The sequence below is a fragment of the Malania oleifera genome, chromosome 3 (genome assembly GCF_029873635.1).
Source record: "Malania oleifera isolate guangnan ecotype guangnan chromosome 3, ASM2987363v1, whole genome shotgun sequence".
In the NCBI taxonomy this organism is placed as follows: Eukaryota; Viridiplantae; Streptophyta; class Magnoliopsida; order Santalales; family Ximeniaceae; genus Malania; species Malania oleifera.
The window spans coordinates 120,530,661-120,592,269 of NC_080419.1; the positions used below are offsets into that span (position 1 = coordinate 120,530,661).

A 61,609-nucleotide genomic window follows, 5' to 3' on the forward strand; every position below is an offset into this window, starting at 1 on the left:
CCGTAAACTGGTGGGTATGCTTCAGATCTGTGAGTTCTCAGTATTGATCAATAAGGCCACAGTGATTGAGATTGGTATTCGAGAGGATCAAGAATCGAGGAAAAGGACAGTACCTTCTGGTTCTCAGTTGGATCTCGTTTGGGATTGTGGAAGAAGAGGAGCAAGGGCTCGAGTTGTCGTCAGAATACCAAGCCCCAGGACTCTCAGGGGAGCCAAACTGGTGGTCATTGTACCAGATGTCACAGGTGGCACGAGGGTGAGCGCCAGTCATTTGGGGGTAGTTGCTACAACTGTGGTTAGCCATGCCACATGTCGCGTGATTGTCGAGCACCGAGGCGAGACGTGCCTGCAGTTAGTGGGGACCAAGGGAGCAATCAAATACCTCGGGGAACCATTTAGATAAACACAGCTTCGGCCAGAGTATACTCTCTTACTCCAGCGGACGCTAAGCATGCAGGTAACATGGTGAGAGGTATCTTATTATTGCTTTCGAATAAAGCTTCTATTTTGTTTGATTCGGGTGCAACCCATTCTTTTGTATCTATGGATTTTGTGGGACCGAGTGTTGTTGAGACCCAAGACATGAATGAGGTGTTGTATGTTACTACGTCATCTGGGAGTGTATCTTTTCGTAGGAAGATGTTGGTAGACTGCCCAGTGGAAATTCAGAAAAAGCTGCTACCGGTGAATCTTATGGTATACGACATGTTGGGGTTCGACGTCATTCTGGGGATGGATTGGTTATTCTCTAGTTATGCTGTGATCGACTATCGTAGGAAGGTGGTAGTTTTTAGACCTCCTAGCTTGTATAAAGGAACATCCGCGGGATAAGTTGAGACTCGAGGACATTTGGGTAGTCAGCTAATTCCTGGATGTGTTTCTAGAGGATTTACCCGGTTTACCTCCGGATCGTGAGGTGGAGTTTGCGATAGAGTTGCTGCCCGGTAAGGCACCGATCTCTAAAGCTCTGTACCGAATGGCTCCAGTAAAACTTCGGGAGTTGAAGGAACAATTACAAGAATTACTGGACAGGGGTTTCATCCGACCTAGTGTTTCGCCCTGGACAGCTCTAGTATTGTTTGTAAAGAAGAAGGATTGGTCGATGCGGATGTGCATTGATTACCGTGAGATTAACATGGTAACTGTAAAGAATCGCTATCCTTTACCTCATATAGATGATCTTTTTGACCAGTTGCATGGGACACAGGTTTTTTCGAAGATTGACTTGCGGTCAGGATATCATCAAGTGAGGGTTAGAGTGGAGGATGTAGCGAAGACGGCTTTCCGAACCAGATATGGCCACTATGAGTTTTTAGTCATGCTGTTTGGGTTGACAAATGCTCTGGCGGTGTTCATGGATCTAATGAACAGAGTTTTCCATGAATACCTGGATTGGTTCGTGGTGGTGTTCATTGATGACATTCTGGTATACTCGAGGAGTACGGAAGAGCACGTGAAACATTTGAGGTTAGTGTTACAAGTTCTGCGGGAGAAGAAGCTGTATGCTAAGCTAAAAAAATGTGAATTCTGGTTGAGTCAAATTGCATTCTTAGGCTATGTGGTTACTGGGGATGATATATTAGTTAATCCTAGCAAGATTGAAGCTGTGGTTGACTGGGTAAGGCCAAAGAATGTGTAGGAGGTTTGGAGTTTTCTAGGACTGGCGGGTTACTATCGTCGGTTCGTAGAAAATTTCTTTAAACCGTCTGGACCTTTGACTCGATTGACCAGGAAGGGAGTCCAGCTTGAGTGGACCAGTGATTGCGAGCAGTGTTTTTAGGAGTTGAAGCACTAGCTGGTTACTGCTCCAGTGTTGACCATTCCTTCGGGGAATGGTAGGTTTATGATTTATAGTGACGCGTCTCTAAAAGGCCTAGGATGTGTGCTTATGCAGCAGGATCAGGTAGTGGCGTATGCCTCTCGGCAATTGAAAGAGTATGAGAAGAATTACCCTACGCATGATCTGGAATTGGCTGTTGTGGTATATGCACTAAAGATCTGGTGACACTAGCTGTACGGGGTGCAATGTGAGATCTTCATTGACCATAAGAGCCTCAAGTATTTCTTCATGTAGAAGGAGTTGAATATGAGACAGAGGTGGTGGCTTGAATTGATTAAATACTTACGATTGCACGATCAGTTATCACTTGGGGAAGGCTAATGTGGTAGCTGATGCATTGAGTCGGAAGTTAGGGCCTACGGCTGTATCTGCAGTTGTAACTCAGTGTCACATCAGACAAGATTTGGAAAGCTCGGGTATAGAGTTTGTGGTGGGTGATCATCAGGCTTACCTTACTGGTTTGGTGGTCCAACCGACCCTATTTGAGCGTATAAAAGCCGCGCAGGCTAGTGATGCAGAGTTAGCAGAGGTTATGGAAAAGGTTCAGCAGGGACTGGCCATGGAATTTAACATCTCTGAGGGAGGTGTACTGAAGTTTGGGACCAGACTGTGTGTTCCGAATGATGATAAGATCAAAAGGACGATTCTAAAAGAGGCGCATCGTTCTTTGTATACGGTACATCCTGGTAGTACAAAGATGTATCGGGACTTGCGCGAGACCTTCTGGTGGTCTGGTATGAAGAGGAAGATTGCTTAGTTCGTGGAGCAGTGTCTGATATGTCAGCAGGTGAAAGCTGAACATCAGAGTCCGGCAAGGCCGTTGCAGCCTTTACCTATTTCGGTGTGGAAATGGGAGCATATTTCCATGGATTTTGTAACCGGATTGCCGCCAACGCTTCACGGGTAGAATGTTATTTGGGTGATTGTGGATAGATTGACGAAATATGCTCATTTCATACCGATGAAGGTTGGCTATCCTTTGAGTTGGCTAGCAGATTTGTATATGCATAAGATTGTGAGAATGCGCGGGGTACCGGTGTCCATTGTGTCAGATCAAGATCTGAGGTTTACTTCTTGATTTTGGATGAGCTTACAGGAGGCATTGGGGTCGAAGCTTACTTTCAGTACAACGTTCCACCCCCAGACTGATGGATAGTCGGAGAGGACGATACAGATATTGGAAGACATGTTGCGAGCTTGTGTGTTAGACTTCGGTGGTAGTTGGATACAGTTTATGCCACTTGCAGAGTTCGCTTATAACAACAGCTTCCAGTCTAGTATCAGGATGGCACCGTTCGAGGCTTTGTATGGTTGGAGGTGTCGATCTTCTTTGTGTTGGGATGAGGTTGGTGAACGTCAGGTGTTAGGACCTGAACTTGTGCAGCAGGCGTCTGAAAAGGTGGGTTTAATCTGGGAGAGGATTAGATCAGCTTAGAGTTGACAGAAGAGTTACGCAAATGTTCGCCGCCGTGAGTTAGAGTTCGAGGTGGGCGATAAGGTATTTCTGCGTATTGCTCTGATGAAAAGGGTGATGAGATTTGGGAGGAAGGGCAAGTTGAGGCCAAGGTATATCGAACCATTCAAGGTACTTGAGTGAGTGGGTCCGGTAGCCTATAGAGTTGCATTACCTCCAACACTTTCGAGGGTCCATGATGTGTTTCACGTCTCCATGTTAAGGAGGTACGTGTTGGATCCTTCATATGTTATTAGTTATGATAAGTTGGAAATTGGGGATACTTTAGCGTATGAGGAGATACCTGTTCATGTTCTGGACCGTAAAGTTCAGAAGCTTCGTACTAGAGAAATACCGTTAGTGAAAATATTGTGGCGAAACCACGATGTTGAGGAAGCTTCTTGGGAACTAGAAATGGAAATATGCCGAAAGTATCCACAGTTGTTTTGAGCACTTGTACATGATCCTATTGTGGGTTGGGATAGGTGCTTAGTCGTCAGGAGTGTGTATGTATTGTGAACTCCTGAGACTGTTGTATATGTAACCACGGTATTCCTCCGCCATAAGTGAGGGTATGTATGTGTATGTGTATGATGGGACTGCACTGTGGTGATCGCCAGTTCGCTCTTGAGTTGTGTTTATGTGTTTGATTGTACGTATGAATCTGGGAATGAGAGATGGCAAATTTCGAGGACGAAATTTTTGTAAGGAGGGGAAATTGTAAGAACTTGGACTGTGATAAATAGATTTAAATTCTAAAGAGAGGGAAATTTTGGTAAAAGAGCAAGATTCATCGACGAAGCCAAATTTCGTCGACGAAGCCTGTGTTCTTCTCGTCGATGAAATTCAGACACTCGTCGTCGAGGAGAAGCCGAGGAGTCTCGGAAAAATCGGTGATCTCATATTCGTCGACGAGGCCACCGATTCGTCAACGAAGTTAATGAAAGATTCATAGACGAAGGTACCATTTCGTCAAAAAAATTGCCCTGATCAAAGGGCTATAAAAGGAAATTCTCATTTCTTCCAAGCTAAGCAAACTTAAATTTTATCTCTCTCTCTCTAAACCTCTCCCTACTCCTTCTCTCTATAATTCTTCGCCGATTGTTGACGGAATCGGAAAACAGAAGTTACCACGAGGATCGTGGAAGGATTCTCTACAACTTCTACGGATCGGAATCTCAATTCAGAGATTTTTGGGTTTCAGCGTAAAATTGAGGTAAGGCTCGGTTTTCAATTCTTATCCCGTAGTTTTGTAGGTAACTGTCTTGTGAGCATATTCTATACTGTGACTTGTAGGTTTTGGAACTCGGTTCGCTGTTTAGGGACCTTGGAGTTCAGGATTTGTTATACGAGGTTAAGGTAAGGGGAACTATGTTTATATTTGTTATTTTTGAAATTGGACTCGGTGGAACTGTGGTCCACGGTCCTGTGTGTGTTTTGGCTACTCATTTAAGGGAATCTAACGAGGAAAACTATAGGTTTTTCATTATTACAATTTTGGAAAAAAATGGGTGATTGGCTGAATCCCGGGTTTTGTTGAAAACCAAGTATGTGTGTGATTTATACTGTGATATTGGGATGGTCGTACCTTGACTTGTTTAAATTGTATTTGTTTGGAAAACCATGATTTAGATTACCAAATGAGTGTGGTTTGTTTGGTTATATGAGCATGCATGTGTGTGTGATATGCGAAATTGCTGATAGGAACGCGGTTCCAAAATGATTCCAAGTACTGAGAGTGTCCGACTTTATATCTGAGGGCGTGTGTTTATTGCCTACCACGTACGCAAGAGTGTCCAGCTCTATATCCGAGGGCGTGAGCCTATTCCGGCAGACCAGGCCGAAGGGTGTGGTTCCACCAGTTAGCACCGGTATCATTCCATAGGAGTCTGGGACTAGCCATGTGCCGGTGGTGCTGTGCTTCGCGGGTTGGCTACAGGGCCAACGCAGGATTGTCGCGGACCGGTTACGGGCCGAAGAGTGTGACGACACTGTGGATTACTGATCATGTGTGTGTATTGTGACGGGGCTGCGTATAAATGGCCGTCGTATATGTGCGTGAACGCACTGTGTGAATTAGTACTGGATTGCATTCAATTGCGTGTATGTTGTGTCATGATAACACTCAAATGCCACACACCGATATAACCTGTGTTCTTCCTTACTGAGAGGTGTCTCACCCCTGCTGTACATACATTTTTACAGGTCCTTCGAGTAAACGAAACTAGCGTCCTGGTGTAGGGAGCGTAGTGGTCGGTGTACTGCGTTAGCGCTTGGGTAAGTGCTAGGACTGTAGTTTTGTTGGGTTGCCATTTTGAGTTGTATTTGGGCACCCAGTTTGTATGTTTGGATAGAGCTGTGTTTGGCTAGTGTATAGACTCTGGTATGGTACTGCATATGTTGACATAGAGTGACTTTTTCCGCTGCATATATGATTGTGTTTGGATTTATTTAGGGTGCGTGGGAACCTCACGAGGTCGTACCCTCATTCATTGTATTGTATCTGTGATGATTTGTTTGATACAGGGACAGGATAGGTTGCATTTTCACCTCTAGGTCCCATTTCGGGGTTCGGGGCGTGACAGTTATTGGAAATAGGTGATATTCAGATCTCTTGGAAAACAAGAGTTTAGATTTATGGGGTCGCTCGTGCATTCCTTACCATAGTTAGTGTCAGCCCTTCAGGTGAGGAGGTTACTTCTAGATGGATGTCAGGGTTATATAGCCTGCTTAAGGGAAGTGATAGAGAAAGAATTGAAGACTACTGATATTCCAGTGGTGAAGGAATTTTTATAAGTTTTTCTAGAGGAACTACCTGGATTGCCTCCCGACCATGAGATTGACTTTGCTATTGATTTACTTCCCGGGACGGCACCGATTTCTAAAGCTCCTTACATAATGGTTCCAGTAAAGTTGAGAGAGTTAAAAGATCAGTTGTAGGAATTGTTAGATAAAGGTTTTATCAGACCTAGTGTATCTCCCTAGGGAACGTCAATTTTGTTTGTAAAGAAGAAAGATGGGACTATGAAGATGTGTATAGACTACAGAGAAATAAATAAAGTAACACTTAAGAATAAGTATCCTCTTCCTTGCATAGATGACTTGTTCGATCAACTCCAGTGTACACAGGTTTATTCTAAGATTGATCTACAATCTGGGTACCATCAAGTAAAGGTCAAAGTAGAGCATATCTCTAAGACAGCGTTCTGAACCCAATATGGCCACTATGAGTTTTTGGTCAAACCATTCGGACTGACAAATGCTCCTACTGTGTTTATGGATCTGATGAACAAAGCCTTCCATCAGTACTTGGACCAGTTCGTAGTGGTTTTCATAGATGATATACTGGTCTATTTGAGGAATTTTGAGGAGCATGAGAAGCACTTAACGCTGGTACTTCATGTAACGACCCGAAGAATAATAGTATTTAAATAATAACGAGGGAGAGAAATGGAAATAGTAATAGAAGGAGGCAGCCGACTTCATTGACGACATTGCATTTTGGAGGAAAGAATTCCAAGAAAAATTCCCAAGCCTCGTCGACGAACACAGGGGCTTCGTCGACGAGGGTACAGCAGGACCTCGTCGATGAAGGCGAGCTTCATCGACGAGAAAATACCAAGAGGTGTTTATGGGACAGTCTGAAATTCATCAACGAAGGAGTAAGTTTGTCGATGAAATTATTGAAGGACTCGTGGACGAGGTGACGTGGCTCATCGACGAATCCCGCAGTATAAATAGTGCTTAAACCCATTTTTCACATAATTTTTGCGCCGCTCTTCATTCTCTCTCTCTCTCCTACGGCCTCTCCCTCTTCTCTCTTTCTATTTCGGCCCCGTTAGTCACCGGGTCGACGATCTGAAGCCACCACAACGTTCCTACCGGAGTTCTCTTCGAGTCTGCCAGAGCGGATCGTTGGTGAAATAAAGTTGGAATTCATCCTAAATTCAGGGTAAGGCCTTTTAGTCAATTTTTTGCCTTCTAAAAGTTATAGGAAATGATGTAGACAAAGAAATATTGATATTCTGTTCTGGCAAATGTTATTTTCAGGATGTTGTGTAGGAAGCCCTGCGGGTGTTAGGCTAGTATATCATAGGGGCTTTTCAGTAATCAGGTAAAGGAAATATGTTATGCTAAGTAGTTCAAAAATGATTTCCAATATGAAATATATATTTTTACCAGGTTATTTTCACAGCAGGACTTTATACAGTTTATTAATTATGAATATTATGTATAAAATTACTGTGTGGCTTGAGAATATAAATATAGTACATAAATATGTTTTACAGTATTTTCAAGCTATGTTTTACAGAATATACAGCCAGTGGATATGTTTTATAGTAATTATAGAATACCATGATTATACGAATTTCAGTACCATGATTATACGATTTTCAGTACTATGATTATACAGTTCTCAGTATCATGACGTACGAATTACAGTTCGGTTCAGAAATATAATTGATACAGTTACAGTTTATTTAGTGTCATGGTTTATACAGTTATTTCAGAATCATGGTAAATCAGATAGTTGTATATAGAAATATAGTATATAGTATCATACCCTGTTGGACCATACAGTTACAGAGCACGGTACCGTAGCTACATACAGTTTATAGAGTGCAACTACCTATTCAGATAATACGTGGTAGTAGGTCGATCATATAGTGCCCTAGACGTGGACAGACTCCCCATCAGATATGGGTTGAGGAGGGCAGATCAGACCGAGGGAGTATAGTGGTTTACCTTGGTCGGCCAGCTAGGGTAGATCCCACCTACGAGCCGCACAACCCTGTCATGAGGGGTTAAATCATGACACATAGTTTTCCACAGGGAAGAATTCATTTATTACTATGTATATACATATTTCCAGAGACAGAGAATATACTTATGTACATTAGAAGTATTTTAAATAGTAAACTAAAATACTTATATGTTAAGCAACATGGGAATAGTGGTGGTTTCTATTACTTGTATTGTATTTACAGATCCAGTTATACATAATTTTATAGAAACAGATTTTCATAGTATTATAACTAATTTGCCACACACTAGTAATAGCATATTTTGCCTTACTGAGCGTTGGCTCATCCCAATTATTTTAACGTTTTTTAGGTGATCTAGGTAGGTGAGCAGATCAGGCTCGCAAATAGAGGGGCCTTAGTACTGCCCTATCAGTTGAGAGTGAGTATATTTTGGGAGTATTTTTGTATAGCCCTCACCAGTGAGGATGTTTGGGGAACAGTCATATATGTATATTTTGGGAAACATGTTAGCACTCTGGTATTGTATATATATTTACATATGGCTATGTTTATGTGATTTCTCCTTCTCGCTGCTTAAGTTAATGGTATGGTATGGTATCAGAGCATATTAAATGTTACAGTAAAAAAAAAACATGAAAATTAAGCAGGTTGTTACACTTCAGATGCTCAGAGAAAGGAGATTGTATGCCAAATTCAAGAAATGTGAATTCTGATTAGAAAAAGTTGCATTTATTGGGCATGTAGTATCCGGGTATGGAATCTCAGTAGATCCCAGTAAGATAGAGGTGATGGTGAGTTGGGTAAGACTAAGAAATGTTCAAGAGATTAGAAGCTTCTTGGGATTGGTGGGATATTATCGCCGGTTCGTAGAGGGATTCTCTAGGCTATCGAGGCTTTTGACACGACTAACCAGGAAGAATGCTAGGTTTGAATGAAATGATGAATGTGAGCAAAGTTTCTAGGAATTGAATCAATGGCTCTTCACTACACCAGTATTGACTATTCCATCAAGAGATAGTGAATATGTAATTTACAGTGATGCGTCTCTCAAGCGACTCAGATGTGTTCTGATGCAGTAGGGGAGATTTGTAACATATGCCTCCCGACAGTTAAAAGAATATGAGAAAAATCATCCTACGCATAATTTAGAGTTGGCTAAAGTAGTGTACGCATTGAAGATCTGGAGGCATTATTTGTATGGTGGGAGGTGCGAAATATTTTTAGATCATAAAAGTTTAAAGTACTTCTTCACACAGAAAGAATTGAATATGAGATAGAGAATGTGACTCGAGCTAATTAAATACTATGATTGCACCATCAGTTATCATCTAGGAAATGCTAATGTGGTAGCTGATGCATTGAGTCGTAAATCAGGGAGCGCATCTATATCAGCGATAGTAATTGCACATCAGATCAAAATGGATTTGGAAAGACTTGGGGTGGAGCTTTTAGAGGGTAATCATCAGGCATTTATCATTAATCTAATGGTACAGTCCACATTGCTGGAAAGGATTAAAGCTACTCAAGTGAAAGATGTGGGGTTAATGAAGATTATGGATAAGGTGTAGAGCGGTTAGGAAGCAGAATTCAGTATTTCAAATGACAGAACTTTGAGGTTCCATACTAGACTTTGTGTGCCTATAGATGCTGAGATTAAACGAACCATTCTAGAAGAGGCGCATCGTTTCCTATATATAGTACATCTTGGGAGTACTAAAATGTATAGGAATTTAAGATTATCCTTTTGGTGGAGCAATATAAAAAGATAAATTATTGAATATGTAGAGTAGTATTTGACATGCCAGCAAGTGAAAGCTAAGCATCAAAGACCGACAGAGCCATTGCAACCACTTCACATTCCCGAATGGAAGTGGGAGCATATAGCTATGGATTTCGTATCGGGGTTGTCGTTGGCACAGCATGGACAAGACGCCCTTTGGGTGGTTGTTGGTAGCCTGACGAAAACCGCCTATTTTCTCCCATCAGAGTTAACTACTCCATGGGTATATTGGCAGAGCTGTAGGTACAGGAAATAGTCATACTACATGGAGTGCCTGTGTCCATCGTTTCTAACCGGGATCCACGTTTCACGTCACAATTCTGGAAAAGTTTACAAAGAGCTTTGGGGTCCCAGTTGGCTTTTAGCATAGCCTTTCATCCTTAGACCGATGGACAGACAAAGAGGAAAATTCAAATATTAAAGGATATGCTACGTGCCTATGTGCTACATTTTGGAGGCAGTTGGATTCAATACCTACCATTAGTGGAGTTCGCTTACAAAAACAGCTACCACACCAGTATTAGGATGGCTCCATACGAAGCATTGTATGAACGGAGGTGTCAATCTCCGTTATATTGAGATGAAATTGGGGAAAATCGGATATTGGGGCCAGAGATGGTACAGTGGGCTTCTGAGAAAATCAAGCTTATCTAAGAGAGATTAACACAGTTCAAAGCTGACAGAAAAGCTATGCAGATATCCATCGATGCACGTTGGAATTTGAAGTAGGTGATAATGTGCTCTTAAAGATTACGCCTATGAAAGGAGTAATGAGATTTGTGAAGAAGGGTAAACTGAGCCCTAGGTTTATTGGGCCGTTTGAGATATTGCAAAGAGTTGGCCCAGTAGCCTACAAGTTAGCATTACCCCCAGCACTATTCAGAATCCACGATGTATTTCATGTGTCCATATTAAAGAAATACATCTCAGATCCATCTCACATAATATTGGTGAGACCTTATCTTATAAAGAAATATCAATTCTGGTTGTATATCATAAAGAGTAGGAATTACACACCAAGAAAATTTCCCTAGTGAAAGTACTCTAGAGGAACCACACAGTGGAGGAAGCCTTATGGGAATTGGAGGAGGAGATGCGTCAGAGGTACCCACACCTATTCAGTGGGGTTCAGTAGTAGTCAAAGAGGAAAGGTAATGGTTTAGATAAGGAATCATGTAAGTAAATAGATTTTGTTTTGTGCAAGTTAATTAGTTGTATGTAATAGTTTTTTATTTTTGGTTGGTTTTGGGAGAATTTTGTTTGGTTATTATAATCTCCAAGAACCATAAATGTAACCACGGTATTCCTCCGCCATAAATGATGGTAATTAATAAAATTTCAATATTTTCTTTAAGGATCAGTGGAAGAGATGAATGGCAAATTTTGAGGATGAAATTTTTTATAAAGAGGGGAGGATGTTGAGACCTAGAAAAATAATAAATTAAAATGATAAAGAAAAGAAGGGGAAAGAAATTTGAAGGGGGCATCAGCAGGGGTTTGTCGACGAACTCATAGTTTTCGTCAATGAACGTCCTTGGTATTGTCAACGAGTGCACGTGTCTCGTCAACAAGAAGATACTAAGAGCATAAAATTTAGGCCACTGAGGGTTCGTTGACGAACTCATTATCTTCGTCTATGAACACCCTTATGCGGTTCATCGACGAGTACACGTGTCTCGTTGACGAAGCCACGTGGACAGCTACCTATATATGGTCAAGAAATAGATTTTTGGCAAGAAATTCATTCTCTCTATCATTTTCTCTCTCTACCTCTGGCTCTCCCTCCTTCTCTCTTCAGATCCGGCTCCGTTTTACCCCGTTTCGACAATCAAAAGCTACCACGATGATCCTGAGGTGATTCTTTGCAAGATAACTAGAGCAGATTATTAATTTGGGATTCTTGGGCATCGTCCCAAAATCAAGGTAAGTAAGTTATTTTAGGGTCTATGTGGTTATTTGGGATATGTGAACCCAGGAAATGTGTTTTATGGTAATAAACTGGGGTTTGAGTTGATTGAACTAGGGTAAATGCAATTTTAGGGTTTGGAGTTTTGGATGTTGTAAACGTGATTTAGGGATTTTCAATAGGCTTCTCAAGAAACAGGTAAAGGGATAGATTAAGTCAGGTATTTTCAAAAATTTAATCGTTTATTATACAGTATTTGATTCAAAAATTTATTTATGAATTAATGTAGTTTTGGGAATACTAGTGTTTGATCTGATAAAACCCTAGAAACAGGTTAAATACTATTTTTCAGTAGAAATACACTTTTCCTGACAGATAGTATAATATAGTAGTACTCACTTATATGGCATGAGTATAGATAATTATACTGCAAACTTTTAGCACGTCAGAATATGTTGTGATTTCACAAAATAAGCATGATTTGATAACAATTTTAGAAAGATAATAAACAGAACAGAAATTATGATATTTTAGGTATATTATGAGAATACAGTCAGCACAGATGTCATGATAATACAATCAATGTAGATGTCGTGATTAGTTTTAATATGACAATTTTTCAGAAATTATGAAATGACAAGTTTTTATACAAAAATATTATGTGAAATGTATTGTATAGTAACAGAACCTGGATGGATTTTGTATGTTATGAGCATGGTACCATAGCTAGCTAGTCAGAGCCCTGTTTGCCGACCCTAGAAGTGTTACGGAGAGTAGGATGGGTGGACCAGGTAGCCATATCAGACAAAATAACCCCTGTGTACCGACCTGATAAGTATAGCGGAGAGTAGGACGGGCGAACCAGGTTGGTGTATAGCCGACAATGCAACCACACTATTCAAGAAGTGTGGGTTGGACGCTGATGAGCCTGAAGTATAGTGCAGAGTAGGATACCCACTGTGCACCGACCCGAGAAGTGTTGCGGAGAGTAGGATGGGTGGATCAGGTTAGGCGGGCAATCATGCGTTGTTTTGTTATGTTATGTTTGACTTAGCCTGCTTGGTCAGCCATGGATAAGTGCAGCCTTCGGGGCACACAACCCGATCATGCAGGGTTAATTCATGACTCAATTTTCCATCCAAGGTATAAATTCAGTAATATACGAATATAGCATATGAATTATATGTTATGCTAAAATATAATTTATTCAGATTTATATAGAACAGTTTCATCAGATACAGTCTATCATGTACAATAAATGTTTATATCACACTAATACTCATGTTGCCCGCATTGATTTTAATCTGTTTCTCTTACTGAGAGGTGTCTCACCCCAGCAATACAAACATTTTAGGAAACCCCAACAGAGGAGTGGAGTGAGCTCCGAGATAGAGGAGTTCGTTGGTACTACTCCAGTTGCAAGGTAAGTAGTTGGGTCGAGATCAAGATGGATTTTTAGGTATAACTCTAGGATTTATGGTCTTTTGGGATGTATATGTGTATATATAGAAACAGCAAAACTCTAGTATTGTGTATAAGTTTAAGTATTTTATGGTTTCCATTGCTTAGTTGGCATGTATATATAAACAGGCGAATCCTCGATACCTATGGTCCTGGTTGACTTTGACTACGTTTTATGGTATCAGAGTATTATTAATATAATATTATAAAAATAAATAAAATAATATATAGCAGAAATTTGGGGTCGTTACACTATCTCTATGACATATGGCACTACAGTTGACTTGTCCTTGTACATAACTTGTTTATTAAATATCACATTTCTATTTCTGATGATTTTTCTGTTTTGTTCATCCCAAAACTGATAGCCAAATTTCTCATCACCATAGTCAATGAAAAAAACATATTTTAGACTTTACATCAAGTTTACTACAAGTATCAGAATTAATATGTACATAAGAAATACAACCAAAAACTTTTAAATGGGAAAACTTAACCTCTTTATTGCTCCAAACCTCTTGAGGAAGTCTGAACTTCATGCGAACTGAAGGTCCTCGGTTTATCAAGTAAGCTGCAGTACTAATAGCATCAGCCCAGAATGTTTTTGGTAGTCCAGCATGCAACCTCATACTCCTAGAACGATCATTGAGAGTTATGTTCACGCGCTCAGTCACACCATTTTGCTATGGTGTCCCATGAATGGTCTTCTCTATTCTGATTCCATGTGCAACACAACACTCACTGATCCCTCTATCTATATACTCACCTCCATTGTCTGGCCTCAAACATTTTACTTTCAAACATATTTATGTCTTAACCATAGCCTTCCACTTCTTAAAAGTCTCAAATACATTAGATTCATTTTTTCAGAAATAAACTCATACCTTTCTACTCGAGTCATCAATGAAAGTGATGTAATACCTTGAACCTCCAAAGGATGCAACTAGAGAAGACCCCTACAAATCAGTGTATACTAACTCCAATTTTTTAGCCTTTGGTGTCTTGCCAGTTTCCCAAAAACTCACCTTTTTCTACTTTCCTAAGATGCAACTTTCACACATGTCAAAATCAACGGACTTCAATTTTGGCAGTTTCCCTTTTGACAGTAGCATTTTCATCCCTTTCTCACTCATGTGACCAAGTTTGCGGTGCCATAAGCTTATATCAGTTTTGCTTCAGCAACTACAATTGTGTCTCTTGGACTTGAGGTCATATATAGAGTACCAGTCTTCTTTCCACGAGCCAATACTTTGGCTCCCTTTGTAACCTTCCAAGTACCACCAACAAACAACATTGCATGCCTTTAATCATCAAGTTCTCCAACAGAAATCAAATCCCTCCTCAGGTAAGGAATATGTCGAACCTTCTCCAGTAACCAAACAAACCCATTGGGCAACAACATCTGAAAGTTTCCCATACCCACTACATCCAAGGTTGTACCATTAGCCAAATACACCTTACCAAAATCACCTGAAACATAGTTATGTATAATTTCTTGGTGTGAAGTGGTATGAAACGAAGCTCTTGAGTCCAAAACCCAATAATCAAGTGGACTATCTACTGTAAGAAGTAATGCATCATGTACCTCTTATAAGAACCCGAACCGGGATATGGGGAATTAATTAATTAAGAGAGAGGTAAATTAGTAATTGAGCAAGTTTCGTCGACGAAGCCAGATTTTGTCGATGAAGGATTTATAATTCTCAGTGACGAAGCGCAGAGTCTCGTCGACGAGAAGAAGCCGAGAGGTGTCAGGAATCCGAAAATCTCAGGCTCATAGACAAAATCACTGTCTCGTCGACAAAGTGTCTTCATTGCCTCGTCGATGAAGATGCCATCTCGTCGACGAGGGACGGCTGAGTCAAGGGCTATAAATATCCATTTTTCATTACTTCTCAGCTAAGAAATCTCAAATTTTTTCTTTATCTCTCTAGGAACTCGAAATACTCTCTATCTCTCTAGATTTCTTCGTTATACGTTGTGGGAATCGTCAATCCGATGTTACCATGAGGATCAGGGAAGGATTCTCTACATGTTTTATGGATCAGATCTTCATTTTAGGCGTTTTTGGGTTTCGTCTAAAAATTGAGGTAAGGCTCGGTTTTCGTTATGTTCCGGTAGTTGTGTAGAGAATAGAATTGTAAGCATGTTTTGTACTATGGTTTGTAGGTTTTGGAACTCGGTTCGCTGTTTAGAGGCCTTGGAATTCGAGATTTTTCATTTAGGAAAAGGTAAAGGGATTCAGTTTATTTCAGTTATTTTCGAAATCGGATCTAGTAGAACTATTGTTTACGGTTCTGCGTGCGTTTTGGTTACTTATTTGGGGAAATCTAACGAGTAAAATTATGAGTTTTTCATGTTATAGTTTTTGGAAAAAAAAGGGGCGATGGGCTACATCCCTGGTTTGTTGGAAAGTCGTAAATATATTGTGATATATATTGTGTTATAGGGATGGTCGTGCTTTGACTTTTGTTAACTGTATATGTTGGAAAATCATGATTTTTAGATTACCAAATGGGTGTGGTGTGTTTGGTTATATGAGCATGTATGGTTTTGTTTTGATGAAATGTAATAGGAACTGAGTTCTGAATTTTTCCAGTTACTGAAAGAGTGTCCAACTCTATATCCGAGGGCGTGTGTTTATCACCTGCCATGTTTGACAGGAGTGTCCAGCTCTATATCCAAGGGCGTGAGCCTTACCGACTGATCACCGAAGGGTGTGGATCCACCAGTTTCTACCAGTACAATGCCATGGGAACCTGGGGTTCGCCATGTGCTGGGGAGGCCATGTAATGTAAGCTACCTTCGGGCCAAAGGGTGTGACGACATCGGGTTACTTGATCATGTGTGTGTGCGTGTATGCACTGTACTGGAACTGTTTTGTGAAAATACTGGAATTGCATTTAACTGTGTATGTTTTGCTGTCATGATAACACTCAGATGCCACACACCGACGTAACTTGTATCTACCTTATTAAGAGGTGTCTCACCCTTGTTGTACGTACATATTTTTTAGGTCCTTCGAGTAATCAGAACTAGTGTTTCTTGTGTAGGGAGCGTAGTGGTCGGTGTACTGCGGTTAGCGCTTTGGTAAGTGTTAGGACTTTTGCTCACGGGTTGTCATTTTTTTTGGGATATGGTTGGCACTCAGGTTGTACTTTGTATTATGGATCCTAGACTTCTGTTGTATAGACTCTGGTATGGTACTATATATGTATAGAGAGAATGTTTTCCGCTGCCTATTTATTGTGTTTATATGAATGTGTATAGGGTGTCTGGGAACCCCACGGGGTCAGACCCTCATTTGTTGTGCTCTAGCTTGATTGTGTATGATATAGGGACAGGTTAGGTTACTTATTCACCCCTAGGTCCCACTATCGAGTTCGGGGCATGACAGCTTGGTATTAGAGCTAACAAAGTTGTTAGGTCTTGTAGACTTGGTTAGGCATAGTTGTGTGTACATACTATAATATAGAATGTTGGAATTGGGTAGAGTGGGTCGAGGATTGTTTTGTTGCTAGATTGGGGCTCGTCTGCGGTGTTTGGTGTTTTTCCTGGAATGACAATTTTAGTAAAATCATAGCAAACCATTGATGATTTTCGTGTCGGTGTGATAGGACAGACTTGGACCTGTCAGGTGGTAGTTAACATGATTAGTCATAGATAATCATGTAAACTATACGAGTTGTAGGAGTATTGATTAATTCTTGTTGTGTTTTCAGAATGGAGCCCAAGGATAACAACTTGGAGAGTGGCTCTGAGGAGATTGCGAGTGATGAATCTTCTTCTGTGCCTCAAGGATTGACGAGACAGGTCCTACAGGAGATCGGGGGGAGTGTCAGGAAACACGAATGCTCTCCTACTTCTGTAGGGTGCACCATTGAGAGGTTCACACGCATGCATCCTCCAACGTTCTCAGGATGACATGATCCGATGATAGCAGAGGACTAGGTTGAGAAGACTGAGAGAATTCTGGAGGTCCTACACTGCACTGATAGGCAGAGAGTTCTCTATGCTACCTTCCAATTGTCTGGGGAGGTAGGGCGTTTGTGGACTGCAGTGAGTCTATTGGAGAAGCAGAGGACTGGTTCTTCGGAGATGACTTAGAGCCATTTCAAGGAGGTATTCTTTGATAGATACTTCCTAGCTTCCATACATGACACTAAGGCGGATGAGTTCTCTGCTCTAACTCAGGGAAGTATGACGGTGTCGGGGTATGCTGCTCGATATATAGAGCTACCCCGTTTCGTTCCATGCTTGATCTCAAGCGAGTACGAGAAGACTCGGAGATTCGAGAAGAGTTTGAGGAAAGATATTCGCAGGCTAGTGGGTATGCTTCAGATCCGTGAATTATCGGTTTTGGTGGATAAGACCACAGTGATCGAGAATGGCATCCGAGAGGATGAAGTAGATTAGGAATCAAGAAAGAGGCTAGTACCTTCTGGGTCTCAATCGGGGGATGGAAGAAGAAGAGCATGGGCTTGAGTTACAGTCAGAATATCGAGCGCCAGAGTTCTCAAGTGAGCCAATATGGTGATCGTTATACCAAGTGAAACAGATGGCATAGTTGTGTGTGCCAATAGTTTGGGGGTTACTGCTAATTGTGGACAGTCAGGTCACATGGTGCAGGATTGTCATGCACCAAAGAGAAGTATGCCCGCTTCGAGTCAGAATCGGGGAGTAATCAGTTGTGTTGGGGAAATTATTAGGCAAACACAGCTCCGGCAAGAGTGTACTCGCTTACTCCAGTGGATGCTGAGCATGCGGGGAATGTGGTGATAGATACTATGATGTTACTTTTAAATAGAGTTGTGGTTTTATTTGATTTGGGTGCGACTCACTCCTTTATATCTACTAATTTTGTAAAATTGTGTGGGGTTGAGACCCGAGTCATGGATGAATAATTATCTGTAGTTACACCATCTAGAAGTATGTCATTCTATAGGAGGATGTTAGAGGACTGCCCAGTGGAAATTCAGGGAAGGCTACTACTGGCGAATCTTGTGGTATACGATATGTCGGGGTTTGATGTTATACTGGGGATGGACTGGTTGTTCTCCAGTTATGCTATGATCAACTATCGTGGAAAGGTGATAGTTTTCAAACCTCCTAAGAGGCAGGAGTACGAGTTTGTGGGATCGTGTGTACGTTCGACGCCATATATCCTATCGGTACTGCAGGTGAGGAGATTACTCTTGGACAAATGTTAGGGGCACCTAGCTTTTGTAAAGGAACCACCGTGGGATGGGTTGGGGCTCGAGGATATTCGAGTGGTTAACGAGTTCCTAGACGTGTTTTCAGAAGATTTACAGGGTTTACCTCCTGATTGTGAGGTAGAGTTTGCGATAGAGTTGCTACCTGGCAAGGCATCGATCTCTAAAGCTCTGTACTAGATGGCTCCAACGGAACTTCAGGAATTGAAGGAGCGGTTGCAGGAATTACTGGATAAGGGCTTTATCCGACCGAGTGTTTCGCCTAAGGAGCTCCAGTATTGTTTATAAAGAAGAAGGATGGGTCGATGCGTATGTGCATTGATTTCCGTGAGATCAACAAGGTGACTATGAAGAATCGCTACTCGTTGTCTCATATTGATGATCTCTTCGACCAGCTATAGGGGATTCAGGTCTTTTTGAAAATTGACCTACGGTCAAGGTATCATCAGGTGAGGGTTTGATCTAAAGATTTAGCGAAGACTGCTTTCCGAACCAAATATGGCCATTACGATTTCTTAGTCATGCCACTTGTCTTGACGAATGCTACGGCAGTGTTCATGGATCTTATGAACAGGGTTTTCCTTGAGTATCTGAACCGGTTCGTTGTGGTGTTCATTGACTGTCTTTGGGTGTATTCGAAGAGTTCGAAGGAGCATGAGAACCATCTGAGGTTAGTATTACAGATTCCGCAAGAGAAGAAGTTGTATGCTAAGCTAAAAAAGTGTAAATTCTAGTTGAATCAGGTTGCATTCTTAGGCCATGTGGTGTCCAAGGACGGTATCTCAGTGGATCCTAACAAGATCGAAGCTATGGTCATTTAGGTGAGGTCGAATAATGTGTAGGAGGTTCAGAGTTTTCTAGAACTAGTGGGTTATTATCGTCGGTTCATTGAGGGGTTCTCTAAGTTGTCTGGGCCTCTAACTCGATTGACTAGGAAAGGGGTGAAGTTCAAGTGGACTAGTGATTGCGAGCAGTGCTTTCAGGAGTTGAAGCGCCAACTAGTTATTGCTCCGGTTTTGACCATTCCATCTGGGGATGGCAGTTTTGTGATTTATAGCGACGCATCTCTAAAGGGCTTGGGATGTGTGCTTATGCAGCAGGGTAAAGTAGCAGTATATGCGTCTCGACAACTGAAAGAATACGAGACTAATTACCCTACGCATGATATGGAGTTAGCTGTTGTTATATATACACTAAAGATCTGGCGACACTACCTATATGGTGTGCAATGCGAGATTTTCACTGATTACAAGAGCCTCAGGTATTTTTTCACTCATAAGAAGCTGAACATGAGGCAGAGACGGTGGCTTGAGTTGATCAAGGACTATGATTGCATCATCAGTTATCATCTTGGAAAAGCTAATGTGGTAGCTGATGCATTAAGTCGAAAGTCAGAGTATGTGGCAATATCTACACTTGTCGCTCAGCATCACATCAGACGGGATCTAGAAATCCTCGGTATTGAGTTGATGGTCGGGGATCATCAGGTTTTCATTGCTAGTTTGGTGGTCCAGCCTACTTTACTTGAGCGTATTAAAGTTGCGTAGGCTAGTGATGTAAAGTTGGTGGAGGTTGTGGAAACGGTACAGCAGGGGTTGGCTGAAGAATTTAACATCTCTTAGGGAGGTGTATTAAGGTTTGGGACCAAACTATGTGTTCCAAACGATGATGTGTAACGACCTGCTTAATAAACTGACTTTTATATATATATACAATAACATTCTACATGCTTTGATACCATACTGGGGAAAACCCAAACATAAACCTAAGCAGCAAGAAGTAGAACTGAATAAACATATCCATATGTAAATATATACAATACCATATCATAAAATACCAAAGTGCTACATGTTTCCCAAAATATATACATATCACGGTTTCCCAAAATACCCTCAACGATGCTGGGATATACAAAAGCACTCCCAAAATATACTCACTCTCTGACAAGGCACCACTGAAGCCCCTCTATCTGCGAGCCTGATCTGCTCGCCTACTTAGATCACTTGAAAAATGTTTCAACACTGGGATGAGCCAACGCTCAGTTAGACAAAATATGCTATAACTAGTGTGTGACAAATGAGCTACTATATATATATATATATATATATATATATATATATATATATATATATATCATGAAATATGTTTTCATATAAACATGTATAACTGAATATGTAAGTACGGTATAAGTAATAAAATTAACCCCCCTTTCCATGTTGCTTAACATTACGGTATCATAGTCTACTATTCAAAATACTTCTATAATACATAGGTGTATTCCCTATTTCTATAAATATGTACATACGTAGTAGTAACTGAAAATGCTCCCTATGGATATTTTTGTGTCATGACTTACCCGCTCATGAAAGGGTTGTACGGCCCGTAGGCGGGATTTACCCTAGCTAGCCAACCAGGAATAAATCACTATAGTCCATCGGTCGATCTGCCCACCTCAACCCATATCTGGATAGGGAGCCAAACCTCTTCAAGGGCCTAGGTGATCGACCTTACCACGTATTATCTAAATAGGTGGTTGCACTCATAAAGTAACATAATATCTGTAGCAACGGTACCGTGCACTGTAACTGCATAGTCCAACAAGGTCTGATATCATATAATACATTTCTATGTATATATCTGTCTAATTTACCATGATGCTGAATAATCGAAATAACCATGATGCTGCATAAACTGTACTTTAATTCATACGTCGTAATACTGAGAACTGTATAGCCATAACACTAAAACTGCATAATCATAATACTGATATTCATATAATCATGGTATTGAGATTCATAAAATCATGGTACTGCAATATCGTAAAATCAGAATACTGAAATATCGTAAAACATAACTCGTACTATATTCATATTCACAAGCCATACGATACTTTAATGCATAATTTTCATAATTAAATAAACTATATAATATTTCAAAAGTTCCTAGCATAGCATATTTTCCTTACCTGACTACTGGAAAACCCCTATGGAATACTAGCCTAACACCAGCAAGGCCTCCTACAAAACACCCTGAAAATAATATTTGCTAGAACATAATATTAGTATTGTCACGCCTCGAACCCGAAAATGGGACCCGAGGGTGAATTTAAGTAATCTAACCTATCTCTATATCAATTAAAACATACATGATACAATACCAAAGAGAGTCCAACCCCGTGGGGTAAACAGACGCCCACATACATACATACAAACATCCATACTCATCCAATATACGCAACGGAAAAACGGTCTTTTATACATAAACTGTACTATACCAGAGTCTATACTATACAAGTTAGGATATGCATTCCCATATTTACAACACATACCCCAGGTATCCACAAAACCATCTCAACAACCTGGATACCAAAACTCGTACCTAAAAGGTACTAGCAGTAGCTACGACACCCCTTGTTTCCGAATGCTAGGATGCTACTTACCGCTACCTGAAGGCCTTGAAAATATTGTACGTACATTCGGGGTGAGATACCTCTCAGTAAGGAAGAAAATAGTTATCAGTGTGTGGCATACCAGTGTCATTTTACATACTTCATAACACTATACATATGATACAGTTTGAAATAATTCGTACAAATTCATACATATACATACAGTTCCAGTATTTTCACAAAACATTCTAGTTCATACGATACCCAACATACATACATACATACATACGGTCAGTGTCGTCACACTAGTTTGCAACTACACCAGGTCACCTCATCTCACATCGATTACATTGCTACATACGCAACTACGCTGCAACGATCAAGGCCTAATGGTGAATCCATTATCTCATACGCAACTACACAAAGGTCACCTAGTCTCACAGCGATTACATTACTACACATGCAACTACGAAAATCTATGACTCAGGCCCAATAGTGAATCCATTGCTACATATGCAACTACACAAGGTCACCTAGTCTCACCACGATTACATTGCCATATGCACAACTACGCTGCGACGACCTAGGCCCAATAGTGAATCCATTGCTTCATACGATGTAGCATATAGCTCACACCACTTCGGTGACCAACTGGAATTAGACTAGTGATATTTCACACCCTCGGATATAGAGCCGGTCACTCTCGACGTACTGTAATTAGCTGCCCCTAGCCGATTTCACAAAACTTGGAATCATTTTGGAACTCACGTTCCTATACATTTTAGCGTACGGTAATTAGCCGCCACATAAATGTTTTACAAATACCTGGAACAAATACATACATCCATACATACCACACTTATTTGGTTTACGAAAAATCATATCAATTACAATTTCAAGTATACAGTTTATGCAAATATGGATTATGGTCACCTCAATAATACAGTTTTAACGCAACCAACAGTTTTCTAAACAAAATAAAGATGATACCCGAAATCCCCAATTTTCCTGAAAAACTGTAACCCAAAAATTCCGTAGTTTTACTCGATAGATTTCCCCAAATAAGTATTCAAAACATACATATGATCGTAGCCTACAAGCTTACCGATCCTGATTTCAAAAATGGACTGATATAAACAGAATCCCCTTACCTTAACCCGAATTCCAACCACGAACTCTATGATCCTCAAAAGTACGAACCAAGACTCCAAAACCTACAAATCATAGTACAAAACATGCTTACAATCCGTACTACTACACATATACTGAATCAGAAACGAAAATTGAGCCTTACCTCGATTTTAACCTGAAACCCGAAAATCTCTAAAACGAGATTCCGATCCACTAGAAACGTAGAAAATCCTTCACTGATCCTCACAGTAATGTTGGATTTGTGATTCAGGCAATAAACGGTGAAGAAATCGAGGAGAGAGAAAGAGAGAGAGAGAGAGAGAGAGAGAGAGAGAGAGAGAGCTTCAAATCCTAGAGAGAGAGAGAGAGAGAGAGGAAAACCAAAACTTAGCAATGAAGCAACCACAAATATCCTTTATAAAGACCTTTGAACCGGAGGATTTCGTCGACGAATTGGTGTCCTCGTCGACAAGGTTTTCAGGGATTTCGTCGACGAGACAGCGATTTCATCGACGAACCCTGATATTTAAATTTTCCTGAACCCCTCGGCTTTTTCTCATCGACAAACCTCTGAATTTCGTTGACAAAAAGCCTTCTACCTTCGTCGACGAATTATGGCCTCGTCGACGAAGTCTGCAGAATTCCATTTTTCCCCTCTTTTACACAAATAACCCATATATCAGGGTTCGGGTTCTTACAAGTATTTCATCACCTACATCATTTATTATAACTACCACAAGGCCAAAAATGGGCTAGAAGACCTTACCCTGAATTTGGGATGAATTTCAACTCGATCCTACTGACGATCCGCTCCGGTAGACTTGTAGAGAACTACACCGGGAGCGTCGTGGTAGCCTTAAATCTTTGATCCGGTGACTGGAGGGGCCAAAATCGAAGAGAGAAGGGAGAAAGTGATGTAGAGAGAGAGAGGAGTGCGGAGAGTGAATAAAAATTTGATTTTTAGCTATTTATAGGGCTAGATTTGTCGATGAGTCCTTCATGAAATTCGTCGATGAGGCCCTGTATTCGTCGATGAAATTCAGAGTGGCTAAAAACCACGCTCGGTATTTTCTCATTGACAAAACCCTGTATTCGTCGACGAAATCCCTTATGTACTCGTCGACGAAACCCTGTATTCGTCGACGAGTCTAGGCAATTCCTTAATACTATTATCATTCCCAATCTGTTTCTGTTTCTGTTTCTATTTTCTCTCCCTCTTTATTATTAAAATGCTATTATTCTTCGGGTCACTACATGATGAGATCAGAAGGATGATTCTGGAGGAAGCGCGTCGTTCATTTTATACGGTACATCCTGGTAGAACGAAGATGTATTAGGATTTGCGCGAGACCTTTTGTTGGAGTGGTATGAAGAGGAAAATTGCTCAGTTCATGGAGCAGTGTCTGACGTGCCATCAAGTGAAGGCTGAACATCAAAGGCCGGCAAGGCCGTTGTAGCCCTTAGCTATTCCAAAATGGAAATGGGAGCATATTTTCATGGATTTTGTGACCGGATTGCCGCCAGCACCTCACGGGCAGAATGCTCTCTGATTTGTCGTGGACAGGTTGACGAAATCTACTCACTTGCCGATGAAGGTTAGCTACCCTTTAAGTAGGTTAGCGAATTTATATGTGCATGAAATTGTAAGAATGCACGGAGTACCGATGTCCATTGTGTCAGATCAGGACCCGAGGTTTACTTCTCGATTCTAGATGAGTTTGTAGGAAGCACTGGGGATGAAGCTTACTTTCAATACATCGTTAAACCCCTAGACTGATGGATAGTCGGAGAGGATAATATAGATCTTGGAAAATATGTTGCGAGCTTGTGTGTTAGACTTCAGTGGTAGTTGGATACAGTTTATGCCATTAGTAAAGTTTGCCTATAACAATAGCTTTCAAGCTAGTATCGAGATGGCACCATTCGAGACTCTATATGGTCAAAGGTTTCAATCTCTTCTGTATTGGGATAAGGTTGGTGAACTTCAGGTGTTAGGACCTAAACTTGTGCAACTGGCGTTTGAGAAGGTGAGTTTGTCCAAGATAGGATTAAATCAACTCATAGTCGGTAGAAAAGTTATGCAGATGTTCGTCGCCGTGAGTTAGAGTTCGAAGTGGGGAGTAAGATATTTCTAAGGATCGCTTCGATGAAAGGGGTGATGAGGTTTGGGAAGAAGGGCAAGTTGAGCCCGAGGTATATCAGACCATTCGAGATTCTTGAGCAGGTGGGTTCAGTAGCAAGATTGCACTACTCCCAGCACTCTCAAGGATCCATGATATGTTTCACGTGTCTATGTTGAGAAGGTACATGTTGGATCTTTCACATGTTATTAGTTACGAGAATGTGGAGGTTGGGGATACTTTAGCATATGAGGAGATACCTTTTCAAATTCTAAACCATAAAGTTCATAAATTACGTACCAAAGACATACCTTTGGTGAAGGTATTGTGGTGGAACCACGAGGTTGAGGAAGCTTCCTGGGAATTGGAAGTAGAGATACACCGGAAGTATCCACAGTTGTTTTGAGTGTATGTGTGCATTACCCTACTTTGTATTGGAATAGGTGGTTAGTCTTTGGGAGTGTGTGTATTTGTGAACTCTTGAGACGGTTTATGTATGTAACCACGGTATTCCTTCGCCATAAGTGAGGGTACGTATATATTGTGATGGGGCTGCGTTATAGTACTCACTGGTTTTTCTTTCTAAAAAGGTTGAGTGTACATTTGATTTTATGAATGAGTTTATAAATGAGAGATTGCAAATTTCGAGGATGAAATTTTTGTAAGGAGGGGAGGTTGTAAGAACTCGAACCGTGATATGGGTAATTAATTAATTAAGAGAGGGGTAAATTGGTAATTGAGCAAGCTTCATCGACGAAGCCAGAGTTCGTCGACGAAGGCTTTGTAATTCTCGGCGACCAAGCGCAGAGTCTCGTTGATGAGAAGAAGCCGAGAGGTGTTGGGAATCCAAAAATCTCAAGCTTATCGATGAAATCACCGTCTCAATGATGAAGTGCCTTCAGTGCCTCGTCAATGAAGACGCCATCTCATCGACAAGGGAAGGTCGAGTCAAGGGCTATAAATATCCATTTTTCAGTACTTCTCAGCTAAAAAATCTCAAATTCTCTCTCTATCTCTCTAGGAACTTGAAATACTCTCTATTTCTCTAGATTTCTTTGTCGTACGTCACGGGAATCATCGATCTGACGTTACCACGAGGATCAAGGAAGGGTTCTCTACAAGTTTTACGGATCGAATCTTCATTTCGGGTTTTTTCAGGTTTCAACTAAAAATCAATGTAAGGCTCGATTTTTAATTTTGTTTCGATAGTTGTGTAAAGAATAGAATTGTGAGCATGTTCTGTACTATGGTTTGTAGATTTTAGAACTCGATTCACTGTTTAGGGGTCTTGGAGTTTGAGATTTGTCATTTAGGAAAAGGTAAGGGGATTCAATTTATGTCGTTATTTTCGAAATCGGATCCAGTAGAACTGTTGTTTACGATCCTGTGAGCGTTTTGGTTACTCATTTGGGGAAATCTAATGGGTAAAATTATGAGTTTTTCATGTTATAGTTTTTGGAAAAAAAAGGGGCGATGTGCTATACCCCTGGTTTGTTGGAAAGCTGTAAATATATTGTGATATATATTGTGTTATAAGGATGGTCGTGCCTTGACTTTTGCTAACTAAATATGTTGGAAAATCATGATTTTTGGATTGCCAAATGGGTGTGATGTGTTTGGTTATATGAGCATGCATGGTTGTGTTTTGATGAAATGCAATAGGAACCGGGTTTCGAATTGTTCCAGGTACTGAAAGAGTGTCCGGCTCTATATCCGAAGGCATAAGCCTTACCGGCTGATCACCGAAGGGTGTGGATCCACCAATTTGTACCGATACGATGCCATGGGAGCCTGGGGTTCACCATGTGCTGGCAACGCCATGTAATGCGGGCCGGCTTTGGGGCGAAGGGTGTGACGACACCGAGTTACTTGATCATGTGCGTGTGCGTGTATGCACTATACTGGAACTGTTTTGTGAAAATACTGGAATTGCATTTAACTATGTATGTTTTGCTGTCATGATAACACTCAGATGCCACTCACTGACATAACATGTATATGCCTTACTGAGAGGTGTCTCACCCCTGCTATACGTACATATTTTTCAAGTCCTTTGAGTAACCGGAACTAGCGTTCTTGTGTAGGGAGCGTAGTGATCGGTGTATAGCGGTTAGCGCTTGGGTAAGTGTTAGGACTTTTGCTTACGGGTTGTCATTTTTTTTGGGATATGGTTGGCACCCGGGTTGTACTTTGTATTATTGATCCTAGACTTCTATTGTATATACTCTGGTATGGTACTATATATGTATAGAGAGAATGTTTTCCGCTGTCTATTTGTTGTGTTTATATGAATGTGTATAGGGTGCCTGGGAAACCCACGGGGTCGGACCCTTATTTGTTGTACTGTAGCTTGATTGTGTATGATACAGGGACATATTAGGTTACTTATTCACCCCTGGGTCCCACTATCGGGTTCGGGGTGTGATTCTGTTACAACATTAGTATAATCATCTTCATTCTTCTTCTTCTTAAGACTTTTGCATTGCCTCCTAAAGTGACCCATTTTCCCACAGTTCCAGCATTGTACATTTGGCCAGATCTAGATTTACTTCTGTTCCGATTAGAATTTCTAGATTTTGATATGTCTCGATTTGAATTTCTTTCATTACTTCTGCCTCTTGTCTCAAGGTTTATGGCAGAAATAGATCCTAAGGTTTCACCTGCACCTTTTCCGCGAATCTCCTCAACTAGAATTAAATCTTATATATCATTGAACTTTAGTTTTTCTTTTCCTATAGAATACTGTCATCCTCATTACCTCCCAACTGTTTGGCAAGGAAGCCAAATCAAAATTAACTTCTACAAGCGACAATTGATTTGTGATAGTGTTAAACTCGTTCAAATGTTGTGCTACTAATGCATTCTCTGCCATCTTCAAATTGAACGGTTTCTTCATCAAACGCACCTTATTGTTTGTTGACGGCTTTTCATAAATACCAAACAAAGCCTTCATCAGATCTGTTGTGGTCTTCTCCTTTACAACATTGTGTGCAACAGACCTAGACAAAGTTAACCTGATAACTCCCAGTACCTGTCTGTCAAGAAGAGTCCATTATGCATCCTTCATAGTCACAGGTTTTTCCCCTAGAAGCAGTAGATGCAACTTCTTCCCATAAAGATAATCCTTGATTTGCATCCTTTAGAATCCAAAGTTTGTGTCATCGAAATTTTCTATTCCAGACGCCTTTCCTGTTTCCTCTGCCATTGCTCCCACTCAAACTATCCCTAGGCTCTGATACTAGTTGTAGGAAATTATCACGAAATTCCAAAATCACTTATGAGAAACAAAATAGAGAAGAAAACACCCTAAAGAAAAATAATCACACGCACAAGACAAAATTTATGTGGTTCTCCAATTTGCCTACGTCCACGAAGTTGCAGGGATTTCACTATTATCAGGAAGAAAATACAAACTTTGGCCACACAGTTTTAATGCATCAACCCTAATCACCACAACAACAGTTTTTATATCCTGCGCACAAGATTCACAATGGGCTACAAAATGAGTCTATCGGCCCAAGCCTTTGCTCCATGGACTAGGCCTCATAAAAAGAATCTCCTATTAAAAAAAACCATGCAACATTATTTCGAGTCAGGATATCATCCAGATCAAACACAACTAGGCTCCACAAAGCCCAACACTATAGACCTAATATAAAATGTAGTGCAAAAGAACAAAAAAGAAGAGAGATTGACATTAGCACTTCCTGGTAAATATTCCTAGTTGAAATGTAACTTTCACCATCCTAGTAACTATCTATTAAAATGGAAATCAATCAGAGCACACCCCCTAGTGCCTATAAAAGGAATCCTATAAGAGAGGTAAGGGAATCCCATCCTCTTCCATATTATTACTATTGTAAACATATGATCCTTCCAAGTTCTTTAACTTAAGCATCGAAGTGATCCCTGAAGAATACATCTCGAGTGCTTCAAACCTCTTATTCTTGATTCTCATATATAGGAGGTCGAGATCGTGGTCAATCTAGTTAATTCAGCTAATTTTAGCTACAACAATGTACACCATGAGTCTTCCAAGCCTATTATTCTTGATTCTCGCAAGTAGTCAAGGTCGTGGTTGATTCAGTTAACCCAACCAACTTTTGATTAATTAGCAGCACTCATGAGGCGACAGAAGATGAGTCTTGTTTGCCAGGATATCGACCCATCTGATAAGCACTACTCATGAGGCCCCAAAAATGTCTATCTTATGAACACTACTCATAAGGCAACAAGAGATCGATGAGTTTTGCTCGTTAGAATATTGGTCCATCTTATAAGCATGCTCATAAGGTCCAAAAATGTCTATCTGATGAGTACCACTCACGAGGTATAAAAAAAAAAAAAGCAAGATCTAGTAGCCAGAAAATGGTTCATCTAAAGAACACCGCTCATGAGGCCCTAAAACGCTCATATGATAAGTACAACTCATAAGGCATCAAGAAACGAGTTATACTTGCTAAAAATATGGCTCATCTGATGAGCACCGCTTATATGGCTCTCTAAATTTCCACTTGATGATACTGCTCAAGAGTCATAGTATTATTCGACCAAAAGAGTTGCTCAACAAAAATTAATAAAACTACATATCCAAATGGCTCATGAGCATGGCTGAAAGAGCTACTCAACAAAAGGGTAAAGCAGCTCAACCAAAAGGCCCTTTTAAAAAAGTTGCTCGATCAAAGATCATTTCAATCTTCGGCTCAAACCAAGTTATTTACATAAGAAACTAGCTCAAATTTTGAAATGTAAAACAACCCATACTGAGAATGCGACTCAAATCATTAAAAATATCTCAGTTGAATTTGTTTACATTGATTACGTCTCAGATGAAGCCAAGTGTATTAAGGATGTGGCTTGGATCAAGAAAAATGGCTAAGTTAAAATCTTTACGATGATTGTGGTTTAGATGATTTCGTGTAATTAAAAAGCTGCTCGAGCCTTCAAAGATAGCTTGAATGAAGCCATCTAGTTGAGAAAAGGGTTAGACCATTTGAGATCGGCTCAAATCAAAAGCAAGCAGCTCCTATGAAAATTGGTTCAATTAAAAGAAGATAACTCAGAACCCATTTCACTTCAATTTGTCCAAGTAAAAGCTAAGAATGCAACTCAAGTCGAATTACATGGTAACAAAACTTATTTCAAATATAATATACTCTCGAATCAAAAGATAATTCTAAGACTCGAGAGTAAGGGACAACCGATATAACATAAAAATAAGCTTCACATTAACTTCAACAATTTGTGCAAAAGACCAAAAAAGAAGAGAAACTAACACTAACATTCTCTAGTAAATGTTTCTAGTTAAAATGTAACTTTCACCATCCTATTAGCCTAGTAAATGTTCCTAATCAAAATGTAACTTTCACCATCCTAGTAACTATCCATTAAAATAGAAATTAATTAGGGCACGCCCCTAGTGCCTATAAAAGAGATCTCGCAAGAGAGGTAAGGGAATTCCTTTCTCATATATATTTTTACTATTACAAATATATGATCCTTCCAGATTTTCTAACTTAAGCATTAGTGTGATCTTTCGAAGTATGCCCCGAGTCCTCAAAGTCTCTTATTCTTAATTCTCACAGGTAGTTGAGATCGTGGTTAATTTGGTTAATCCGATTTTTTTTTTACTACAACAGTACACACCACTGGTTTTCCAAGTCTCTTATTTTTTATTCTGGGAGGTGGTTGAAGTTATGGTCTATCTAGTTAATTTGACCAATTTTTAACTGCAACAACTATAATAATTAGTAACTTTCGATTATGATTCATTAGATCCAAATAAGTGCAAGTTAGGTATTACCATCACATCGTACTTTTACTAATACTAGCTATCACATGCAATTTGCATGAGTTTTATAGCATTAAATTTAAGGTTTTTTGAAAAAGCAACATATGAGTTGCGATCAATTTTTAAAAATAAATAAGTTTGCTAATTATTCATCGGTAGATTATTTGTTTAATTTTAAAAATTGTAAAATAAAATTTAGAAACAATGAAAAAAAATATAAATTGAAAATTGTTCCCTCTTCTCTTAATTAATATTAGACAAAATTCTCAAAAATAAAAAGGTAGAGCTTGCTTAATTGTGAAAATAAAAATTTATTTGTTTGTTCTAAATTTTTCAAAATATTTTTAAAAAAATCAGCTTATTTTTTAATTCTACAATATTTGCATTAAAAAGACTGAAAAGACAATTAAAAAACTTGTAACATTCACTAGTGGAAAATATGTTTTCTAATTTTAAAATAATAAAAATTTCATACTATTTTTAATTTTATAAATTTATATAGGAAAATTTTAAAAACTTTTTATTATTTTTTATATTTTTTTGTAAAATTTCAAAGAAGTGTGATTTTGTTATAAATCCTCCTTTTATATTTTTTTAACATAATATGAGAAAATTAAAACATAAATTGACATTTTTATAATTTTTAAAAATTAAAATTTTAAATAAAAATTATTTTCCAGAGCCTGTAATTTCTTTGTATTTTTTCTTGGTTTACTAAACAATGCCGGCAGCTAACAGCTTCGATAATACCTCGGGAAGCAGAGGCATTATGGGAATTGAAAATGTTACAGTCCACGTCTAAGTCGAAGCTTCTTTCTGTCTTCAGCCTTCTCCTTCTCTCTCTCTCTCTCTCTCTCTCTCTCTGTGACACTGGTGACCTTTTGACCCAAACTTTTCCGTCATGGGCCGATCTCTCTTCTCTGAAACTGCAAGTTTTGATCTTTGAATTTTTCAAATATAAGACCGTCGTTTGGTACATTTAGAGTTTGCGTTAAACTCTGCAAGTTCACCGCCATTGTTTCCGCGGTGAAGTAATTGCTTTCTCTGTATCTTTGATTTCATTTCTCTTCTGTATTGTTATGCTAAATTCGATATGCTTTCAGGGTTATTTTGTTTTTTCCCATTTCTGAACGATTTCGTGTTAAATATGCATTGATTCTAACAATCAATTTCCGATTCTACCATATTTCTTTTCTGGGTTTGTTCTTGGGTACCGTTAAAGATGATTTTCACTGACGTTTTCTGCTCTTTTTCTCTGTGCAAGATTGGAAAGAGATGGGTTTGTAGTTAATCTGCTGTTGTTAAATTTGCTTCTGGGTTTTGTTTGATTGAGGTACTAGATGATGCTTTATGTTTTTTTTTTAGCTATGATATGATTTGCGTTTTCTTGATGGGTTTTGTCTTGGAGGTGATTAAATAGAGGGGGATTACCTAATTTCTTGAGACATGTTTATTTCTTTCTAAACATTTTTTTTAGGAGTAATTATATGTGTGTATAGAAATATATTATTTCTTCTGAAATTGAAAGTGCGTGATTTATTTCTTCTTTTCAAACACTTGTTTTAAACATGGCCATTTCACTGTCTAGACTCTAGATGAATAATCCCCTTTCTATTCACTCTGGATTTTTGATGGATTTCTTACATTAACAATTCATTGTTGAACTACCGTGTAAAGCAAAGTGGCCTGTGTTAGTTTCATGTTAATGTTATATCTTTTTTGTGGTGTCTTCCTCTACAGAAGGGATTCTGTTTTTGGGTTTTAGTTTTTTGTTATCTTTGTGTGCTGCAGGGCGAGGGAGACCAGCTTGTGTGGGAAACTTTGTTATTGTATCACCATGTTTGTTATATTCTATTTTTATGATTGGGATCAATGTATTTGTTCTCTAGAATGCATTTTGCTTGACTCATTAATTATGTTAGGGTTTCATAGGAAACCCCCCTATTTTAGATTTTAGAATTTTCATGGGTCCTCTCTCTCTCTCTCTATCAGCTTCTTTAAGTTAAAATTTGGCGAGTTGCGTCGGCTCTTGAAATGGGTTTCTTTTTATGGAACTTCTTCAGGCAATAATTTAGCAAAGGTGTTGGGTGTTATTGGAGTATGTAATTATTAATATTGAAGTGTTGGCATTGGCAGGTTGTTCTTTCCCAATAAACTCAAATTTCCAAGGATTAAGCTACAATGCGGGCACCATCGCTGCTTGCACAGTGCTTGCCTGGTTTGGTACCTCATGACCGAGGAAATCACAGCATGTCCACCATTTCTGAGAGAGATATGCATCTATGTTCTCCTGCTGTGGAGATTCTTCCTTCAAAGGCACCTCCTATTCTCATCACTAATATGAAACATCTCCATATTTAAATCCAAAAGATTGCTTTTTATATTGCACTAGGCATTAACTGCCTCATCATTTTATTTTGTGCAGGTGGCTCCCCCTTACAAGTATGCTGGGGATAATGTAGACTTGCAGAGTCTCAATGTATTAAAGGTATGTCCATCACCAGTTTAGTAATTTTGGTGCTCATTGGAATTTTATTATGTAAAATGATATTTAGATTATTAATTATAATGTCAAATTGATAATCATGCAAAAACCCGAATAATAGTTGGCTGATTGGTCAGTTGTTTTCTTTGTCTTGTGAGGAAACATTCAAATAATCAAATCATGGTTAATTCCATTTATGAATTAGTTTTTAAATCTCTTATGGTCTTTCATTTGTTTCTATGTGGTTTGAAAAATTACTGCTAATGAGCCAAGGCTGTGTTTTCTTGCAGTGCATGTTTTTTTATATTACTTTACATAATTAGCTTGACTGGTGTTTTTCTCCCTCATGCAGGGAAGAGTCAGTGTTTCCGATATTATTGGGTTTACTGGTTCCGAAATGATATCTGCAAAACCTGATGGTAATCATCCCCCAGTGTACAATTTATTTAATTTGACAAATCAAATGTGTTAATTTTATGATTTGTTGTTGTGGTTCCTTTATCAACTTTATGGATGCAATTAATTTCTTTTAAAGCTAGAAACTGTTATGGTTTCGCAGGGTATTTGAAATCTTGGGACAGTTCTATTGATCTTGTTAATCTCCTGAAGCATGAGATTCGTGATGGACAGCTGAGCTTCAGAGGCAAAAGAGTACTAGAGGTAATGAGTCTAGGGAAGGCTGTCGTATTTTTTTTTATCTGTAAAAATCTAACTTCATAGTGCTTAAGCATTTGTTTATCAGTTCAAACTGCAATGGTAGCTTCATTAAAAGGATTGCTTTTTTGCTTGACAAATTAGCTACCCTCCCCCCCCTCTTTCCTTATTTTTTGAGGTTGGGAGAGGAGGTGAAAATATGTATATTGAAATGTTAAAGTATACATTCTAAGATGGAAGCATAAAAAATCACAAGAATTTAAGTACTAAATTAATAAATTGAAAATAGAGGAAGGTACTTGCAAGGAATCCATGTTTTAATGAAAGCTGAGCCAAATCGTACTGAATAATAATTGCACCTGAGATAACTTTTAGATCATCTCATCAAGCAATTAATAACTGGTTTTTGAACATCAACATCCTGTAGCTACAACCAACCTAGTGAATGATTTTTCTTGGCAGGATACGAATCAACTATTAAGAAGCAACGTTAAACACTTAAGCAGACTTAAAAATACATGAATTGCAAAAAATTAAATTCATCATAGCTTGCATACATCAATTTCATTAAACAACTAAAACTAAGTTTCTTTATCATCAAATTCGAACCTATGGAAATGACATTTTTCCCTATGATCTGTAAACAAGCTCACAAAGAATCAAGAAACAATAAACTAGTTGTTCACATGTCTAAACAAGCCAAGCTCAACTTTGATCAAGGTTGGCTCGATTATAAAACAAACTTTAAAATTAAGCTTGGGAGTTACGTGTTTGTCAATGTGAATGACCTCCAAAAAACCTTTACTAAGCCAAGCCAATGAGTTGTACACGAATGGCTTGGTTGATTTGCAACCCAAGTCACCATTGCATGGATATTTTGTTACGTTTTACACAATCCATTTATTTGAATTTCTCAGTTATCATTGTACATCGTATCTCTGGAATCTGTCTAACAATTAGCCTGTTTATTTTGCATCTACTTCAATTTTCATCTTATCTTTGTTAACTGTGTTAAAATCAAAGAGAGAGAGAAGGAAAAGTAAATAAGCGGTGGATTCCATGGATGCATAAAAACAATGTGTTTGTTTTGTTTGTTGGAAAGAGTTGTGTCTTTCCTCCCTTGGAAAGCAAAACAAATAAAAGAAAGCAAGAAGATTCTTTGAATGAGTGGTAGATAGTTTTGCCTTCTACCATGGTTTTAAATCGCGGTAGCGGGTAGCGTAACGTAATGGTAACGGGTGTATTGGGAAGCGGGAGTAGCAGATGTTACATAACGGGAAGTAGGTGTAACGGCCGTGAATTTTTTTGAAACACGCACACCCTTGTGCATATTAGCGTATTTGCATGTTTTAAGCTTTTAACCCTTCTTAGAAAGAGTTTTAGTGTATTTTGGATCCTTTAGTTTGAGTAACTAAGTTATTTGGTAAGGGCAACAAGTTTACATTTGTTTTCAACCAGCATTGATAGAAAAATTACGTACGTGTGTGTGTGTGTATTTATACTTATCATTGTTCTTATCTGTGATAAATTCTTATGTGTGCTAAATAAATTTAATAAAACAAAATATATTATACACTCCATTAATCTATTAGACACATAAGACATACGAATAATACAAATATAAAATAGCTAGAAAAGAAAGAAGGTTGAAGTTGAAAAATATAGAAAACAAATATCACATTACTAATATTATCAAAATAAAATATTTTTTAGTATTTTCAAATTGTTAATTAATGCATCTATAATCTATTGTGAATATTTAAAGAAATAGTAAATTTTGTATCATTGTCATTCTCATTATAATCTTTTCCCCCTCTTGCCACTTGATATATTGAGAACGATATATGAAAGAGAGGGAAAAAGTGAGAAGAAAAAGTAAAAAATAAACTAATTTTTTGGTGTCACAGTCCTATAGCAGTTACGTAACAGTCGTAGCGGCCTTTACGTAACGGCCACTACGGCCGTGATTTTTCTTCTCACCGATTCTGCGGTGTGTAACAGTATCGGTAACCCAAAAAACCATTACGTAACTGCGTTACGTAACAGTCGCGGCCATTATTTAAAACCATGCCTTCTACACAGTGTATGAAGGCAATTTGTGTCAGTCAGCGTTTGTTAGTTGCAAAATGTAACCTTTGATTCCACTTATAGAGACCTACCTTGATTTCCTCTTGCATATGATAATGTTAAAAAGTCATCATTCTCAGATATTATGGCACAATTCCTTTGTGAAAAATGATCTCCTATTTGATTGGATGCTGTCATTGAATTTCATTTTGATTTTTTTCCAGTTTAAACGATCTTGTTTTATATAATTTAAATGTTTTCTTTTGAGGCTGTTTGTGTGTTTATGGGTTAGGGGAGAGTATTAGCACCAGTATTTTCTTGCTCAAAGCCATTTGTGGGTGGGTAGCTGAAAACTAAACTGAAGTATATGTTTTGTCATGTGGATAACACATTTATATTGACAACATGCTCTGTATGAACAGAAGATGTTGAAAATATGATTGAGGTAGGTTTTGAGTAGATGGGTTGATGTAGAACACCCAGGGGGAAAGATAGAAAAAAGAAGAAAGAGAAGGGGGGGGGGAAAAGGCGGTTGAAGGAGGATTGAAGTGAAGGAGATGGAGAGATAAAAAGCAGAGGGAATTTTGATTCAAAGCTAAAGCGCACACAGACTTCCTTACACACATAAAAGGAAGTTAACTACTCATGAAATAAAGAGCAAAACTAAAACCAACAAAATATCTCAAAATAACTAAAATATCCAAAATAAACCTAATTACCTAAAATTTGTTGAGTATTCAAATTTCCCAGACTAAAATAAAAAATCCAAATTTCTTAGTATACAGCAAAAACACGAGTGCCTAGAATTCCCCATAGGGGGGTTCTCCTTCACAAGTGCAGACAAGTTGAGTAATATTTCTCAATTATTTATGGAAGTCAACCTCAAACTTTGTGGAAGTCTTTAACACGTGTAAATACAATCATGTTGAGAAGCTTTGTAAATTTATCTACATGAAAATTTTTTATATGGAAAGCATTTTGTTGGCTATTACTGCTACATCTTTTACTGAAACTGGGATTCATGTTAATTATTTATTTTGATTATTCTTGCAGCTTAGTTGCAGCTATGGGCTATCAGGAATTTTCGCTTGCCTGAAGGTATGCTCAGCTAATTGTTTTTATGTTTATTAGTTTTGAGTTAAAAGTTTCTTGCCCTTCTGATCACTTATTTTAGAGACGTAATCCTCTGAAAAGTAGCCTATGTAATAAAAAATGGGTTGTCCTTGAGACAAATATGTGAGTTCACCATCTTGCTAGCTCAAGTTTGTTTGTTGCAAGTACTTTTGCGATCTCCAGTGAACTTATTGAGATCATATCATAATTGTTTTCATGTGGTTGTGTATGATAGTTTATCTTACTAGAATTTTAGCATTGGTCATTTTTTAAAAATTTTGTCCATATAAATCAGTGGGAAGGAAAGAGTTTTTTCTAGATTATCTTGGACAGAGGTAGCAGGGAAGAATTTGGCATTACTCCAAAAAAATGAATTTGACAATACTCGTAACTTCCATAGGATTTGTCCCAGTTCATGTAGAAATGGCCAATCCCCACAGATCATAGAGAAATGGCTAATCCCCCCTATTTAAACGTAAGGTTTGGTGGTGACGATGGTGGTTGCTCTTTGGGTGTTTATTGAATTTTTCTATTTTTAAATAGTTATCTTTTCATACCAGTTTAATTAAAATGAAAATATGCAAAATTTGAACGAGAAAGGGTTACTTAGAATTGCTACAAAAGATACCCATGTAGTCATATAACTCATGACATAGTGATGCAGCAGAGTCCTACATTTTTTCCTAGTGTTGCCTGAGCCCCAACATGAAAAGAAGGGCATTTGGGGGGGCTTAAGTTTTTACCCCTTTTCTGAAGGCAGTGCGTCCTGCATTATTATATGGTGAAGATGAACTAGTTAGAAGTAAATTTTGTTCAAAGAAGACAACTTATCCCTTACCTGTTCCATCTTTTAAACCAATTGCAGGGAGCATGCGCAGTTCATTTTCAAGACCTCAATGCTGAAACCATAAGGTGCACTACCATACCAAATGTCCTGGCCAATCTTGAACAGGCTCGGGACCGGCAGAGCCGACAGCCAGAAAGCCCCCTTACTCCATCAAGACAAGCCCTAGCCCCAGCAGTGCATTTTTATGCTGGGGACTGGGAAGAACTCCCAACAGTTCTGTCTGTCGTGAGAAGTGATGGTTTTGAAGTGACAGGGATGAGTCAGAGCTTCTCTGAGGAAGATTTTATGGATGTAGCTAGCAGCCAAGATGGCAGCATCTTAGGGCAGGAATGTTCCTCAAGGCGATCAAGGAAGCTATCGGGAAGCCGGGCTTGGGAGAGGGCTAGTGAGGCAGATTCGGGAGGAGGGTATGATGTGATTTTGATGACAGAAATACCCTACTCCGTAACTTCTTTGAAGAAGCTATATGGTCTAATAAAAAAGGTTAGCTTTATTTATTTATTTATCCCTTTTCCTGCCTTTCTCAGTTCTATTTGTGAATGCAATATTTATGATACTAATTTTTATTTGATTAAGTCAGGTGTTACTGTTCTTAGGTTAACTCGGGAATGGTTCTATTTGTTCAAGAATTGTTTTCTCGTCGAGTTTTAAGGCCTTACATCTATTTTATTAATGATTTTTTATGCATCCTTTTTGGATATAACCAGTGTTTGAAGCCTCCCTATGGAGTATTATACCTGGCAACAAAGAAGAACTATGTTGGTTTCAACTGTGGGGCAAGACACCTAAGAAGTCTTGTTGAGGAAGAAGGCATTTTTGGAGCCCATTTAGTGAAGGAAATGGCTGACAGAGAGATTTGGAAGTTCTTCCTCAAATGAACGAGTTAAACGTTCAAGCTCCCAAGTGTCTTTCCGTTTGACAGCATTTTTACTTCTATTTGTGTAATTAAACATATATATATATATTACAAGTTATTTTATTCCATTCTTTTTTCTTTTCTTTTTTTTTGGGGGGGGGGGGGGGGGGGGTGGTGGTGTTAGAAATAATGGAGTCAGAATCAAAAAAGATTGGTTGGTGAACTTCTAATTTGCCACCATTCCTTGTGGCATTCTTTTTGCCCTTTCTCTTCTTGTTTTTGATTCCATTATTGATTGTAAATCCAAAGAAAGATTCTTTTGATTAAAGTTAGAATTGATGTTTAATTTCTCTCTAGTGTAATATTTCTCAAATTTTGGCAAGTTGCCTCTGTTTGGTGTACTATTAATAATAATAATAATACTTGGATGTTTTCTGGACTGCTGAGGATGAACCTTAATATGGATCAGTTGTATGGCTTTTCTCTTTTATGTTGCGTATATGTATGTTTTACCATTTGGAGTATTGTTTCAATTGGAGAAAGATAAAACCTGCCTACTTTGCAAATTGATGATCTCTATGAGGCTCCGCAGTGCTTGGTGCTTGTTTCGACACAAATAAATTACATCTGCTCGCAAATCTCTACTTTTATTTTATGTATGAATCGATATTTCATTTTTTTAACTTTTTTTTTTTTGAATTAAAAGTTGGGCACGTTTGATTAGCAGTTTTTGAGCTTTGAAATTTTCTTTGACAAATTTAAAAATTTTCATACATTCACTATTAGCATTGCCCTCTTGCTCTCTTTTCTTGTCATCTTAGACATTCAATATATAACCTTCGTCAAAAATCAGCTCTTTTTTTTATTAACTAATTTCAAATAATACCTTCATAAACTGTAAAAAGGTCACACTAAGCTTATCTATTCAATAACAAAAAATTGCGATGATATTATTTCAGTGTTCTTAAAGAGTAAATGAAAAGACCAAATGTGCGGAAATTTTTAATAACTTTTTTATTATTTTCCAAACTCTTCTGTATGGCCTATTGGAAATTTGAAAAAATAAGTTAAATTTCTATAATTCTTTGAAAAAAAAAAACCAATAACTATATTTCAAAAACATACCCTCAAGAGCAACATTTTTGCTTTTCAGATGGACTTTATAAGCTTCTCATCATTGTGTGGGCAACAACTATCCAACAGGGCAAATTTTATTTTGTTCTAAAAGGATTCATGCAACACATAGTATCTGTTACAAATATATAAAACCATTTGATTTAGGTAGGGAAAAATATCACAGTTGATGGTTAACATAGCCTAAAGATTCCTTCATGCAATACATACACCTACAGCTGTCTCAAGTATCCCCTCCTCCTAACTGTTACTGGAAAGCAGCTATACAACAGGACTAACCTAAGCCCTAAACCTCCAAAAATGATTCCCGAGCTATTACGAATCACCAGGTCTGTTTCGATTTTCTGTTAATCTCCTCCAAACCATCTTCCCACAATGCATCAAAGTTAGCGCCGTCAGAAAATAGAGGAGAGGAATTCCAAAGTTGCAGCCCCCTGATGCGAGGTTAATCAGTGTCTGAGAAGGAGAGAACAGCAATAGCAAATCAAGAAGAAGTGTGGAAGAGGACAATTAATTCGGTTGGCACTCTGACAAGTTTGTCACAATTTTCTTTAATAAAAAGACAAAGATAATGATATCATATGAAACTGGATCAGAACAAACAAGCACATTATCCACATCAGTGAGCGAAAACAAAAAATTCCAAAATTGTTCATAAATGAAATTAATATCAAACATTCAAGACAACCAAAAAAAAAAAAAGTTGCTCAGTTCCTAACATGCACTGTTTTCCTTGAATTAAACCTCATTGCCAAATTTTTAGCGATTAACACGTGAAATTCAGGGTTGCAACAGCTTCATGAATGACAATAGTTCCATGAATATATTCTTTTTCTGAATTCCAAGTAGTTAATAGTCAAACATCTCCTAGTAAATCAATTTATAGCACCATGCTGAGTGTTTACATACCTTTCCACCAACAAATTGATAGAAAGATCATTGATCAAGCTTCTCTCAATTCAACATACCCAATAGAAAGCACCCCACTAACACACTAACATAAAACCGAGCCTTAATCATGAAATGATAGGGTCATGCAGGCATTGTCTGGGTTTTCTAATTATCAGATGATTAAGAAAATTTACCAATTGCAACCACATTCTGCACAAATTGTGCCAGTAACTGCATGTGTACCGTGTGAAAGACACATTACACATTAAAGACTCTTGTTCCTCTGCAATACACAAGATACAGGGCATCAATTCAAAGATTTAAGACCAAGTACTTACGACTTGTCCTGCAACCAAATGAACTAGAGGAACATAATATTGGTCAAGTTTATCTCAATACAACTTACCCAACAGAAAGCATCCCACTAACATATCATCCAGTCTTAATAATGAAAGGTGGGATCATACAAGCATTATCTGGCTTTTCTATCTCTCAGATGATCAAGACAAATTTACTACATGCAACCACAGTTTGCTCAAATTGTGCCCTTAACTGCATGTGCGCTGTGTGGAAGTCAAGTTATGTACTAAAAATTTTTCGTTCCTTTAAAATATACACAAGATATAGAAAACATTGATCCAAAGATTAAGAGGAAGTACTTAGCACAAGTTCTGCAACCAAGTGAACCATAGGAACAAAACATTACTCAAGAATCTCCCAATACAACACACTCAACAGGCAGCCCCAGTTGGCCCAAATTGTGCCAGTAACAGCATGGCAACCATGTGAGAAACATGTTACATATGAATGTGGGATTTGGTTCGCAAACTCAACCAATGATTCCCAAGAATTCTTATTGATTCCTGGTATTTCCACATTTGGTTCATATTTCATAATCAGGAATCCCAATCCTGCAAATGATACGTATTCTCTTCATTCTTCAACACCAACATCACTATTCCCACTTTAAAATGTGGGTGTCCAGAAACCCAGGGGGAATCACTAAAAATTTTGAATCAACAAAAGAAAACCCTAGTTATCCATTGAATTTTGTGCAAAAATAATATGTACAAGCTGTGTGTGTGTCTGTGTGTGTGTGTATGTGTGTTTGTGAAGTATCCATTATCCAGCCTAAGGATATTTAGGAAATAGAAAGTTAATTTGTCATCATTCCAGGAATAAATCAAACATGGGAATATGTTGTGTAAAACCCCTAAATATGCACAGCGGAATATATATTTGTGTAAAGAATCAAACACACACTGCAGCAATCTAATGACGAATATACAGAACAATCCACAACCACAGCAAGTTAAAGGAAGCAATAACAATCACAAAGACACAGGGAATTAGGTGGTTTGGAAATGCCTACATCCACGGGAACAAATGGTAAGGATTCACTATCTTCTTGTAAAAATTACAAGAACAATACAATATCTCTCTTCTCTTGCAACCATCTTAGTCTAAATACATCCAATAAGACATATAAATAGAGTTCCCCCCAACCATATTAATGTCCATCTTTCAAAAATTGAAATCTACGCTGAGCATCCCAAGCCAAACCGTCGACGGTTTGCCCTACTGCACCCTGATTGTCTTCCTGCTTTCCCCTTAGAATGCAAGCCACAATTCACAACAATCTCCACCTTTGCAAACATACGCCCCTTAGGAGAAACTGAAAAACATAAACCTGTTGCTCCACCTTGAACTTGGGACATTAGGTTGGGACCGCCTCCCATCTAGCAACTGGAGACAAACACCAAGTCCAAGCAACACCGCTTGAACTTGTCGATGGCAGCTTCGACTTCTACCATCAACCTCGATTCAATTGTAGATGCAACAACCTGAGACTTCGCCCTAGGCTTCCAACAAGGCCTTCCCACAACAGTAAACACAAAAGCTGTCACAAGTCTTGTATCACCAAAGCCCCAGCATAGTCTTCAACAGATTGCACAACTGACGGTTCACTCTGTTGCCTGCCGAAACACCCCATTACACCATCATGGGGAACCTTTGACATATCCCGAACATCACAGTCCGTCCTTGATACTGAGCCGTAAACATTCCATATCGATTCTCCATAGAACCCCCCTGAGACGGCAAATAAAGTCTCCCTGCGGTTCCGTCCACAAAGCCACTCTGAGATAACACCAATCTCCCTGCAGCCTTGTTCATGTGAATCATCAAACCAAGACCCTTCTTGGCCGTACCCAACACATTCATGTCAAAAACTTTTAACATAGTTTCCAACTATCAAGCCTCAGTCAAAGCCTTCACAGCCAATAACATGTCATTCACACACAACAAATACATCACCCCGCTGCATCCTATCACCCTATTCCACACTGGAAGTCTCACCAACTCCCACACCCAGTTCTCCTAACTTCATGTTCTCCATTATAGCACTCATCCACCTATTTTTCCCTTCGCTGTATATTGCAACTTGAAAAATAGTAAGAACCTTGCTGCTGGTAGTAATGAATGCAAAAAACACAAGAATGTCAAATTTATACTTGAGTGGTGGTCTAATAGTGCACATGGGCCCACCGTGATTTTGCTGGTCTCCCAAGTTGAAACTCCCTATAATATGAATAATGTCATCTCTACCCTGAGTCTATAGCTCCACCTGCATCACATGTCCATTTAAACGGTGATACTGTTGACCCTAGATAGAACTTCCCGCATTTCTACCCTGAGTATCTAACTCTACTTGAATTACATGTTTGCTGCTGTCGCATATTTCTGGCATTTGTTTCTCTTCCTTTACCTGAGTACGTTGCCCCATGATTTTATCACCTAAAGTCATGTCCTCGATCACCCCTTTGTTTGTTACAAGATCACCCAGCTTGCACCCACCTTTCTTAAACCCCAGAAAGATGTACTACCTGAACATAACACCAAGCTTAGATCCTCCATCACTAGAATAGTGCACCAGTAGACATCCGCTCACACCAAAGTAGTCTACCACAAAACTTGCCCACAATTCACCTGTAACTCTCCCATCTAACGATACCTTTAGTGATAGGTCACACGAAAAACACGTCATACTCACTAACTTCACCAAGAAGTACCCTGCAAGCCCTGCATATAACATGCCTTACTCACAAAACTTCTTGAACAAAACCAGCGTACTCAGTCCCAAGTCTGACCAGAGGATCTCTCTCCCAGTCTAGTACTCCACCTCAACCACAAGTTTAACCTGGTAAATACATCAACATCAGGCTTGTGTCACATGAGATAAACCAAGACCTTTCGTGATACACCCACGAAAAACATATGTCTACCTCGTGATGCTATCCTCACCGGTCCCCAAACATTTGAATATGTATAGTCACCCATATGCTCTAACCGCATATGCCACAAAACATCTGACTCAAATTCTACAGCTACAGCTCCACATACAATCGTATTCCCCTGCAATGCATAGATATTTTCCACTACCTTTTCTCCTTTCATCACTATCGAGTCACCTTCACACACTTTCATTTCCCCACTTTCAGACTCGTAATTCGTAACTATATCCGTTACAATCTAAAGTGCCTAATGAAAATGCATTCTTCCTTGGACCCAATACATGTCTTACATCACACATGGTTCTTACAACACCATCATACATTTTGATTTTGACATTTCCAATGCCAAATATTTTGAATAAAATATCATTTCCCATCAAAACACAACCACTATTAACTGAACTGTAGGTGTTGAACCATTTTCCATTTGCTATCATGGATCCAAGAATCATCCGTGAAGAACTTCGAACCCGATAAAACACATAGCGCATCACCATCACTGCTCACTGAGTCTCCTTCCACTACATTTGCAGATTTTGACGGATCCTTAGACATATATCGGCTTTCCAATTTTTGTCAAACTAATGTCAAACAATCCTCATCCATGACGTGATACAACACATCATCAGTCAAACAAAGTCAGATGGTTGATAATGTCGTTGTCTCCAACTCATTCCAAGTTGCTTCATCCATGCCTTCCGATTGAATTCCGTATAAGGCCTTCACCATGCCTTGTTGCACCAAAAGATCCTTCACCCTTCTCTACCACAAATCGAAATTCCCAATTCCATCAAACTTGACAACGTCAAATTTCACAGATGAAGATCCAGAAGTCATTACAACAATGCTCTAATACCAATTTGTTGTGTAAAACCCCCAAATATGCACAACAGAATATATATTTGTGTAAAGAATCAAACACACACTGCAACAATCTAATGATGAAAATACAGAACAATCCACAACCACTGCAAGTTAAAGGAAGCAATAACAATCACAAAGACACATTATTGAGTTACGTGGTTCGGCAATGCCTACATCCACAGGAGCAAACGACAAGGATTCACTATCTTCTTGTGAAAATTACAAGAACAATACAATCCCTCTCTTCTCTTACAAACATTTTACTCTAAATACATCCAATAAGACATATAAATAGAGATCCTAGAGGTTTTCCCTTCAAACACCAACCATAATAACGTTCATCTTTCAAAATTTGAAATCTGCACTAGGCATCCCGAGCCAAACCGTCGACAGTTACAAGGCTACCGTCGACGGTTTGCCCTACTGCACCCTGATTTCCTTCATGCTTTCCCTTTAGAATGTGAGCCACAATTCACAACAAAATACCACATGCCCAGGAATCTATCCTATATTCTCATAAATATTGTATCCCAGGTATCGAAATTCCAGGGAATCACAATGCCGGAGGGCATCTCGTGCTGTGAACCAAACGCCACATAAAATTTTTTGTTGCTTTGCAATATACACAAGACATAGGGTATTGTTAGAGGTTATTTATATCTTTTAGTATTATTATTATTAACTCTACTTGTGATGCACTTAATGTCCTAATTTTTTCACACACAACTGTTCCCAAGCCCAGGTAAACGAGGAGGGTTGCATTAGGTAGCTGACAGTCAACGTAAAATTTGTCAAATCACTATGATATGAATCCTTAACCGACTATTTGCTAAGGCATCCCCTATGAGCGACGCATTGCATTTGTGTAACACCTAGGTGTAGCAAAAAGTGGGTGAGGATGCCCTAGGTCGTCACCTGAAGCAATGCGCCGTGTCAACACCCGAATACGGTGTCAAATATGCGAGGATTCCTGCATCATTCTAGACGTGGGCAAGTAAAGAAGCTAGTTCAAGAAACTAGGATTAGATTAGCAACTCGGAATGTAAGGACACTTACGGGTAAAAGCATGGATTTGTGGACACAATGATTAAAAGAAAAATTAATATAATTTGTCTTCAATAAACTAAGTGTGTGGGAGAGAAAGCTAGAGAAATTGATAAATCAGGATTTAAACTTTGGTACATTGAAAAAGAAAAACATAAGAATGGAGTAGGAATTATTTTAGACAAAAACTTAAAAGATAACGTAATTGATGTAAACAGAGTAGGTGATAGAATTATAAAAATCAAGATAGTATTAGGTCAAGAGATAATAAATATCATTAGTGTTTATGCTCGTCAAGTAGGCTTAGCAGAAAACCTTAAGAGACAATTTTGGGAAGATATGGATAGTATTATACAAGGCATAACAGGGACTAAGAAAATATTCATAGGAGGAGATCTGAATGGACAAGTAGGAAGGGATAATAAAGGTTATGATAGAATACATAGAAGATATGGATATGGAGACAAAAATGAGCCAGGGGAGATATTCTTAGACTTCGCTATGTCATATGATTTTATTACAATGAAAACTTGTTTTAAGAAGAGAGAAGAACACTTAATAACCTTTAAAATGAACAAAATATAAGTCAAATAGATTTTTTTTTAACTAGGAGGGTAGATCGTTTATCATGCAAGGATTGTAAAGTTATTACAGGTGAAAACCTAACCACACAACATAGACCATTAGTGTTAGATATATGTATTGAAAAATGGAAGAAAAATGATAAAATAAACCAATGTAAGAGAACTACGTGGTGGAACCTAAAGGAAGAAAATATAATAAAATTTACAGATAAAATGATCAAAGATGGGGATTGGACTATAAAGGATGGGATGGATACAAACACTCTTTGGAGTAGATTAGCTAGCTCTATTAAAAATATAGCAAAAGAGATTTTAGGTGAATTAAGGAGAAAATTCTCGAATAGCAAAGAAAGTTAGAGGTGGGATAAAGATGTCCAAAAAGCCTTAAAGACAAAAAGAATTTGGTGCCAAACATGGATAACTTTGAAAAATATAAAGAGGCGAGAAAAGATGCAAAAAAAGGTCGTCAGTGAAGATAAACACAAATCATTTAATAGTTTGTATGATAGATTAGATACAAAAGAAGGGGAAAAAAATATATTTAAACTTGCTAAACCTAGGAAAGGAAGAGTATGGATTTAGGAAATGTAAAATGTATAAAAAGTGAGGATGATATTGTCTTGGTTAAGGACAAAGACATAAAAGAAAGATGACGAAATTACTTTAGTAAGTTGTTTAATGAAAATCAAATAGAAGACTTAAACTTGAAATTGACAAATGAGGAAAAGACTAAAAATATGAGATTTATTTGCAAAATTTGAGTTAACAAAGTTAAATTTGTACTAAAAAAGATGAAAAATGGAAAAGTTACAGGACCGGATAACATCCCAATTGAAGTTTAGGAATGCTTAAGTGATGTTGGAATTATATGGTTAATAAATTTATTTAACACAATTATAAAAACTAATAAAATGTCAGATGAATGGAGGAAAAGCACTTTAATACCTATATACAAAAATAAAAGAGATATTCAAATTTGTAATAACTATCTTGGAATTAAACTTATGAGTCATACAATGAAACTGTGAGAAAGGGTAGTTGAACAAAGATTAAGGCTAGAAACGGAGGTCTCAGAAAATCAATTTAGTTTTATGCCTAGGAGATCTACCACAGAAGTTATATATTTTTTAAGAAGATTAATGGAAAAGTTTAGGGAAAAGAAGAAGGACTTGCATATGGCATTTATTGACTTAGAGAAAGCATATGATCAGGTACCTAGGGAAGTTATATGGTGGATTTTAGAAAAAAAATAGTATATGTAGTAGGTATACTGATGTCATTAAGGATATATATGATGGAGTAATGACTAGTGTAAAGACTATAAATGGAGACACTAGAGAATTCCCATCACCGTAGGTGTACATCAAGGATCAGCTTTGAGCCCTTATCTTTTTGCTTTAGTGATGGACCAACTAACTAAGAGCATTTAAAATGAGGTTCCATGGTATATGTTGTTTGCAGATGATATTGTATTGATTGATGAAACTAGGGGCGGAGTAGAGGCTAAGTTAGAATTATGGAGAGAAACTTTGAAATCTAGAAGCTTTAGGATAAGTAGAAATAAGACAAAATATATGAAATGTAATTTCAGTAATGGTAGGAGTAATATTGAGACAAAATTAAACTTGGTGATGAAGAAATAAATAACACTTGTAGATTTCGATACCTTGAATTTATTATGCAAGCTGAAGGAGAAATTGAAGATGATGTAATCCATAGAGTTGAAGCAGCTTGGGTAAAATGGATAAGTGCTTCAAGTGTGCTTTGTAATCATAGAATACCTTTAAAAATAAAAGAGAAATTTTATAGGACGACTATAAGACTAGCTATGCTATATGGATAAAAATGTTGGGGGACGAAGAAACAAAATATCTAAAAAGTAAAAGTTTCTAAGATGAGAATGCTTAGATGGATGAGTGGTAAAACGCTGAAAGATAAATTAAGGAATAAACATATTCGCGGTAAGTTGGGTGTAGCACCTATAGAAGATAAGAAAAGGGAGGGACTCCTTAGAAGGTTTGGACACTTGCAATGTAGGCCACATAGTGCGCCAGTGAGGAAGAGTGAGTTAGTTATTATGGGGGGCAGTAGAAGGGGTAGGGATAGGCCTAAAAATAACTTGGAATGAGATAGTGAATAAGGATTTAATAGCCCTAAATTTATCAAAAGAAATGGTCCATAATCGCATAAAGGCTCAATCGCAGCTTAACAAGCTCGCTCGCTGCATCCTTCCACTTGAAAGATGGAAAAGGATTCATATAGCCAACCTCACCTAGTGGGGCTTAAGACTTGGTTTTGATGTTGTTGTAGTATTATTATTATTAAGCGTGTTATTATGTTAATTAGTGAGAGTCGGTAAGGGTATTATTATCATAAGAATGTTTTTAATTTGTATTAAAAATAGAGGAAGAGACCTATCTTCAATTTAGGTCATTCATTTATCCAAAATCTCAACATGGCATCAGAGCATGATCCAACCTAAACCCTATCATACTCGGCCATAGCCGGAAAAACACATTCCCATCGCTGCCCTTCTCAAATCCACCTCCACCCTCATATTCCACAAAACCAACCATATAGCCAAAAACAAAACCCTCTGAAGCCCACCCCCACAAAACCCCATCACCGGAAACAGCCCCACGCACTGAAAAACTGCCGGCAGTGCCTACCCTGTGCACTGGCACGTGACAGAGTTGAATTATCACACAATCACTCAGCTGAATATATCTTCTGCAACAAGTGTTGAGAGTCAATTTCTATATTCTCTTGAGGACAAGTCATTGAGATGCAGTAATTCGCATCTTGAGGTATCTTAAAGGTGCACCTGGGAGAGGTCTTTTATATCATGATTAGGGTCACACTTATATCCATGGATATACAAATGTAGATTGGCTTGGGTTGCCTTCCGACCGAAGATCCACAACCGAATAGAGGACTTTTATATCGTGATTAGGGTCACACTTATATCCATGGATATACAAATGCAGATTGGCTTGGGTCGCCATCCGACCGAAGATCCACAACTAGATACTATGTCTTGGTTGATGGTAATTTAGTTTCTTGGAGGAGTAAGAAACGAACTATTGTGGCCAGGTCAAGTGTTGAATATGAATATAGAGCTATGGCTCACACTACTTGTGAACTTGTTTGGCTGAAGAACATGTTGGAAGAATTGGGTTTTTCACATTCTCAACCTATGAAGTTGATGTGTGATAATCAAGTTGCTCTTCATATTGCCTCCAGCCCGGTCTTTCATGAGCAGATGAAACACATTGAAGTTGATTGCCACTTTGTTTGGGAGAAACTTGTGCACAAGCTCATTACTACCGCTTATGTGGAGTCTGATATGCAGCTCGCTGATTTGTTTACCAAAGCTTTGGGGAGAGGGGGGTTTCGTGTTAAATTTATTTGTAACAAGTAACAACTTAGAAGCATATGACATTTATGCTCCGGCTTGAGGGAAAGGTTATTTATGTCTTTTAGTATTATTATTATTGTGCTAGTATGTTAATTAGTGAGAGTTACTAAGGGTATTATTGTCATTAGAATGTATTTGATTTGTATTATAAATAGAGGGAGAGAACTATCTTCAAGTTAAGTCATTCATTTAATCAAAATCTCAACAGTTATCAATTCAGAGAATAAGAGTAGGTACTTACCACCAGTCCTGCAACCAAATGAACTATAGGAACAAAATATTGGTCCACTTTGTTCCCTTCAGCATACGCATTAAAAGCAATGACCATTGAGAAAGTATGTATGGTAACGAATGCAAGAGCAAGAGTTGCTGCCAATGCACAAGGGGAAATTGTCAAATAGAGAATATCTCCAAAACTCCAGAATCCAGATCAGTTCTATAACCGTTGACCAACTATCATCAATTATTCATAAGTGTTATTTTTATGACAAAATAAAAATAAAGATTCCCTCAAGTATCAATGCTGTCTACTTTGAAAATCCATTAGCTGATCCTAATCCCCAGATACCAACTGTATCATGGAATAAATAAATAGCTCAACCAAGCCCCGAGCAAATATATGCAATAAAAACAGACTTAAAATAACTTATAACAAAAATTGATGCATACAAAGAATTTGCACAATATAACTTACCAGAAACAAGAAAAAATGGCATATGCGAGCATTTATCGACATAAAATGTTGCTGGACCAAATGCAGGTGTCAAAAGGCTAACACAGAAAAAGATAGCATGGGCCACACCATGACCTAAACCACCAGCTGCATGTAATTGGTTCAAAATGAGTAAGTACACAGATCAAATAAGCAAGTAAGATGTTAAAGAAAACGGCCTACGTGATAGTTATCCAGTTTGTCCTTTGCGGAAATCCAGCAAGAAAATAGATGAGGGGGAGGGAGCAACAGATGGTCTTCGCACCAGGCAACAGGCATTTAATAAATCACAATGCACAAAAAATTTGATAGCTTAAATTCAAATCCCCATTGAATCATCTTCTCCACCCCTATCATATACATTAGAAGCCTTCACATAAAGAAGTTAAGATTCATAATTATTCTTCAAAATGGTGACATATCCTGGCTATACTCATATTTAAATCATTTATTGGATCTGCCGCATCAAACACATAGTGGTCCCATGATTCTGGGCCATATCCTTGCCTAATATATTCAGAATGGATCACTCGATGAGGTCAAATCTCAGCTGCAATAATCTACCTTATACTACTTTACATTTGAACAATCTAAAGCACAGAAAGGGTGGGGCTTTTCATGTAAATATTCACAAACATAGAAATTAATATCCAAAAAAAATTGAAGGCATGGAAATTAATGTTTTTAGAAACAACTGAAAAGGGTTGGTTGGCTTTGTTATTCTGATTGTTTGAGTTTTGTTTTATTATTTTCATTTTACCTTTTATTTTTGGTTTTTCTTTCTTCTGTTTTGGAGGATTTCTTTTTCTCTTTCATGTACATTCTTCTTTTTCTAATAAAGTCGTCTCCTTTTGCTGTTTAAAATTATTTTAATTGAAAAAAAAAAAACTTTGGTAACAAGAAGCAAAATCAGGAATAAACTTGCAAGTACTAAAAAAATGAGACCACAGATCTAATAAAAATGTAAAGCATAAAAAAACAATGTCAGCAAAACACTGTGGTCACATGGGCTATCAAGGACAAGGAATATAAGAACAAGAAAGCAATGCTTTCTAGATCAAGACTGCCACCTATTGATAACAAGAGAGTGAAGATAGGAAAGAAAAAGTGTCTTTCGCAATGGCTGTATTTTGGAACCCCTCTCAAACAATATGAAACTGAAGCTATAACGAGAATAACTATTGCCAAATGAATCTGTTCAAATGAATTTTGAAAAAAAAAAAAAAGGAAAAAATCAGCTACAATGGTCAAAGAAACAATGTGTGAAAACAACAATGCGTGCAAATTCATAAACTTCTTGCCCCACGCCCTCACACTTAGAGCAAGCAAATATTTTAGAGTCTGTTTGATGATGGCACAATCTGAGGTATCCAGAATATTCAACTGTCTATGCAACTAGCTGAGGATAATCACAGATTCACAGGGTTTTATTTCAAACTTTTCTTACCCCATGTTTGGGAGCTTGGAATTTGGACCTTGGATTTGGATTTGTGTGAAATGCAATACAAATTTGTGTTGAGTTTTGTACTACACAAAACCATATCCAAGGCCCAAGATTCATACTCCCAAACACTACCTTAATGATTTCAATAATATGTTACTTATTAAAGACTAATTAAAAACCTGTGTAACTTTAGTTGTTTCTATCCAGAATGTAGAAGTTACTGTTTGGGGATTTCATATTACATTTTCAGACAAGGAAAGATTGTAGCAATAGCACCTACCCTCATAAGATGTCATAGGACTCATCACTCTACTTGGAATGCTGCAAAAATGGGTAATAACAATCAATAAAGCCCAAAAATGGGTAATAACAATCAATAAAGCCCAATTATTTATATGTCAGTCAGACCATAAGAATATGGTTTTCTTCCTTTCCTTTATTGTATTATTAATATCTAAACTTTTAATTGCATTCACAATCCCAAAAAAAAAAAAAATGCAATGGTATGTCAAAAGATAGTTTTTAAACATTGATTCAAAAAAAAACATAAAATACAATATTAATGACAATTATTTTATCAATGCTTGTAACAATGGCTCAATTAACTAAAAAATTTACAATTTGAAAAATTTTCTCACTGCACAAACAGTGAATACCACTATATTGTGGCCATAAATAAAAAGCCAAAAATCACCAATTTTCTACTCAATATGGAATATGTATTCCATGCAAAATAGTCGTTGCCATGAGCATTCCTTAAGTTTTATGCTGAAATTTGGTTTTTGGTCTAGGCATGGAAAGGTTACGAAAAGGCATGATTCATTAAAACGTTTACATACTTGAAAGAAGATGCTATAAACCTTGATGACCAAAGAAGAGTATTCTGAAAGAAGATGCTGTAAACCTTGATGACCAAAGAAGAGTATTCTAAGTATTTTCTTGCAATGTCATCTATCCCATGGTGGAAAATGCCTTCACCCTATTTCACACTTTCACTTTATTACAATCTACTGAATGTCACTGATAAGATGATAACAAATGTCTTTTCCCAAAGGCTGTTCCACACACACACACATTTCCAAAGTGTCATTCTTGCTCTCATTAATGAATTTCATATATTATCAATGTATCTATCTATCTATAAATATGTAAGAATCAGATCATGGCAAGAGGTAAGTCAGTTGGCTTGCAAACATCTCAAGCTCAACTTGCTGTGTAGCTTGACTCGGTTTGACTCTATTTGAGATTGAGTTGAACCAGAGCTACTCAAGTAGCTTGAAGAGTTAATTCAATTTTTGCAATACCACTGACAAGCTTAATCAAGCTTTTGCTATTTTATTATTCTTTATATTATATAAGTGACATATTATACATTTTATACTAATGTTTAATTTATATACAAATAATTATATTTAATATCATTTTGTAACTAAATCAAGCTTAATAAATTTGAGCTCACATCTTTAAAACTCGTCGAGTTGAGCACAAGTTCAACAATTATAAGGCCAACCAGGTTCAGTTTTGAGCTTAAAAATTTAAAAGTCAAACTAAACAGTTATAAGATCAACCTAGTCAAGTTTCAATCTTAAAATTTACGAGTTAAGTTGAGTTTAAGTAGCCCAGTGTCAACTAGACTCAAAAACATCCCTAATTATGGCCAGCCAACATGGTCTATCGTACTACAAGGAAAATATCACAAAATTGACTTACAGTGAAGCACTAAAATAAATCAGGTTACCACAAGCTATTTCAACCACAACAAAGAGCATGAAAACTTTTGCAAAGCTTACCCAGAGCAATTTGCATCTTATCTGTCAGAAATAAGCGAGGTCTTGAGACTCTGTCAGCAACAGCATCCAACATATCTTCTAACCTCCTAGATAAATTCAACCATCAAAGGATGTCATGAGAAGCAACATAATTACAAATTAATCAAGATTCTTTAGTATCACCATTCATCAAAAGTGAGATGTTATTTACTAACACTGTATCTGTTGCATACAAGAAAACATTTCAAGAAAATACTAGCAACGAGAGAGCAGGAAGAAAAAGCATATTCTACCTATGAAATCAAAAACTACTCTTCTTCAATAAGGCTTGGAGGGCTGTTCAAAAATCTTTGGAAACCAAACCAATCTGGAAAACCAATCTGAACCCAAACTGAACCAAACATTCAGTTAACCGATTTGCTCAGTTCAGTTTTGAATTTTTGATTCAGCTTTTCCACAGTTTTTGGTTATCGGTTCAGTTTCGGTTTTAACATTCATGATCGGACAATTACCAAAACCGAACAAATTTTTTATGTACTGATTTATAATATATATATATATAATGTCTTAAAATTAAAAAAAAAATCACACACATGGATATATTTTAATATATTATATATAATTACATATAATGTATTAAAATTAAAACATTCATACACATGGATACGCAGGAGCTTTGTGCACCGGGCTGCCCTTTTTATTTATACACATGGATATATTTTAATAAACAACATGTGAGTAACCAAATCAAAACCGAAACAAAAAATCTAATCCCAAACCCCAAAGCTATATTTTGAACTAAAGATCTGCTATCGATAACTCCTCTGCTCTCCGCCTTTCTTTCTCAGCTCTCCACCCCTTTACTTTCTGTGTGGGCTTGAACTCAAGGACAGCCATCAGGCGACACACAGCCATGAGGATTGAGCCTCGATCCTTGATATCACGCAAGTACACCTCCCTACACTCTGCTCTATGCATGCCATCATACACCACCTCCCTCTCTCTATCTCTCTCTCAAGATGGCAAACTCTTCATTTAAGGTCTATGGTATTTGTAGGGTCTTAGATGGGTTTAGATTTTTAGGGCAAGTGATTTCAAAGAGACAGCCCAATCATTTTTTTGAAGGGAAAGTATGGGTATGGAAAGATTATAGAGAAGGTCTGTGAGAAGAAAGAAATTGGTTTCTTCAAGGGTTTCTGAGGATAAGGTTCAAGGGCTGTATAACAGGTTTTATTTTTTATTTCTCTAATTTCTGGAACAATATATCAATATATATATAGCCTTAATCCATTCGGATCAGATAACTGAATTGACCAGCCATTTAACTAAACTATCAGTTGATCAATGAGTTCGGTTCACTTTCGGTTCAAAAAATCTCTAAACAGATGACATTGGTTTGGTTCAGCAATCACTAGTTTGATTCTGAACCATGAACACCCTTTCGCCTTGATATCAAGCTAGAAATGGTCCAGAATCAAGAGTAAGGAACATGGTTCCCTCGCACAAATGTAGATCCAAAGTGTGAGGAAAACAGTTACCTTGCACAAAGTATGTTGTTGGTCATTGTGCGGGCATAGGGATCAGGGAACTACTTGGCTTGGTACGTACTTCGATTACGTTGCACTTTGAAACACTCTCTCAGGGTCACAACATATTGAAGGTGGCACTCAACACCATTCCATTAAATAAAAATAATAATGTTGCTTACCTTCTGTTTTCTCAATGCCTTTGATATATAACTATTTTGTGACGGTACGATTTTCTATTATTTTCAACTTAGTCATCACTTTTGGCAACTCATATTGCATCCCATTATGATCTGAGGCACAACAGAGTACAACAAATTGGGAGCATGAACCTATATTGCAGTCAAGACATTATAGCACTCCAGTACCTACAGTTAGGAAGTAATTGTTCTTCAGGGCTAAGTTAATCTAAAATCTAAATGAATGAAACCTAAGAGAATGTTGTTGAACAACAAAAGGCGGGTAAGAAAATTTTGATTTGGAAGCGCTAGCAAAAGAAAAATAGAATCGTGGGACTTGGGATTTGAGATATGAGATTAACAATATATCATCAACTCAAAGGGCTCAGTTATTATGGGGTTGGACACTATGACATCAAGCTTTACGAGAATGAGGCAGAAGCAGCTTTCAAGAACAAAAGCAAGAGCGACCAAGAAAAGCAAATGGATACAGCTACATAAAACAAACAATTTTTTCCTATTAATGCTCTGTTTGTTTCACAGCATTTAAGTCTTTCCTCATAATTTGATCAAGGAAAATAGCTCAAATGATCAATGGAAAAAAGAACCACACAAAATGCAAAACAACTTCTGCAATTAATAAGCATATTTTCCACCTGGGAACACAGTGAAAATAATTCCAGCATTCTGTCTAAATAACAGAAAATTGATCTCTATCTTCTTTTATAGAAAAAGAAAATTAAATTTTCTGCAGAAAATATCTTTGATAGAAGTTGATTCTCCACGAGACAAACTGAGTCAAATAAGAAAGGAAACAGCAGAACAAATCAACCAACACCTTCCAAAAAAAAACTACACCAATGCCATTGTGGATGATCAATTTATTTTTCCCTGGATAAAAGAAGAAATATTATTAAGACAGACGAAATATTACAAGTAATGGAGGATAGGCATCCTCCTACAACAAAGCAAAGACGAAGAGAAAATAAAATGCTACTCGAACAAAGCCCTCTAAATTCTCCAATCTCATTGTACATTTGTACATCCACCAGGCGCACTGCTCTAGACAAAGCAAAAGCAGAACATCAAAGAGAAGCTAATTAAATAATCCCTACTCCATGCCAATTTGAATGACATATTCCACATACTGGAAATTCTTGGATTCAGCTCCAACTAAACACACCAAACAACAGCACAGTAACATATCTCCAAAGTATCTTCCCCTCCTTTCCACCAACAAAGCCCTTAAACTTTTGAAGGAAAAAATATGTCCAAAAAGGACTCATTCAATGCCTACCCAAAAACATCAAAAAGCTTGCACCAAATATTCCAAGAATGGGGGCAATGTAGAAACAAATGTGCAGTTGTTTCACCACTTAAGAAACAAAGACTAAAATATCCATGCCTTCACAGTCCTCTGCAATGAAGTCTTAATCCTGTTAAAATGGCAGACCAGGCAAAGGCCCTGATTATAGGAGTTGTTACTATCCAAAAAACAGAATCCAGAGAGAATGAACACTGCTCAGAGCATGAATAAGAATCAGGCCTTGAGTCCCAGTAGACGGGGCTGACTGCATAAATCCTATTCAGCCACTCAAACACAATCTAAGGCAATATCCTTTGAAAGTTGAAGAGCTGTCAAATCCTTAACCAGTAGCATAAATAAGATGATCAAAAAAGAATTAACAAGGAAATTCCATTAAACAATTCAAAGACCAAACCCTTCTATCACCTCTAAAGGGAGGATGAAAAGAATAAGCACATCAAACATCCGAACAAGATCCACCATTTCCCAATCAAAAATTAAGAAACAAGAACCAAGAGCATTGTGACAAATCAAGAAGTAAAAAAGTTGAGGACAAGCAACACAAAATAAGCTTCCCAACCCATTGCCTCCCCCCGAAACAAATTCTCTCACCATTGCCCACATTAAGCCTCACTTGAAGAAAAAAAGATGGAAAATCTAAGAGAGAAATTTCTGAGACTCGCAACTATGGCCTACCAAGTCACCAAATCATCCCAAACATTTTGGTGGATCCTATATTTACTATGAATCACCTTGTGCCATGGGAACTCGGAAGAAAAGCATCAAAGCCATTTATCATTTTACCCACTAAGGTAATGTTAGTGCCAAAACATACTCACACTTAGTCCTATGAACCTTATCCCAAGTAACAAGTAATCCTTAATACTCTCACTCACTCAAAGCACATGAAATGCCTCATCAACTTCTCCAACCCAATAGCAACCCACACACAAATCCTAAACACAACAACACCAAAACCAAAGCTTAAGTCCCACTAGGTGGTCACAAATCTTCAAAACAGACAAAAAAATAAAGCAGAACACAGGATAAACAGATGCCTGAGTCATAAGTTACACAACCGCCTGAAGTGAAGAATCCCAGCCCCAAACATTCAGTCTCCTACTCACCTTCTTTATTATAGGGTTCCAAAAGGATAATGACTTCGGGTTACCTCCTAGTGGATCACATAAATAAGATGTAGACCAACTTTTTAAAAAATAGCCATAACTGCAACTGGTTCAAAACCTTGTTTTCAAAGTTAAAACCAACATCTAAAGCATAGAAACATGCTCAGACACTTGCAAATGAGTGAGCACATCAGCAAAATCACTCACATCATTAGTTAAAAACTAAGTAGTGTCCATCTGAAAACCATAAAAAACTGTCAATGAGATACAACAACATCCTCACGCACCCCTAATACCCTCTATAACACCTCTATTAATACTAGGACTAACCATCCTACTCAATACAACAAATAAATGCAAGAAATACCAATTACCATAATGGAACAGAACCTTCCTGTATAAACTGAAGTTAGTGTAGCTTAATTTTGCGTTTAACATACAAAGAAAATTATCATCCAATATCAAGACAACTTATAAATGTGTCACTTCATTTCAAACTTCGAAATGATAAAAATAAAAAACTAAAAGAAAAGAGTAATAGCTATAACACAATAAAAAGAAACACTGAGATATCAACGTACTTGTAAACTTTCCAGAAGAGAATCCGAACGCCTTCTTGAAAAGCAACAGAAGTAATTATAAGAATAGCATATAGCCACCATGTTGTTGTTTTGAATGGAAGAAACGCTCTCCATATGCCCGATAGCACAATCAAACTCATAAGCCATACCAAAGTACTGCACTCAATAATTGGCACAAACCATGAGCATTCAGCAAACTATGTGCTAGACCAAATGCAGTGCATGTGAAAATTAATCTTGCACAGTTTGGGCCAGAGTTTAAAATATTTTTTTAAGGGAGTATAAAACAATTTTAGTGAGGAAAATATTTTATTACACCATCTATTACCCCCATGCGCTTCCACTCTTTAGAATCTTATCACAAAACCTTTATTTTCTAGAGAAGTGCATCAAGTAGACTATGTGTCAAGATTCAAGACAATGCGGCAGTGAATGGCATTGAATGGTGGTAGTGCACCACTGCACCATTTCCGTTTTAGTAATTCCGCTACTAAATAATTTTATATCCTGTTACTACACCATTTAATCATCAATTTTGTTGTAATAGAATTTCAGAAATTCTTCCTCTCAACCTCGACTCTTGAGTGGCTTTCTTCTCATTGTCACTACAAGGATCTGTGGCAAATAGAATCATGCAATGGCTCTCCATTTGGTTTCCGATATGTGAGAATGAAAAAGCAAACAAATAAATAAAGCAGAACAAATTTTTTAACAATATTTTTCATGTCGCTGCGAATTTCAAAGCAATATAAGCGCGAATTTTATTCTCAAACATGCCAATTACTTGCATCAGACAGAAACCTATTCATAAGTGCTCGAATTTCTTGTCTTTGTAGAGAGGTGGAAGCAGACAGAGAAAAACCTGGAGAGAAGGGTGAGAATGAGGAAGGGCTTCTTGGATATAACGGCGACAAAGAGGGAGAGAGAGGGGCCTAGAGCTAGCAACGCGTAACCGATCCCCGCCGCCACCGTCATGGCTGCCTCCGATCTCCTCCGCCGCTTCACCACCACTCTTAGCTCAGAAGTCCAAACTGCCCCCACCCACAACCCCACGCCAAAGAGGAAGCAAATGACGGAGTTGACCACTCTTGGTTTCTGGAACACAATGCTAAAATCGTTTTTCATGGAAACAAGTCTATTAAATCGTGTTTTCTAAATACAATTTTATCATGTTTTTTCTTTCACGATTAATTGATCTGTAATTATTTTTGTTGAATAAAATTATCATAGCAAAACTAATAAAATAGTCCTACACTACATTTACTAGTAATTAAACTTATGTGAATTTAGATAACTTTATCTAACGCAAATTTAAAATTGAAATTTAAAATCTATTCTTTCAAATACAATATTTCTAAATGAATTTCGCTATGATGAATCGACATCGTATATTTTATTTTTTTTATTATATAAGAACTCCAGCCACCAACAAATCCTTCGGATCCCCTGGTGCGACACCAAACCTACGGATCAGTGTCCTCCCCCTAGGTCTCGCTAATCAGGTAAATTCCAAAATGCAGACACGACTTCCGTGTATCAATTGGACGTTCAGTCAATCCAACCTCGGGGACACATCTCCATTACCATCCACGGTCCCCGCTGGCTCACAGAAAACTATCACCATCCACTGTTCCTACTAGCTCACAAAGCGAACTCTCACCATCCACAATCTCCACTAGCTCACAGAATAAATTTTCACCATCCACAGGTACCGCTAGTTCTGTGAGTATATCTACCTGGAATTGAACCTCTGATGCTCCTTCTTACGTGCTAATGTCTTTCCATCACGTCATGCCCGTTAGAGCACCCACATCGTATTTTTTATTATAATGTCTCTATGTTGCTCAAAAGATTTTAAGTGTCGTTATTTTTATGTGTGTCTGTATGACATTTGATCTTTTAACAAAATGTTTGCAATATAAAATGCATAATAGTAAATTGAATTTTTAAATTAGGAATAAGAGGTATGTAAATAATATTACAAAAAAATATTCAAAAAAAAAGTTATCGAAAAATTGCAAGGTATAAAATAATTATAAAAGGTTTTAATAGTATTTAACATATGCTTTGCTCTTATTAAAGATTTAGCTAAGGTATGAAATATATCGTAACAAAATAAAATTAAAATAAAAACTTATTCAAAACCTACTAGGATTAATTTATCTACCAAACTGATGATTTGGTCATATACTAATAAAATAATATGTATTGAAAAACATTAATATATACAAATAAAAGGAGACAAAATTGTAAATATTGTAGTGGAAAAGGAGAATGAGATTATTCAAAAATGGAGAAAAAAATATGATGATAATAAAAAAGAATCGAAATTTTCTTTAATATTATTAGCACCATAACCATTTTTAATTGGAATTTTTTCAAAGATTAAATTTGTTTGAAAAAAAAAAATTCTAATGTGCAAGTATAAGGGAAACTTATTCGGTATCAATTGTAATTTAACTAACTTTCATGAGAAAATAATATATTCATTTTATTAAAGTGGAAGAAAAAACTATATTAGGTGATTTTGAATAGTTTTAAACAAATCAAAGGAATTGAAATCAACAACCGCAAGTAGTCATGTAATGATACCATCTAGTTCATTAACTGAATGCTAAAAGCGGCTCTAGATATTGAAATTTTGTTAATAATTTTTTTTTAAATGTCCATATGCAGCATATGAACAAAATTAAAGAATTTTATTGTTCAAAGATTGTTATAATTACACAATGAGTTTGAGAAAAAGATGTCTACTTTTCCCCCCCCTCTTCAATGAAGGGAAAAAGGATTTGTAGATCAAAATAATTAAATATCACAATGAAATAGGAAATCTTGTACTAGACTGAAACTAGATATTAGGAAATGA

The 61,609-nt window shown here is 37.7% G+C and overlaps 2 protein-coding genes across 7 annotated transcripts; one reads left to right on the forward strand and one right to left on the reverse strand.

The window, feature by feature from the left end:
• The first annotated feature begins 31,619 nt into the window (after window positions 1-31,619).
• LOC131152092 (uncharacterized) lies at window positions 31,620-39,311 on the forward strand. 5 transcript variants are annotated; one of them, XM_058103726.1, is made up of 9 exons: window positions 31,621-31,880; window positions 32,114-32,182; window positions 32,986-33,165; window positions 33,275-33,337; window positions 33,687-33,753; window positions 33,894-33,994; window positions 37,109-37,153; window positions 38,034-38,498; window positions 38,723-39,311. In XM_058103726.1, exons 3-9 carry the CDS (start codon window positions 33,031-33,033, stop codon window positions 38,891-38,893), a joined length of 1,047 nt encoding a protein of 348 aa, XP_057959709.1. In that variant the 5' UTR covers window positions 31,621-31,880; window positions 32,114-32,182; window positions 32,986-33,030; the 3' UTR covers window positions 38,894-39,311. The 5 variants fall into 5 exon arrangements, with proteins under 5 accessions (XP_057959710.1, XP_057959709.1, XP_057959708.1 ...); XM_058103724.1 differs by having other exon boundaries at window positions 31,647-31,875; XM_058103727.1 differs by lacking the exon at window positions 32,114-32,182 and having other exon boundaries at window positions 31,620-31,875.
• Window positions 39,312-40,064: 753 nt separating this feature from the next.
• On the reverse strand, window positions 40,065-59,851 carry LOC131151738 (gamma-secretase subunit APH1-like). 2 transcript variants are annotated; one of them, XM_058103134.1, is made up of 6 exons: window positions 59,606-59,851; window positions 58,744-58,899; window positions 54,046-54,131; window positions 50,794-50,919; window positions 50,341-50,468; window positions 40,065-40,461 (listed from the first exon to the last, which is right to left on the reverse strand). In XM_058103134.1, the coding sequence occupies exons 1-6, from the start codon at window positions 59,716-59,718 to the stop codon at window positions 40,321-40,323; spliced, it is 750 nt and encodes a 249-aa protein (XP_057959117.1). In that variant the 5' UTR covers window positions 59,719-59,851; the 3' UTR covers window positions 40,065-40,320. The 2 variants fall into 2 exon arrangements, with proteins under 2 accessions (XP_057959117.1, XP_057959118.1); XM_058103135.1 differs by having other exon boundaries at window positions 40,065-40,439; window positions 59,606-59,844.
• Window positions 59,852-61,609: the final 1,758 nt, after the last annotated feature.

What these genes read in the sequence shown, in the direction of transcription:
- LOC131151738 (XM_058103134.1), bottom strand. Translation starts at nt 59,718, where the DNA reads ATGACGGTGGCGGCGGGGATCGGTTACGCGTTGCTAGCTCTAGGCCCC. An exon ending in CTCTTCTGGAAAGTTTACAA is followed by an intron (nt 54,132 to 58,743) that starts GTACGTTGATAT and finishes GAATTTATCTAG; the next exon opens with GAGGTTAGAAGATATGTTGG. An exon ending in GCCATTTTTTCTTGTTTCTG is followed by an intron (nt 50,469 to 50,793) that starts GTAAGTTATATT and finishes GTGCATTGGCAG; the next exon opens with CAACTCTTGCTCTTGCATTC.
- LOC131152092 (XM_058103727.1), top strand. Translation starts at nt 33,031, where the DNA reads ATGCGGGCACCATCGCTGCTTGCACAGTGCTTGCCTGGTTTGGTACCT. An exon ending in GATATCTGCAAAACCTGATG is followed by an intron (nt 33,754 to 33,893) that starts GTAATCATCCCC and finishes ATGGTTTCGCAG; the next exon opens with GGTATTTGAAATCTTGGGAC. An exon ending in TATATGGTCTAATAAAAAAG is followed by an intron (nt 38,499 to 38,722) that starts GTTAGCTTTATT and finishes GGATATAACCAG; the next exon opens with TGTTTGAAGCCTCCCTATGG.